This window comes from Pogoniulus pusillus, chromosome 10, assembly GCF_015220805.1.
Source record: "Pogoniulus pusillus isolate bPogPus1 chromosome 10, bPogPus1.pri, whole genome shotgun sequence".
Taxonomy (NCBI): domain Eukaryota; kingdom Metazoa; phylum Chordata; class Aves; order Piciformes; family Lybiidae; genus Pogoniulus; species Pogoniulus pusillus.
In genome coordinates this window covers 39,832,860-39,900,088 of record NC_087273.1, presented here as the reverse complement: position 1 = coordinate 39,900,088, position 67,229 = coordinate 39,832,860, and the positions used below count along the sequence as shown (strand labels likewise).

At 58.1% G+C, this 67,229-nt stretch overlaps 1 protein-coding gene and 3 long non-coding RNA genes across 5 annotated transcripts in view; all 4 read left to right on the top strand.

Moving 5' to 3' along the window:
* FBXO15 (F-box protein 15) overlaps positions 1 to 5,023 on the top strand; it is an 11,681-nt gene extending 6,658 nt beyond the window's left edge. The window contains exons 7-10 of the mRNA XM_064150364.1: positions 571 to 653; positions 1,026 to 1,171; positions 3,319 to 3,446; positions 4,660 to 5,023. Coding sequence (XP_064006434.1) covers positions 571 to 653; positions 1,026 to 1,171; positions 3,319 to 3,446; positions 4,660 to 4,932 — 630 coding nt within the window. The 3' untranslated portion in view covers positions 4,933 to 5,023. The remainder of the gene's footprint in view (positions 1 to 570; positions 654 to 1,025; positions 1,172 to 3,318; positions 3,447 to 4,659) is intronic.
* A 7,620-nt stretch (positions 5,024 to 12,643) lies between these two features.
* Positions 12,644 to 25,005, top strand: LOC135179062 (uncharacterized). 2 transcript variants are annotated; one of them, XR_010303905.1, is made up of 4 exons: positions 12,644 to 12,819; positions 14,313 to 14,460; positions 22,050 to 22,176; positions 24,869 to 25,005. It is a non-coding gene; the product is annotated as an uncharacterized LOC135179062 (long non-coding RNA). The 2 variants fall into 2 exon arrangements; XR_010303904.1 differs by having other exon boundaries at positions 24,866 to 25,005.
* An 11,044-nt stretch (positions 25,006 to 36,049) lies between these two features.
* On the top strand, positions 36,050 to 43,232 carry LOC135179061 (uncharacterized). Its single transcript, XR_010303903.1, has 3 exons — positions 36,050 to 36,205; positions 39,098 to 39,178; positions 43,042 to 43,232. It is a non-coding gene; the product is annotated as an uncharacterized LOC135179061 (long non-coding RNA).
* A 9,613-nt stretch (positions 43,233 to 52,845) lies between these two features.
* On the top strand, positions 52,846 to 66,641 carry LOC135179060 (uncharacterized). The gene is made up of 3 exons (XR_010303902.1): positions 52,846 to 53,159; positions 54,855 to 54,958; positions 66,468 to 66,641. It is a non-coding gene; the product is annotated as an uncharacterized LOC135179060 (long non-coding RNA).
* Positions 66,642 to 67,229: the final 588 nt, after the last annotated feature.

Here is a 67,229-nt window from a genome sequence, read left to right as displayed (position 1 = left end):
CTGGGTTTTCTTTCACCTTCAGATGGAACTGAGGGCAAGGAGGTGCAGGCAGGGACAGCTCAGTGATGGCCTTGTGAGGAGCTGGCAAAGGGCTCTGCACACCTCAGCCCCCAGCCTGGAGCCTTCAGTGGGGGTCCCCACTGGTGCCTGGCCCTGAGCTGGGCCGAGCTCCATCCCCAGCACTCTCAGGGCCTGGCCAGGCATGCACTTGCTCTCTGGGGACAGCTTTGCACGGAGCTGCTGAGTGGCAGTCAGCTGCTGGGTTTGAAGTGGTCAGTAGGAGCTGGAAGGAGAACAGTTTAGGGCTGGCTGCTGCGCACCTTTGCCCTGGCAGAGCTGAGTTCCCTCCCTCCTGCCACAGCACAGCAATGCTGTGGTGTGGTGGATGGGTTCTGTGGAGCTGTGAGTGGCAGCTGTGAGCCCAAGTGTCACAGCAGGGCAGGGTGGGTAGTGTGGCAGGGTGAGAAGCAGCAGCAGCAGCATTGCCCTCTGCATTTGGGTGCTCAGGAGGACCCTGTGGAAAGAAACACTGCTAACTGCAAGTGCCATCTGCTTGGACTCCCTTTCCAGGACACAAAGGAGATTGCCTTTATCTCAGCCAGCCTGCATTATCATCAGCTGATGGAGAGAAGCATCCTGGGCTCTGTTGCTGGGTGAGTCTGGGCTTCTGCTTGGTGGGCACTAAGGAGCCTTCTGAAGGGAGCTTGGAACTGGCTGCTGCTGAGAGGTTTCTGCTGGAACAGTGATCAGTGATTCTGGGTTGACAGAAATACACAGTGAGGGTGGGCAGACCCTGGCACAGGCTGCCCAGGGAGGCTGTGGAGCATAGAGCATGTGTGCTTCTGTGCTCCACAGCCTCCCTGGAGGTGTTGAGGCTCAGGCTGGATGAGTCCTGGGGCAGCCTGTGCTGGTGGGAGCTGTCCCTACCCATACAGAAGTAACCTCTCCTGTGGTGACAGTCTCAGTCTAGGGCTCCTTATCTCTGTCTGTGAGGTCATTCCCTCTTCCTTGCTCTTTTCCTGCAGCCCATATGCCCCTCCAGCCCATCAGCCTCTGCTGGACCACAGTGACCCAGAGCAGGGCCTGCATGGCTACAGCCTGCACTTTGATCTCCACAGTGGGACCTCTGCCTACATGTGTGGCACGTTCAGGGACCTCTCCTGCAGGAAAGGTAGAGTTGCCTGCTTGAAAGTGATTCCTGCTGTTGTGTTTTGCCTCACAGCCAGTTTCTTGGGGGTGTCGGTGCCAACCCCCCCAGGAGCCAGCACTGGTCCCTGGCAGCCCAGAGGCAGCTGTGTGCTGGCAGCAGCCAGAGCAGGGAGAGCAGCAGCACAGGGAGGAGATTCTGCCCCTCTGCTCACACCTCACCTGCAGCACTGCCTCCAGCTCTGGGAACACAGCACAAGAAGGGCCTGGAGCTGCTGGAGAGGGTCCAGAACAGGCCACAGAGATGCTCAGAGGGCTGGAGAGGCTCTGCTGCGGGGACAGGCTGGGAGAATTGGGGCTGCTCAGCCTGGAGAAGAGAAGGCTCCAGGGAGACCTCATCAGCCTTCCAGTGCCTGAAGGAGGCTGCAGGAGAGCTGAGAGGGACCTTGGACAAGGGCTGAGAGTGATAGGAGGAGAGGGAATGAAGTTGGAAGAGGAGAGATTGAGCCTGGAGATGAGGAGGAAATTCCTGGCAGTGAGGATGGGGAGACACTGGCACAGGCTGCCCAGGGAGGCTGTGGGGCACAGAACATGATCTTTGATCACATTCTGTGCTGCTGTGCACCACACCCTCCCTGTCGGTGCTCCAGGCCAGGCTGGATGAGTCCTTGAGCAGTCTGCTGGTGGGAGGTGTCCCTGCCCATGGCAAGGAGTTGGCACTGGATGGTCTCTAGGGTGCCTGCAAGGCAAAGGCTTCTGTGCCTGTCATTTCAGGGAGGAACAGGATGGCTCTGGAGAGAGCTGCCCTGGCACTGCCTGCCTGCTGCCTCTGCAGCTGCCTGCTGGCCCGTGAGGCTCTAAGCTTGCTCTGGAAGGCTGCTCTCAGGTCTGCCTGGAGCCTTCTCTTCTCCTGCCTGATCAGCCCCACAGACTAGGCACGGCCTTGGGGCTTGCTCCCCAGCGCTTGGCCGCCGCCAGGAGCAGCTGTTCGAGCTGGAGGCAGCAGAGGGCAGTGCCAGCCTGGGGGATCTCCCAGCCGGAGCAGCTCTCCCGGTCCCTTCGGTGTGGCTTTCGGGTGGGGTTTGGTGACTGCAGGCTGCTGCAGGGAAGGTTTACACTTGCCAGGAGGAGCAGGGCCTCTGCCTGAGAGCTGCCCAGGGCAGTGGTGGAGTCCTCATCCCTGGAGGGGTTTCAGAGGTGGTGCTAAGGGCATGGCTCAGTGGTGCCCTGGAGTGGGTACCTTGAGGGTCCCTTCCAAGGAAAACCGTTCTGTGATTTACCTCAGGTCTCAGCTGGACTCTTGGGTTAGTTTTCCTGCTCTGGGAGCAGGGGAACAGAGAATCAGGGAATCAAACAGGTTGGAAGAGACCTCCAGGCTCACCCAGCCCTGCCCAACCAACCAGACCATGGCACTAAGTGCTCCAGCCAGGCTTGGCAAGAACACTTCCAGCCACAGCCACTCCACCACCTCCCTGGGCAGCCCATTCCAGTGCCAATCACTCTCTCTGCCAGGAACTTCCTCCTCACATCCAGCCTAGACCTGCCCTGGCACAGCTTGAGGCTGTGTCCCCTTCTTCTGGTGCTGGCTGCCTGGCAGCAGAGCCCAATCCCAGCTGGCTACAGCCTCCCTGCAGGCAGCTGCAGGCAGCAATGAGCTCTGCCCTGAGCCTCCTCTGCTGCAGGCTGCACCCCCCCAGCTCCCTCAGCCTCTCCTCACAGGGCTCTGCTCCAGGCCCCTCAGCTTTGTCGCCCTCTTGTGGACACCTTCCAGCACTTCAATATCTGCAATGGAGGAGCCCAGAACTGGACACAGCACTCCAGGGGTGGCCTGAGCAGTGCTGAGCACAGGGGCACAAGAACCTCCCTTGTCCTGCTGCCCACACTGCTCCTGAGCCAGCCCAGGATGCCTGTAGCAGAGCTTATAAAGGAGCTGGCCTCACCTGGGGGGAGAGGCAGAGCCAGGCAGGAAAGATGGTTATGTGCAGCAGTAGAATGAGCCCAAATCCCCAGGGAATCTCAGCAGTCCTGCTCAGAGCAGCTGGGAAGTGAGCTTGTGCAGGCTGCAGTGCCCCAGCAGAGCTGCACGGGGGAGGGAGCTGAGGAGCAGCAGAGGGCTTGGGGCCTAGCCTGGTTGGCACTGTGGTGCAGTGAGTGCCTGTGGCCTCTCCCCAGGTGAGATTGCAGATGGCTATGTGCGGCTCACAGCCATCAGCAGCCTGCAGCATGGCATGGAGCAGTGCCCCTTCACCACCATCCCTGGCTTGTCCTGGCACACTGAGATGCTGGAGGGCACTGTGAAGGTCAGTCTGAGGGGTGTGCTGCTCCGGGGAGGGCTCATCTCACCCCAGGTGGCTCTGCACCCTCGAGATGCTGACTGGTGTTTGTGGGAGCTCTCTGTGGCTAGAGGGGGAACTGAATCTATGCAAATAGTGCCAGAACTGGGGGACAATGAGGGGAGGCATCACAGAGCTGCCTGCTCGGGTAGGGTGACCGAGGGCAGCCACAGCCCAGCTCCTCCCTGCACGCTGCCCCCAGGCCGTGTCCCCGAGTTCCTCCTGCAAGCTGCTTTGAAGTTTGCTTCACCTCAGCTGCTGCTGGAGTCCAAACGTGTCTGGAAAACACATTAAGTGGGCAGAAGTGGGTTCAGAGCAGGAGAGCCTTGGGAGGCCTGGAGGTGAGCAAGTCTGATCCTGTCTGACTTAGGGGCTGTGCTGCAGGACAGAACCAGCCCAGTCCCAGAATGACAGGGCTTGGAAGACACCTCCAGAGCTCACCCAGCCCAAGCCCCTGCCAGGGCAGCAGCAGCCAGGGCAGGGCACAGCAGCACACCCAGCTGGGGCTGGAAGCTCTGCAGAGAAGGAGGCTGCACAGCCTCTCTGGGCAGCCTGCTCCAGGCCTCAGCACCCTCACTGCAAACAGCCTTCTCCTGCTGCTCAGCTGGCACCTCCTGGGCTCCAGCTCGGTGCAGACCCTTGAGGGACACCACTTGCACCCATCTCTGTCTGCACGTGGAGCAGCTGACCACTGTGCTTTGGCTGCAGGCATGCAGCCTTGTCCCCTGGCCATCCCACCCAGCAGATCCACATCTCTGCAGCTTTGCTGGGGCCTGCGCCAAAGGCTCTGCAGGAGTCCAGGGACATGACCTCCGAGGCCTCCCTGGAGCCTTCTCTCCAGGCTGAGCAACCACCACTCCCCCAGCCTGTGCCCATGGGGGAGCTTCTCCAGCCCTCTGCTCACCTCAGTGGCCTCCTCTGGACCCTCCCCAGCAGGTCTTGTGCTGGGCTCTGTGGCTGGACACAGCCCTGCTGGTGAGGGCTCACAGATTCCAGTGCTTGCAGCTTTGAGCTTTGTAGGCCAGCTGGAAGGCTTTGCTGGCTTGGCAGCAGCCAGTGCAGCCCCAGCACTGATGCTTTGGGGTTTTGGCCTTCATCCTCTGGTGTTTCCCCTCAAGGCAGAGGCAGCTGTGCTCCCTGTGCCATGGCCTGGGGGATGATCTCTCCTCCTTGGCTCTAGGAGTGCTGTGTGCTGGATCTGACTCTCTGGGATGAAGATGAGAGAGCCTTCTGGTGCTTCAGTGCCCCAGTCTCCATGCAGCAGTCACCCAGGGCCCCAGGCAGCTGTGACCTCCTGCATCCCAGCCACACCCTGGAGTACTGTGAAGGCTCAGAAGGCAGAGTCTGCCTTGAGTTCCTGTATGTGAGTGAAAGCAGGCAGTACATTGTGGTCAGCTTTGTGGTCTATGTCAGCACCAGAAAGGTGAATGAGTGGTTTGGAACTGACTACTGACCTCCCTGGCTCCCTCCTGCCCTTGTTTGGTTGGTTAATTGGTTGAGTTAATTGGCAAACAAGTGGAGCATAATAAATGTTGATAGTTAAATCTAAGTACTGACTTCACTGGCTCACTCCAGAGGAGTCTGCACAGCCTCTCTGGGCAGCCTGCTCCAGCCCTCCAGCACCCTCACCCCAAACAGCTTTCTCCTCCTGCTCAGCTGGCACCTCCTGGCTTCCAGCTTGGCCCTCTTGATCCTTGTCCTATCCCTGGGCACACAGAGCCTGGCACCTTCACCTTGCCTCAGCCCTCAGATATCAGAGCTATTGCTCAGGTCCCCTCTCAGCCTTCTCCTCTCCAGCCCACACAGCCCCAGGGCTTTCAGCCTCTCTTCCCAGCAGAGCTGTTCCAGTCCCTTCAGCATCCTCCCAGCCTCTGCTGGGCTCTCTGCAGCAGGTCCCTGTCTGTACTGCACTGGGGAGCCCCAGACTGGGCACAGCACTGCAGGTGTGGCGTGAGCAGGGCAGAGCAGAGGGCAGCAGAAGCTCCCCAGAGCTGCTGGATGCAGCCCAGGACACCTTTGGCCCTCCTGGCCCCAGGGGCACTTTGCTGCCCATGCAGACCTTGTGCCCAGCAGCACTCCAAGGCCTTTCTCCATGGAGCTGCTTTCCAGCAGGACCACCCCCGGGCTGTGCTGCTGCCTGGGGTTGCTCCTGCCCAGCTGCAGGACTGCACTTGTCCTGGTGGAGCTTTCTGTGAGCACTGTGCCAGTGCTCCTGCAGCATCAGGGAGCAGCCACAGAGGCCAAGCTCAGCGCTTTCAGACAGGGTCCCTCTTTCTGCCACTCCCTGTTCTGCCCCCCGACAACTCTGCTAGCTGAGACAACCCTGCCAGGCCTCGGGGGGCTTCTCCACAGCACAGAATCTTTGTCTGGTTTTGTCAGGGGAGCCAGGAGCAGGCAGCCAGCTGGGCAGGGGCTGGTGCTGGAGGTTTTACTCCATGGATGTCTGGAGGGGTCTGTGTGGAAGGAGAATTGCTGTCAGATGGGCACGGCTGGAGGTGGCTTTTGGAAGGAGAAACAATTGTCTCCAGGCTTGGGGGGGGTCTGCCAAAAGCTCATTAAAAGGCAGGCAGGGCTGCCCGGGGGAGGGGGCAGGCAGGGCACTTTGCCTGGAGAGGATATGCCAGGGCTCAGCACAGGGCTGGCTGCCTGCTGAGGGGGAAGTCATCACTTTAGGGCCTGCTGCTCGCTGAGCCCCTGGGAAGGACTTCCTCTGGCAGCAGCAGTGCTGCTGGGGCCTCAGCCCTGCCCAGCTGCAGGAGAGCTGTGGCAGTGGGAGGGAGGTCTGAGCAGTCGGAGCTCTGGGGTGCTTTGTGTGACAGAGATGCCTCTGTTGTCAGCCAGACCCCAGGGCTCTCTAAAGCCTCCCCACTGACCATGAGCAGAGGACCTCAGGACCAAGCAGCAGCAACAGCAGCAGCATTCCTGGCACCAGAGAGGGAAGGGGAAATGAAGAGATCAAACCGCCATAGACTTCCACAATGGCTCAGGCTGGAAGGGACCTGAGAGCTCTGCTCCAACCTCCTGCCCTGCCCAGGGACACCTCTCAGCTACACTCAGCTGCTCAGGCACTTACCCAGCCTGGCCTGCAACAGCCCCAGGCAGGAGGCAGCCACAGCCTCCCTGGGCAGCCTGTGCCTGGCTCTCAGCACCCTCACACTCAACAGCTTCTGCCTCAGCTCCACTCTCAGCCTGCTCTGCCTCAGCTCCAAACCATTGCCCTTGGCCTGGCTCAGGCCCCCTCAGCACAAATCCCTCTGCAGCCTTCCTGCAGGCTCCCTCCAGGCTCTGGCAGTAGCTCTGAGGTGCCCCTGGAGCCTTCTCCTCTGCAGGCTGCACCCCCCCAGCTCCCTCAGCCTGTGCTCACAGCAGAGCTGCTCCAGCCCTGGCAGCATCTTAGTGGCCTCCTGTGGGCTCTCTCCAGCAGCTCTGTGCCCTCCTCCTGCTGGGGGCAGTGCTGGAGGTGAGGTCTGAGCAGAGCTAAGGGGCACAGTCCCTGCTGCTCACAGCTGCTGCAGCCCAGTGCATGGTTGGCAGTGCCCTGGCACGTCCCAGCACAGGCAGGTGCTGGGGTGGAGCAGGCAGGTTTGCTTTCAGCTGAGAGAGGCAGGATTCCCCCTGCTGGAGCAGGGGCTCTGTGTGTGCAGTGGTGAGGCTGTCAGGAGTTGATGTGCTGCCAGAGCTGCAGTCAGGACACAAATAGACTGCTGTGTGGGCTGGAGCAGAGCTCATGCTAGTGCAGCAGCACCTGGGCTGTGTGGGAAGCCTGCTGGGTGCCCTCCTGCTGCTGGGGGCAGGACTGGAGGTGAGGCCTGAGCAGAGCCAGGGGCACAGTGCCCTCTCCTGCCCTCTGCCCACCGTGCTCTGGCTGCAGCCCAGTCCATGCTTTGCCCTCTGGGCTGCAGTCCCTGTGTGGTGCAGACTGCTGCTCGGGCAGAGCTCATTCATGCTCAGATAGATGTGTTGGATGTTTCCAGGGGCACCGAGGGCTGCACCTCGTTGCTTCAGCTTGGTTGCCTTTTCAGTTGCATGTTGCCATGGTTCAGGGTAGCTGGCGCAGGCTCTGGCTAGCTGGGAGGTGTTCTGAGCACTGCTGCTAGCAGTGGCTGTGGCAAGCTTCTCTCAGAAGCATCTTCAGCAGGGCTGAGCTGCTAAGCTGCAGGCTTTGAGTGCAGCTGTGCTGGGGAACAGTGGTGTGAAGGATCCACTGCTGCAGTGCGGGACGGCAGGGAGGGGATTGGAGCTCCAGGAGGGCAGGCTGAGACTGGAGGTGGGGAGGAAACTGGCAGTGAGAGTGGGCAGACACTGGCACAGGCTGCCCAGGGGGGCTGTGGGTGTGCCCTCCCTGGAGGTGCTCCAGGCCAGGCTGAATGAGGCCTTGAGCAGCCTGTGCTGGCGGGAGGGGTCCCTGGGCATGGCAGGGGCTGGAGCTGGATGACTCCACAGCCTCTCTGGGCAGCCTGCTCCAGGCCTCCAGCACCCTCACAGGGACAAAGCTTTCCCTCCTGTTGCCCTGGCACCTCCTCTGCCCCAGCTGGCACCCAGTGCCCCTTGTCCTGGCATTGCACAGCCCTGAGCAGAGCCTGGCTGCAGCCCTGCACATCTCTCACCATGACTGAGGGCAGCCCTCAGGCTGCTCTGCTGCCAGCTCCCAGCCCAGCTCCCTCCTGGCCTCACAGGAGGTGTTCACTGCCCTGAGCACCTGAAGGGCTGTCAGAGTGGCACTGCTGAGCACTGGCTGAGCTGAGGAGCTGCAGTGGCTCCGTGGGAGTGCAGCAAAGCCTGGTGCCCGGGCAAGGCTCTGGGGCTGGCAGAGCCTGCTGGGTGTGATTGTGACTCAGCACTGGCTGCTGACAGTGCTCAGCTCTGGGACCTCTCTGCTGCTGCTGTGCTGGCTGGAAAAGGACAGAGGAGGTGGGGAGAGACTTGGAACTACAGAGGAAGTTCAGGCTCCCCGGAGAGAGAAGTCTTACCCTGCTTGGACTGTGTGACAGACTGACAGGATGGTAGGGCTCGGGAGGGACCTGCAGGGGTCACACAGTCCAGGCCCTGCCAGGCCAGCAGCAGCCCTGCCAGGGCAGCATCCCCCAGGGCAGGGCACACTCTGGAAGGTCTGAATAAGCACAGAGAGAGCAAAGCCTGAGCGAGCTCAGCCAAAACCTTTCCGAGCTTGGAGCTCTCTGCCAGCCTGCCTGGTTCTATGATTCTTTGTTCTTACTGCAGCACTGATGGATATAAAAGACAGCTCTGCTGTGAGCACAGGCTGAGGGAGCTGGAGGGGTACAGCCTGCCGAGGAGAAGGCTCCAGGGGCACCTCAGAGCTGCTGCCAGGGCCTGAAGGGAGCCTGCAGGAAGTGGGCTCTTCATTTTCTGTGTTTCCACAGCAGGTAGCTGAGGGAGCTGGGGGTGCTCAGCTGCAGAGGAGAGGGCTCCAGGCAGACCTCAGAGCTGCTGTTAGTGCCTGGAGGGGCTCCAAGCAGGCTGCAGAGGGACTGTGCCCAAAGGCCTGCAGGGACAGGACCAGGGCAGTAGTTTGGAATGGGAGCAGAGCAGGTTGAGCTTGGCTGTGAGGAACAAGTTCTGCATCAGGAGGCTGCTGGAGCACTGCCACAGGCTGCCCAGGGAGGTGGCTGAGGCTCCATGGCTGGAGATGCTCAAGGTGAGGCTGGAGAAGGCTCTGCTGTGTAGCCAGGCTGAGAGAGTTCCATCTAATTCCAACCCCTTCTTGATATGCTCTTGGAGCTCCTCTCTTCTAGCTTAAACCCATCACCTCTTGGCCTCTGCCGACAGCTCCTGCCAGTAGGATTGTCCCCATCTCTCTTACAGCCTGGAAGGCCACAGTGAGGTTGCCCCCACCTTTCTTACAGCCCCTTGTAAGTCCTGGAAGACCACAGTGAGATGATCCTAGAGGTCTTTTCCAACCTGGTTCATTCTGTGATTGCTCACAGCTCCTTTCAAGCCCTGAAAGACTGCAGTGAGGTCTCCTGGAGCTCTGCACATCTGGCTGTAAGCCTGCCTGATGCCCTGGTGGCTGTGAGGTGTGTTTAGGTGCTGATAGGTGAAAAGACAATGCACTGTGGACCTGATTTTGCCTTCTGTGGCTAAGAGAAGCTTGTGAGCCAGGTGGCCTCTGCAGAGATCATTGCAGTGGCTGGTGCCTGCTTTGCTTTCTGTCTGTCCTGTCTGTGGGGAGCTGAAATCCAGAGGGTTGGGGCAGGTTCTGAGGAGGTGGAGCAGAAGATGCTATTTCTGCTCAGTGAAACTTCCACCAGGGTGTTGATTAAAGCAAGGAAAGCCCAAAGCCCATCCCTCGGAGCACGGCGAGTTCATGCTGGGGACTCTGCAGGAGGGCTGTGCAGGCAGCTTAAAACACTGGATTGTGGTCATTATCTCTTCCTCCTTGTAAGCTCTCTAATGCTCCCCAATCCCTGCCACTCAGTGACCTTTGCTTCGAGGCTTGGATGGCAGCCTTGGGCAGAGCCTGGCAGCCAGGGCAGAGCAGTGACAGCTGAAAACAACCACCCAGATGCTGCACAGCAAAAAGAGGAGGAGGAGGAGGAGGAGGAGGAGGAGGAAGAGAGGGGAGATTTCCTTCCTCCTCCCCTGTTGTGTGCTCTCAGGTGTCAGCTCGGAGATGAGCCCTGCCTGAGCTGTGCTGAAAGCGGACGGCAGGAACCAGGGACCTGAGCTGGGTTGGTTGTTTTTTCTCCCTCCCCACCCCCCCAGCCATGAAAGATGTTTGCAGCCCACATCTGGGCTTGGCATGTTTTCAGATGGGCTTTTCCCACTGGTGTGCAAATCTGTGCCAAGTGCATGTGGGCAGCAGCACAGAGGTGGTGGCACTTGGGCTACTGCTGAGATCAGACAGGATCCTGGCTCAGGGCTCAGCCTTAGCAGGTGCTTAGGTTTGAGCTGCAGCACCTCCAGTTCAGTGCAGACCTCAGGTGGGCTGCATTTCTCCCTCCCCTCCCATGAGAGCTCTTGCTCAGCCTAGAGGAAGTCTGGGAAAGAGGCTGCCAGCCTGAGGGGACTCAGTGCCAAGGAAGCATTTGCTTGACTTTGCTGCCTTAAGATCCAGCTCAAGCGTTTGAGCCCTGCTTTGGCAGTCCTCTGCCAGGCAGCTGCAGGGAAAGGTTCCACAGGCAGCTGGAGGGAAAGGTCTGCAGCTGGAGGGAAGGGTTCCACAGGCAGCTGGGGGGAAGGGTTCCACAGGCAGCTGGGCAGCCCCAGCGTGGGCATCTCAGCAGATGGCTTCAGTAAATGCTGCACTTGGCCCAGCTGCAGGAGGCCTTCACTGGCCTTGGCAGCGTTCCTTAGGACAGATGAGCTGCAGCTCCTGGTAGGTCAGAAGGGCATGGGAAGGTCTGCAAGTGCCAGGGCACACAATGAGAGGGGCTGGAAGGGACCTCCAGAGCTCGATCAGCCCAAGCCCTCTGCCAGAGCAGCAGCAGCCAGGGCAGGGCACACAGCAGCACATCCAGCTGGGGTTGGAAAGGCTGCAGAGGAGACTGCACAGCCTCTCTGGGCAGCTTGCTCCAGACCTCCAGCACCCTCACACCGAACATCTTTCTCCTCCTGCTCAGCTGGCACCTCCTGGCTTCCAGCTTGGCTTTGGCTGCAAGGTAGGGGGCAGGAGGGGAAAGCATTTGCACATCCCAGTTGGATTCGTTGTGGCTGCTGCTGTGTGGCCTGAGGAGCTCAGATGGTCCCAACAGAAGTGTGTTGGACTCTGCCCATATTTCTGCACCTGCTGTTTGCTCTTAAGCTGCAGCTTAAGGAGGTTGTGAAGAGAAGAAGGGGACACAGCCTGAAGCTGTGCCAGGGCAGGTCTAGGCTGGATGTTGTTAGGAAGCTGTTGTCAGAGAGAGTGATTGGCATTGGAATGGGCTGCCCAGGGAGGTGGTGGAGTGGCCGTGGCTGGAGGTGTTGCAGCCAAGCCTGGCTGGGGCACTGAGTGCCATGGTCTGGTTGGTTGGGCAGGGCTGGGTGCTAGGTTGGGCTGGGTGAGCTTGGAGCTCTCTGCCAGCCTGCTTGGTTCTATGATTCTCTGATTGTGACTCTGTGATCTATGATTTCCCAGCCTCTCTGCCCTGCTCTGCACAGGCTGCAGCCCCTCAATGTCCTTCCTGCAGTGAGGGGCCCAGAGCTGAGCACAGCACTCGAGCTGTGGCCTCTCCAGTGCTGAGCACAGGGGCACAGGCACCTCCTGTCTCTGCTGCCCCCCCTGTGTCTGATCCAAGCCAGGATGCCATTGGCTTTCTTGGCCAGCTGGGCACTACTGGCTGAGTTCAAACAACCATCAACCAGCACCCCCAGATCCCTCTCCAAGTTGCAGCTCTGCAGCTACACATCCCCAGTCTGTAGCTTGTGCTCTGTGCAACCACACAGCTCCAGCCCACAGCCCACTGCGGGGCACAGGCTGCCCAGAGAGGGTGTGGAACACAGACAGAGTGGTGAGACACTGGCACAGGCTGCCCATGGAAGTTGTGGAGCACAGTGAGGGTAGGAGACACTGGCACAGGCTGCCCAGGGATGCTGTGGAGCACAGACAGGGTGGTGAGACACTGGCACAGGCTGCCTGGAGCTGTTCAGGGCCAGGCTGGATGAGGCCTAGAGTAGCTGAGCCTAGCTGAGAGGTGTCCCTGGGCATGGCAGGAGGCTGGAGAAGAGCTCTGAAGTCCCTTCCAGCCTGACCCTTCTGGGAATCTATGGAAGTTTCACCTCTTCAGTTCTCTGTACCTCTCTGGTACCTGGAATGCTGCTGCTGCTGTTGCTTTGCTGCTTTGGACCCTTCTGGGATCCTCTGAAGCTTTCCCAAGGGAAAGAGGAGCAGCTTGTGCCAAGGTGGTGTGCCAAGGTGGTGTGCCAAGGTGCTGCTTGAAGTGGACAGGTTTGCATCACAAAGCAGCACCAACTGCTGAAGGCTGAGGGTGCTGCAGTGCCTGGCAGGTGCAGAGGCCCCCGGGGAGGCTCCACCAAAGGCACTCGTTAGAGCAGAGTGGATGCAGCTGGGGAGCAGGCACTGAGCTGCCTCTGACCTGCACCTCACTGCCTGCCAGGTGCCTCTACTCTGGCAAGCACCTGGCAAAGGGCAGGGCCCGGCAGGAGCTGATAAATGCCAGCTGCTGGGGGCAGACACTCGTGGGGCTGTGGCCTGCAGCCCTCTCCCGGTTGGCTGCTGCCTGGGGGGGGCCAGCAGCGAGCACTGAGCACAGTGTCCCCTGCCCGGGGCAGCTTCCTGCCACCCAGCCAGGCAGCAGGCACTGGAGCCCCTTCCCCGGGGCCTGGGCACCATCTAAAGAGACCTCCATGCACTGAGTGAGTCCTCACAGCCCACACGTGGGTGAGTGTTGATTTTGGGTGCCTTGGGGGCAGGGTTTGCTGTGTGAGTGAGTGTGTGCACATTTTGGGTGCCATGGGGGCAGGGTTTGCTGTGTGAGTGAGTGTGTGCACATTTTGGGTGCCATGGGGGCAGGGTTTGCTGTGTGAGTGAGTGTGTGCACATTTTGGGTGCCATGGGGGCAGGGTTTGCTGTGTGAGTGTGTGCACATTTTGGGTGCCTTGGGGGCAAGTTGTGCTCTCTTGGCTCTGTGTGCGCACATTTGGCACCTCTAGGGCAGGGTTTGCTCTCCTGGCTGTGTGTGTGGGTGCACATTTGGCACCTCTAGGGCAGGGTTTGCTCTCCTGGCTGTGTGTGTGGGTGCACATTTGGCACCTCTAGGGCAGGGTTTGCTCTCCTGGCTGTGTGTGTGGGTGCACATTTGGCACCTCTAGGGCAGGGTTTGCTCTCCTGGCTGTGTGTATGGGTGCACATTTGGCACCTCTAGGGCAGGGTTTGCTCTCCTGGCTGTGTGTGTGGGTGCACATTTGGCACCTCTAGGGCAGGGTTTGCTCTCTTGGCTGTGTGTGGGTGCACATTTGGCACCTCTAGGGCAGGGTTTGCTCTCTTGGCTGTGTGTGGGTGCACATTTGGCACCTCTAGGGCAGGGTTTGGTCTCCTAGCTGTGTGTGTGGGTGCACATTTGGCACCTCTAGGGCAGGGTTTGCTCTCCTGGCTGTATGGGTGCCTGTTGTGGTTGGTCTCTCATCCCAGAAGGAGTATTCCAGCTGCAGTTCTCTTTGCAGCTTGGGGCTGGGGTTGGTGTATTCGGGGAGCAGCAGTGGAGGTGCAGCAGCTGTGGCTGGGAGCTGAGCTGGGCTGGGAGCTGTGGTGAGTGATTCTGCTGCCAACAGGTGCATGTTTGAGGGCAGCTGCTGCTGCTGCCTGTGTTGGCAGTGCCTCTGTGACACAGTTTCCTCCCACAAAGTGCTCCTCAGTCTGGGGTTGACTGCATCTTTTTGGGTCCAAATTGACCTTCTCTCCCTTCTGGATGTGCTCTCTTTGTGCCATTCTGCCTTTGCAGGAGGTGTGCCTGTGGCTTTGGTAGGTGCAGGAGAATGGGAAGGTTTTGTGGTTTGTTCACATGAAATGGGGAAGTGGAAGAAAGGCAAAGAGACCTCCACGTGGATTAGAATTTCCCCTCTCCCTCCCACACCCTGCTGAGGAATGTACAACGCTGGGCCTCAGGAGGAGTCTCAGTGAGGGACTTGGCAGAGGAGTACCTGAAAGGGACCTACAGGAGAGCTGGGGAGGGAGAGGGTGAGAGAGAATGGATTGGAGTTTGAGGAGGGCAGGTTGGGACTGGAGATGGGGAAGTAATTGGGAGTGAGGATGGGGAGAGACTGGCACAGACTGCCCAGGGAGGCTGTGGAGCACAGTGAGGATGGGGAGAGACTGGCACAGGCTGCCCAGGGAGGCTGTGGAGCACAGAAGCACAGAATGGGATCTCTCTACAGGTGTTCAAGGCCAGGCTGGAGGAGCCCTTGAGCAGCTGAGGGTAGTGGAGTCCCCAGCGTGGGAGCTGCAGGCATTGGCTGTGCCCTGGTCCGTGGTTGGAGTTGGCTCACAAAGCTGAATGATGGTGATAAAGCAGAGGCAGGTGGGGTAAGTAGTATCCCCTGGGATAAATGTTGTTCCCTGGAAGTACCACTTGGAGAGCAGCTCTTTTGTTGCTGGCTTTGTGTTCAGTCTGTTGAGTGTCCTCCTGGGCCTGCCTAGCTTGGAACAGAAGGAATGCCTGCAGCATAAGTGGCCCTGGGAGAGGAGGAGGCAGGGAAGCAGGCAGGAAACACAGAGCTGTGGTGCTCAAGTTGCTCACTGGTGGGGAAGGCCAGAACATAACCCGGTAAGGCAGGCTGGGGACTGCCTGCAGAGGCTTCACTGCTTGGTCTGTGGCTCTGCTGAGCTGCTTTGGGACCCTGAGACTCTGTCCAGCTTGAGGTGTGGAATGGAATCATAGGATCAAGCAGGTTGAGAAGGGAGCTCCAAGCTCATCCAGCCCTGGCTGCCTTGGAGGCTGGGTCCAGGCTGTCTGCTGTGGCTGGCAGCTGTGCTTCAACACGGAGGGGACCAACACAGCCTTGTTGTGATCCTTATCTTGTGAGTAGGAAGGGAATCACAGCACGGCAGGGCTTGGAGGGGGCCTCCAGAGCTCAGCCAGCCCAACCCCCTGTCAGAGCAGGGGCACCCAGGGCAGGGCACACAGCAGCACATCCAGCTGGGGCTGGGAAGGCTCCAGAGAAGGAGGCTCCACAGCCTCTCTGTGCAGCCTGCTCCAGGCCTCCAGCACCCTCACACCAAGCAACTTTCTCCTCGTTGGAGACTGGACTCATCCAGCCTGGCCTCCAGCACCTCCAGGGAGGCTGTGGGGCATGGAATGTGATCTTTGATCACAACCTCCCTGGGCAGCCTGTGCCAGTCTCTCACCACCCTCCCTGCTACGCATTTCTTCCTCCTCTCCACTCTCCATCTGCCCTCCTCCAGCTTCAATCCATTCCCTCTGCCCTATCACTCCCAGCCCTTGTCCAGAGTCCTTTCCTCAGCTTTCTTGTAGCCAGCTTCAGGTCCTGGCAGGCTGCTCTAAGAGCTCCCTGGAGCCTCCTCCAGGATCCTCAGCCCCAGCTTTCCCAGCCTGACCCCATGGGGAAGGTTCTCCAGCCCTCTGCTGGCCTTTGCAGCCTGCTCTGGCCCCGCTCCAGCAGCTCCACGCTCGTCTTTGCTGGGGACACCAGAAGTGGGCACAGGACTTGTGCAAAGAGGGTTTGGTGCCTTGAACCTTTCATTGACTAATTCTGCTGAATGTGACCTTACCTCATCCACTTAAGCCTGTGGCTCCAAAGTGTGTCCCAGAAGCCTTTCCACAGGAGTTTAAGCAGAGAGAGGCTTAGGAATTTAATCGAAATTGTTTAGGATTAACTCCCCAGCCCCCAGCCCCCTCCCGAGCGTTTTATCCACTGAAGAATGGATTTCCTTAATCTGGTTTGAGGAGGGGCCGCAGCGGCGGTGCTGGCTGCGCTCTGGCGCGGAGGGCGCTGCCCGCGGCGGTGCTCTGCTCCGCTCCGCTCCGCTCCGCCTGCAGCGTCTCGCCGTGGGGCGGCAGCCGCCCGCCAGCGCCGCGCTCCCGCTGGCTGCCCGCCGGCCCGGGCGCTCCTGGCGCCGCGCCGTGCCTCCGCTTTCGCGCCGCATGCTCCTTCCTCCCCTCCCCTCCCCTCCCCGGCGCCAGCCAACCCTCGCTGGGGCTGGGTTTGCGCCAGGGCCGCCCCGCGCCGGCCGGCAGGGCACAGCTGCTGCGCGGCCGCGGGAGCTGCTCGGCGCTGCGGGGACAGGGACCTGCGGGAGGGGGGCCAGGGGCGGCCGTGGAGGTGGCCGGAGGATGGAGCACCTCTCCCGGGGAGGGCAGCTGAGACAGCCATGGAGTCAAGCAGGTTGATTCAAGCAGGATGGTCCAAGCTCACCCAGCCCAACCTAGCCCCCAGCCCTGTCCAGTCAACCAGACCATAGAACCAGGCAGGCTGGCAGAGAGCTCCAGGCTCGCCCAGCCTAGCACCCAGCCCTGCCCAACCAACCAGACCATGGCACTAAGTGCCCCAGCCAGGCTTGGCAAGAACACCTCCAGCCACAGCCACTCCACCACCTCCCTGGGCAGCCCATTCCAGTGCCAATCACTCTCTCTGCCAGGAACTTCCTAAGAACATCCAGCCTAGACCTGCCCTGGCACAGCTTGAGGCTGTGTCCCCTTCTTCTGGTGCTGGCTGCCTGGCAGCAGAGCAGGGCATCGTGTGAGGAGCAGCTGAGGGTGCTCAGCCTGGAGAGGAGGCTGAGGGGAGAGCTGATTGCTCTCTGCAGCTCCCTGAGGGCAGGCTGGAGTGAGGCTGGGGTTGGGCTCTGCTCCCAGGCCACCAGACACAGGACAAGAGGAATGGTCTGGAGCTGTGCCAGGGGAGGGCTGGAGATTAGGAGGAATTTCTTTGCTGCAGGAGTGGTGAGGGCTTTGGACAGGCTGCCCAGGTTGCTGCTGCAGTGCCCATGCCTGGAGGGGCTCAGGCAGCTGTGGCTGTGGTGCTTCAGTGCCCATGGGAGTAGGGATGTGGTTGGACTCACTGATCTTGAAGGTCTTCTCCAGCCTTAACGATTCTCTGATCCCTTGGGGCTGTAGCTTCCTAGAGGCTTTGATCACATTTAGTGCTTCTGTGCTCCACGACCTCCCTGGGCAACCTGTGCCAGTGTCTCCCCCACCCTCCCTGCAAAGGATCTCTTTGTAGAGCAGAGTGTGGTTGGCAGCCAAAGCGTTTGGAAGCAGAGAGGCTCTTTGCACCACACCTGCAGCATCCCCAGGTTGAATGTCCCCCCCTTTGGATTGCTTTCCTTGGGGAATCCCCCCTGGGAACACTTCTGCTGTGCTGCTGTACAGCTCACATTGCAGCCACTTCCCTCTCTCATCAAGCTGCTGTTAATTACCTGTGGATCCAGGGAGTTTACTGCCTTCTCTAGGTGCTCGTCCTGCAATTGCAGGCAAATGGTTTTTCTGCCTGATGGTTGTACCTGAGAGACCAAACCCTGGGCTCTGTGGCTGTGGAGCTGCTTCTGCTCTTTCCTCTTCTTCCTCCTCTCCTGCTCAAAGTCTTTGCTGTGCACAGTGAGGAGTGTCCCAGGATTTTGAAGGGGAAACAGATTGAGATGAGGCAGACAGGGAAGAACTTCCTGATAGTGAGGGTGGTGAGACAGTGGAACAGGTTGCCAGGAGATGGAGGTGTTGAAGCCAAGCCTGGCTGGGCCACTTAGTGCCATGGTCTGGTTGGTTGGCCAGGGCTGGGTGCTAGGTTGGGCTGGCTGAGCTTGGAGCTCTCTGCCAACCTGCTTGGTTCTGTGAGAGGTTGGGAGCTTGTCTGATAGAGAGCAGCTCTGGGGGAAAGGACCTGGGGGTCCTGGTGGGAGCTGGCAGCAGAGCAGCCTGAGGGCTGCCCTCAGTCATGGTGTGCCAGTGTCTCACCCTGGCACCTCTCACTACCAAGACACGTGGGGAACTTCTTGTTCCTCTCCTTGCTTACTCAGACACACTGTGGGCTTGAGGAGCTTGGAAAAGCAGGGCAGGACTCATGGAGCCAGAGGATGGTTGAGCTCTTTCCAGTGCCTCTCCAAACGAGACAGATTCATGGGTGCAGAGAATGGGTTGGGAGAGGGACAGCTCCCACCAGCACAGCTTGCTCAGGGGCCTCATCCAGCCTGGCTTTGAGCACCTCCAGGGAGGTTGTGGAGCACACAAGTGCTTCTCTGCTCCACAACTTCCCTGGGCAACCTGTGCCAGTGTCTCCCCATTTCTTCCTCCTTGAAGCAGGTTGCTTTCAGGCCTGGAGCCTCCACAAGTTCTCTGTTGGCTTGGGGTGCTGGGGGGTGTTTGTGGGTGGCTTTCCTGCGTGTGTTGGGTTGCTGCTCGTTGGCAAAAGCCAAGGGTGATGCTGGAGCAGGATCCCAAGAGTGTTTTCCTTGCCACCCCCTCGTGGTGTCTGGGTGGGTTTGACGAGCAGGAAGGGAAGGTTGGACGTCAGTGGAGCAGGGAATGGTGCAGCCTGGGATGAATCACTTCTCAGCAGCCTTGACAAAAGTGGGAGCTGTTCTGATCCAAGCTGGAGCCATCCACCTACTGCTGCTCACTACCTCCCTGCTACTCTGTTCCCTGCTCTGGTCCCTCACAAGGGCTGAACCCACCCACAGGGTTCACCTGCAGACACCCTCCTGAAAGCTTTCTTCCTTACCTTGTCCTCTTTCATGATCTTTTTGTTCCTTGCTCCTCTGATCTTCCCCCCTGGAGGTGTTCAGTGCCAGGCTGGATGAGACCTTGAGCAGGCTGGGCTAGTGGGAGGCGTTGCTGCCCCTGGCAGGGGGTTGGGACTGGATGGGCTGTGAGGTCCCAGCCAAAGCAGGCTGTTCTTTGGCTCTCTGAGCACCAGCCCCAGCTCTGCTCTCTCATTCATGTGAAGAAGAGGCTCACATGCTTCCTGCCCAGCCCCATGCCCTCCTGAGAGCAGACATGCCTGGGGGTTGTCTTTTGTGGCACAGTCATAGAATGAAGCAGGTTGGCAGAGAGCTTCAAGCTCACCCACCTCAACCTATCCCCCAGCCCTGCCCAAGCAACCAGACCATGGCACTGAGTGCCCCAGCCAGGCTTGGCTGCAACACCTCCAGCCATGGCCACTCCACCACCTCCCTGGGCAGCCCACTCCAGGCTGGCTGCCTGTGGCTTGTGCAGGAGGTGTCCTTACCTTGCTGCCCTCCTAGAACAGGCATTGTGCAAGCACAGGCTCCTCTCACCACGTGAGAAGTCCTTCCAGGGAGCTGCACCAGCACAAAGCTGCTTATGTTTGGTCCTTCCCCCCCCCGTCCCCCTCCTGGTTTATCTCCTCCAAGTGGCTTCTCCTTGGAGCCCATTCCTGCCAGGCCCAGCAGGCTCCCTCCCTGCAGCCCCTGTGCAGCAGGACCTGCAGAGGAGCACAGGAGCAGCTCCGAGGTGTGGTGGTTGGGACTCAGGCAGCAGCTGAGCTCCCACGCAGCACTCACAGCTGCCTCCCCTCCTCCCACCCGCTCCACTTCCAGGGGAGCTGCCCTCTGAAGTGAAACCTCTGTCAGCAGATCTTGGAAGCAACCTGCAGTGAGATGGTAGGGGAGGAAAGATGCTCTGGAGAGTGGGCTGGCTTTGGGAGGTGTCCCAGCAAGGCTGCCACCGAGGCACCCCCAGCAGCCTGCCTTTGGTGTTCTCATCCCAGCGTCTGGGAAGGGTCCTCGAGCTGCGTCTGGTGCTGGGCAGCATCTTCAGCAATGCCACTGATGAGGGCACAGACAGACAGAGGCTGCTCAGCCTGCAGAAGACTGAGAGGGGATTGAATCAATGTCTGTAACTCTCTGAGGGCTGGGGGTCAGGGGGGGGCACAGGCTCTGCTCACTGCTCCCTGGCACAGCACAAGCAGCAGTGGATGGAAGCTGCAGCACAGGAGGCTCCAGCTCAGCACAAGGGGAACTTCTTGCCTGGAAGGGTCCCAGAGCCTGGCACAGGCTGCCCAGAGAGGTTGTGGAGTCTCCTTCTGTGGAGCCTTTCCAGGCCTGTCTGGATGTGTTCCTGTGTGCCCTGAGCTGGGTTGTGTGGTGCTGCTCTGGCAGGGGCTGGGCTGGATGAGCTCTTTGGCATCCTGGCAGCCTGTGAGGATCCCAGGTTGTCCCTGCTGCTGTGTTGCAGTAGGGGAAGTGAGCCATGGGCAGAGGTGCAGCTGCCGAGGCAGTGGAGCTGGTGGCAGTGCCAGCAGCCTTGTTGGCAGGAGCAGGGCAGTGAGCCTGCCCCTGTGCTCTGCCCTGCCCAGGGCACACCTGCAGTGCTGGCATCGGTTCTGGCTCCTTCTCTTCCAGGAGGGCACTGAGGGGCTGGGGCAGGGCCAGAGGAGGGCAGCAGGGCTGGGGCAGGGTCTGGAGAACAGGGCTGGGGAGGAGCAGCTGAGGGGGCTGGGGGTGTGCAGTGTGGGGAAGAGGAGGCTGAGGGAGACCTCACTGCTCTCTGGAGGAGAGGAGCTTGCAGCCAGCTGGGGGTGGGCTCTGCTCCCTAGTATCAGGTGAGAGAACAAGAGGAACTGGCCTGCAACTGTGCCAGGGGAGGGTTAGGTTGCAGATGAGGACAAATTCTTTGCTTCAGGAGTGGTCAGGGACTGGCACGGGCTGCCCAGAGGGGTGGTGGAGTCCCCATCCCCGGAGGGGTTCCAGGAGGCTGTGGCCATGCCCCCTGGGGCTGTGGTGGGGCTGCGTGGACGCTGGGCAGGCTGCGCTCAGAGGGCTTCTCCCACCCAGGCAGCTCTGTGTTCCTTGCCTCCTCCCTGTCTGCCAGGTGTGGGAGAGGAGGAGCCCTGTCACCCGTGGGTAAGGCAGGAGCAGAGACAGGGAGAAGCGTTGTGCTTCCTACACAGCCCGAGCCTTCCTCAGGCTTCCTCCTCCCACTCCTCCCGGGGTGCCGGTGCTGGGAGCTGTCTGCTGCCTCCCATTAGCACTCCGCTGGGAGCCAGGGGTCGTGCGAGGACAGCACTGAGTAGTACCCTGAGACCAGGATGGGTTCTGCAGGGAAGGTCCTCCTCAGGTGCCCTGTGCTGGGCGGCTCCAAGCACTGCAGCTCCTGCGCAGGCTGCGAGGACACAAACCTGGGCTCAGCTTCAGCAGGGCTGTTCCTCAGTCCTCTTGTTCAGAGACCCACAGAGTTGGTCTGGTTGGAAAAGCCCTCCAGGACCATCGAGCCCTGAGGAAAAGGTCCTGGGGGTGTGGGCTGATGCAAAGCTCCACAGGAGCCTGCAGGGTGAGTGCAGCCCAGACACAACCCTGTGCTGAGCTGCAGCCAGAGCAGTGTGGGCACAGGGCAAGGGAGGGGATTCATCCCAACCTTGCCCCCAGCCCTGGCCAGCCAACCAGACCATGGCACTAAGTGCCCCAGCCAGGCTTTGTTCCCCCTCTGCTCTGGGGAGACCTCAGCTGCAGAGCTGGGGACAGCTGTGGGGACACCAACACAAGGGAGCTGCCAGGGCAGGCTGCACAGGCACACAGCAAGGCTGAGCTTGGGTGGCTGCAGGGATGGGGCCTCAAGCACAGCCCTGGGCAGCCTGTGCCAGGCTCTGCCCACCCTCACTCTGCACAGCTTCCTCCCCAGCTCTGCCCTGCTCCACTGCCAAACCATTGCCCACAGCCCCTTCTGAGCAGTCCCTGCCCAGCCTGCCTGCAGCTGCCCTGCAGGTGCTGAGCTGCAGCTCTGGGCTCTGCCTGCAGCCTTCTCCTCTGCAGGCTGAGCAGCCACAGCTCCTGCAGCCTGGCTGGTGGCTCTCTGAAGAGGTTAACTGTGCAGAGGCAGCAAACGTGCCCAGGAAGGTCTCTTTTGTTTCATTCTTTTTGTATTCAGGCAGGGATTGATTTTTATTGAGAAATAATCCTGCTGCTTTTCCTTCATACATGTCAGGGCTTACTTCTAATCTTGGAAGCCAAAGCCTCTGAAATTGCTTTAGATTCATGCTGTAATTTCCTTTTGCAGATTGAGGTGGCCCTCTGACATCCAATCCAGCCTGACTTAAACTCTGCCTTTGGCGTTAAACAGCTGAGGGAGATGAGTGGAGATGTTCAGGGTGGAACAGGGGATTTAGCTTTGTCCCCTGGGCTGATTCCTTTGTCCTTATTTGCAGGTCTTTGCTCCTCTGGGCCAGGCAGGGGCTGACCTTTCTGCCACCTCCATTGTGTGCTGTGGTAATCAGCTCGGGAGCCAGCTCTGGTCCTGGTGGCTGCAAGTGAAGGACTCGGAGCTAAAGCCAGGTTTGTGATGGCCAAGCCCACAGCAGCAGGCTTGGCAGTTGCTGCTCAACAAAGTCCTCTTGCCCCTTTCTGCCTCCTTCCCTGTCCTGTCCCAGCTCAAGCAGAGGCAGTTCTGCTTCTCACCTGGGGTGTGCCCTGGCTTGGGTGTCCAAACTCCTCTCTCCTCTCGCTTTGGTGTTTTCCTTTTCTCCCTGAGATGGATCCCTGAGCACCCAGAGCTGCACAGCGTTGGTTCCAAACAGGGCTGCTGCAGGGGCTCAGCAGGAGCCAGGGCCTGCCCAGGTGGCCAAGACAGCCTGGGTCAGCAGTGGTGTGGCCAGCAAGAGCAGGGCAGTGCTGCTGCCCCTCTACTGGGCGCTGGTGAGGGCACGGCTGGGTCCTGGGGCCAGTGCTGGGTGCCGCAGGGTAGGAGACACTGAGGGGCTGGAGGGTGTCCAGAGGAGAGCAGAGAGGCTGCAGAGGGGTTTGGAGGGCATCGTGTGAGGAGCAGCTGAGGAGCTGAGGGTGTTCATCCCGGAGAGGAGAATCTGTCTGCAGGTGTGAGCACCCTCCAGGCTGGGTGAGACCCTGACCAAGCTGTGCTGGTGGGGAGGGGTCCCTGCCCGGGGCAGGGCTTGGAGCTGCATGAGCTTGGAGGTCCCTCCCAACCCGAGCCTCCATCCTGCTGCCACGAGAAGTGGGACAGGGCATTCTGCATCCTGAAGGGGAGGAACTGGTGGCAGCAGCAGAGACTCCTCCACGCTGCTCTCACTCTGCTGACCACAGCAGCTGAGTCAGGAGGACTCTGCCTGCAGAGCACTGCACTGTGCTGGAGCTTCTGGCACCCCAGCCTGGGGAGCTCTCAGATGCCAGGGGTTGGAAGACACCCAAGGAGCTCATCCAGTCCAACCCCCTGCCAGAGCAGCACCACACAACCCAGCTCAGGGCACACAGGAGCACATCCAGACAGGCCTGGAAAGGCTCCACAGAAGGAGACTCCACAACCTCTCTGGGCAGCCTGTGCCAGGCTCTGGGACCCTTCCAGGCAAGAAGTTGCCCCTTGTACTGAGCTGTCTGTCTGCACAGCTTCCTGAAAGCAGCTTGGTGTGAGCTGGGCTCAGCTGCTAGGCTGTGAGGAAATGGCCTGAAGTTGAGATAGGGGAGGGTCAGCTTGGACATGAGGAACAATTTCTCTGCTGCAGAGTGGGCAGGGATTGGAGCAGGCTGCCCATGGAGGCTGTGGCTGCCTCCTGCTTGGGGGTTGGATGAGGCCAGGAGCAGCTGAGAGGTGCCCCCTGGGCATGGCAGGAGGTTGGAGCAGCTGAGCTCTGAGGTCCTTTCCCAGCCTGAGCCCTTCTGGCGTTCTCTGAGTTAGGTTTTTAAGAGCAAGGCAGATGCAGCCCTGGAGTGCTCATCTGCACACTCTGCCAAGGCCTCCTTCAGCCTGATGAGATGCCAGGGGCTGGCTGCTGGTGTGCTCCTGGCACTCCCCTGGCATTTGTCAGCTGGGAGGGATCTGCTGGCACAGGTTGAGGGTGATGAGACCCTGGCACAGGTTTCCCAGGGAGGTGTTCAGGACCAGGCTGGACGAGGCCTTGAGCATCCTGTGTTGGTGGTGATGATCTCTGAGGTCCCTTCCACTCCTCTGTGGTGTAGCTACCAACCAGCACCCAACCTTTGGGCTGTTGAGGTAGGCACTGAGTGGGTTGCTCTGTTCAGAGCCAAACAGGGAAGGGTTTTAATGTGGTGGGGTCAGGGAGGGAGTGTTTAAAAGAGCTGTGCCAGGACCTGCCCAAGGACCTCTTGGCTCTGACAAATCATGAGCTTGAATGTGGCTTCTTCCCTTGAGGCTTGCTGCAGCCTTGGCACGGAGGTGTGACAGGTGTGTCACTGGCAGGGAGTGGGTGGCACTGGAAGGGAACAGAACTTGGAGCTCTTATCCTCAGTCTTTTCAAGTCCTTACAAAGAGAACTTCTTTCCTCCTCCTCTGGCTGTCTTCTCCACCAGGCTGCTTCTCACTCCTCCTGCCTCTTGCTCTCTACTCTCTTGCTGCCTCCTATCCAGAAAGCCTTTGCCAAGGGAGTGAATGGTGAGGGCTTGGGACAGGCTGCCTGGGGAGGTGGTGGAGTTGTGCACTTTGGCCACAGCAACCTCAAACATCAGGCCTGGGTGTGAGATGAGTCAAGAGGTACTGAGGAGGGCAGGTTGAGAGTGGAGAGGAGGAAGAAAGTGTTGGCAGTGAGAGTGGGGAGGCACTGGCACAGGTTGCCCAGGGAGGTTGTAAAGCACAGAATGGGATCAAAGATCCTATTCTGTGCTCCACAACCTCCCTGGAGGTGCTCAAAGCCAGGCTGAATGAGGCCCCTGAGCAAGCTGTGCTGGTGGGAGCTGTCCCTGCCCATGGCAGGAGCTTGGAGCTGGATCCCTCCCAACCCATTCTCTGCACCCTTAAATCTGTCTCGTTTTGAGAGGCCTTGGAAAGAGCTCAACCATCCTGTGGCTCCATGAGTCCTGCCGTGCTTTTCCAAGCTCCCCAAGCCCACAGTGTGCCTGAGTAGGCAAGGAGAGGAGGAAGAAGTTCCCCACGTGCCAGGTGCCTGCTCCTGAACGCTTGCAGCAGCTCCCAGCAATGGGAGGAGAGGAGCCTGACAGGCCATGGAGAGGCTGAATGCCATGGCAGAGCCCCCTGGCAGCTTGGCTTTTGTTCCAGCAGGTGGAGGAGGCACAGCCTGGGACTACTTTGGGCACTTCCTCGCCGAGTGAGGAGGGTGCATGGAGGAGCTGAAGTGCCTTGATCCTGCTGGAAGTGCTTGTGAGCTGATGGTGCTGCCGACCCCAGGGAGCAGCAGAACCGAGGTAACCAACCTGGGAGCAAAGTCAGCCCTTGCCAGCCCTGCCTGGCTCTCTTTTGCTTAGCTCCCAGCTCTGAATGTGCTGCTTCCCTCTCAGGGTAAATGATGTTTACTCAGAAGTGGTGGCAGAACTTTTGGGGAGGGAACAGCTTGTTCAGTGATTCAGAGCACAGAAGGGCTTGTGTGGGATGGCTGCAGGTGTGCCACCAGCACAGGCAGCAGCTAGGCAGCAGGGCAGCTCCTGGCACCAAAGGTTCCAAGGAGACTGAGGGACAGGCAGCAACCAACTGTGTGGCACTGCCCTGAGGGTCAGTGAGGCCAAGGGCAAGGTCCTGCACCTGGCTCAGGGCAATCCTCACTGTCAATCCAGGCTGGGAGTGAGGAGGGTGAGAGCAGCCCTGCAGAGGACTTGGGGTGCTGGTGGGGGAGAAGCTGGGGAGGAGCCAGCAGTGGGCACTGCCAGCCCAGAAGGCCAAGGGCAGCCTGGGCAGCATCCAAAGCAGCCTGGGCAGAGCTGGAGAGAGGGATCCTGCCCCTCTGCTCTGCTCTGGGGAGAGCTGGTATTGGAATGGGCTGCCCAGGGAGGGGGTGGAGTGGCCGTGGCTGGAGGTGTTGTTGCCAAGCCTGGCTGGGGCACTTAGTGCCATGGTCTGGTTGGCTGGGCAGGGCTGGGTGCTAGGTTGGGCTGGCTGAGCTTGGAGCTCTCTGCCAGCCTGCCTGATTCTACGATTCAAAGCAGGTTGTGATGCAGTGGGCAGAGGTAGGGGAGGTGCTGTGGGCACCTCAGTGTCCAGGGCTGCTGCTGCTGTTTCACCTCCCTTGGCAGGGCTCCCTCCAGGCTCGTTTGCTACTTACCTGTGCTGAGCAGGGAGTGCTGTGCTGTGGCTCAGGCCGTGCACATCCATCTCTGCTCTCCTTGAGAGGTGTCCTGCAGCAGGCAGCAGCCCCAGCTGCCAGGCAGGATTTATGTTCTCCTCCTTGGCTTTTCAGGAAGGAATTTATTTAGTGGCTGTGTTTTTTTTGTCAGACAGTGGAGAGAGCTTTCAGAGCTGCAAATAGAACAACCTGCTTCCACTTACAACTCCTTTGACATCTGTCATATTAGAGGTGGGGAGGTGACAGCTTGTTGACTGCCACGAAGCAGCAGGGTTGGGGCTGGAATTGTTGACTCACAAATGAAGCAGAGGACGAGAGAGAGAAATGAAAATCAAAGCAAATTGGACAGGGCCCAAGGAGAGTGAGGAGCAGGCTGGCAGCAAGCTGGTGGCCCTGGGCAGTGTGCAGCTGCTGGATGGTGGCAGGTGAAGCTTTCCTCCCATGCTGGCTTGAAGGTCTGTTAACTGAGTGATGCCATCAGCGTCCCCCTGACCTCCCTGACTTTGTGCGGCAGGAGCAGACCTCGATCTTGCCCTCTCCAGCTCTGCTTGCACACTGCTCTGACAGGGAACGGCTGCTGGCAGAAGGGGGGCAGTGCAGAGGAGCACCTCCAGGCACTCCAGCCAAGTGGTGACCTCTGGGAGAGGTTGGGAGGGACCTCCAGAGCTCATTCAGCACAAGCTCCCTGCCAGAGCAGCAGCAGCCAGGGCAGGGCACACAGCAACACATCCAGCTGGGAAGGCACACATCCAGCATATCCAGGAGGAGACTGCACAGCCTCTCTGGGCAGCCTGCTCCAGGCCTCCAGCACCCTCACACCAAACAGCTTTCTCCTCCTGCTCAGCTGGCACCTCCTGCTTCCAGCTTGGCCCTGTTGTCCCTTGTCCTGTCCCTGGGCACACAGAGCCTGGCACCTTCACCTTGCCCCAGCCCTCAGATATTGGAGCCATTGCTCAGGTCCCCTCTCAGCCTTCTCCTCTCCAGCCCACACAGCCCCAGGGCTCTCAGCCTCTCTTCCCAGCAGAGCTGTTCCAGTCCCTTCAGCATCCTCCCAGCCTCTGCTGGGCTCTCTGCAGCAGGTCCCTGTCTGTACTGCACTGGGGAGCCCCAGACTGGGCACAGCACTGCAGGTGTGGTGAAAAGGAAGGGGGGGAAGGAAGAAAAAGGAAGGAAAGAAAAGGGGAAAAAGGGAAGGAAAATGAAGGGAAGGAAGGCAAAGGAAGGGGTGGGGGGAAAGGCAGGAAAGAAAAGGAAAAGGAAGAAAAAGTAAATTCTGAAGATGAAATTCTGTGCTCCACAACTTCCCTGGAGGTGCTTAAGGCCAGGCTGGATGAGGCCTTGAGCAAGCTGTGCTGGTGGGAGCTGCCGCTGGGCATGGCAGAGGGTTGGCACTGGATGATCTTTGAGGTCCCTTCCAGCCCAACCTGTTCCATGCCTCTGTGTCCATTAACCTCCCTTCCAGGTGCTTACTGAGCTAAAGAGCAGAGCAGCCCTGGTAAATGCTCTCAGTGTTGACTGCCTGCAGGGTGATGGAGCCAAAAGGGTAGCTTGAAAAGGCTCTGAGAAAGAGCTGAACCAGAGAAGAGTGCTGCTGGGGTTAGAATTTTGCTCAGGATGGGGCAGGGATGAGGGCTGAGGAGGAGAGAGGTCTGGTTCCCTCTAGAGCTCCTGATGGGCTTCCTGTGGTTGCTTTCTTCTGCAGGAGCAATTCCCTGAGCAAATAATGAGTTCCTCACGTCAAGTCCTTAGCAAATTGAATTAAACTTCTCCCTGTAAATGTGGCTCTTCACATTAAGGCAGCTCATTAAAGAGATGGCTGAGGAGTTCCATCACTAATGGAAACCATTTACCAGGCACACTGGCAAACAGCTTGGGTGCAGGCTGGGCTCAGAGCACTGAGCTCTGCCTCCAGCCTCACTGCCTGGCCTCTGGCACCCACCTGGAGCCCATGGCCAGTACCTGGGCAGAGCAATTTCCCTTGTGCTGTGCACTGCAGCTACTGAGGGGCCTGGAGCAGAGCCCTGTGAGGAGAGGCTGAGGGAGCTGGGGGGGTGCAGCCTGCAGCAGAGGAGGCTCAGGGCAGAGCTCATTGCTGCCTGCAGCTGCCTGCAGGGAGGCTGTAGCCAGGTGGGGTTGGGCTCTGCTGCCAGGCAGCCAGCAGCAGAAGAAGGGGACACAGCCTGGAGCTGTGCCAGGGCAGGTCTAGGCTGGATGTGAGGAGGAAGTTGCTGGCAGAGAGAGTGATTGGCATTGGAATGGGCTGCCCAGGAAGGTGGTGGAGTGGCTGTGGCTGGAGGTGTTCTTGCCAAGCCTGGCTGGGGCACTTAGTGCCATGGTCTGGCTGGTTGGGCAGGGCTGGGTGCTAGGTTGGGCTGGGTGAGCTTGGAGCTCTCTTCCAGCCTGCTTGATTCTGTGAAAGGATCAGTCTGCCCTCCAAGCTTCAGTCCATTCCCTCTCATCCCATCACTCCCAGCCCTTGTCAAAAGTCCCTTCCTGCAGCCCCCTTCAGGTGCTTGCAGCCTGCTCTAAGGTCTCCCCAGAGCCTTCTCTCTTCTCCAGGCTCAACATCTCTGTCCTGTCACCACAAGCCCTTGTGAAAGTCCCTCCAAGCTGCTCAGGGGCTGCAGCATCTCCCTTATGGGGTCAGGCTTCCTCCCCAGCTCTCCTGCAGCTCCTGTTTGGGCTCTGCAAGGCTGCTCTAAGGTCTCCCTGGAGCCTTCTCTTCTCCAGGCTGAGCATCCCCAGCTCCCTCAGCCTGTCCCTGCATCAGAGCTTCACCAGCCCTCTGTGCATCTTCATGGCCTCCTCTGGACCCTCTCCAGCAGCTCCAGGTCCCTCTTGTGCTGTGTTCCCCAGAGCTGGAGGCAGTGCTGCAGGTGAGGTGTGAGCAGAGCAGGTTGGAGGGGCAGAATCCCCTCCCTGTTCTGCTTCTCTCCCTGCTCTGGCTGCTGGCAGCGACCAGTGCCTCCCTGGCAGAAGTGGGGTGACCTCTGCTGTGGTTTCAGCTGCACCCTGGCTGTGCCAGGCTCTGCTCAGTTGTTTCAGTGCTAGGCTGTGTTGTTTGCTGGGGGTTTTAAAGGACACATTGGTTGTGGAGAGCTGAATCAAAGCCATGTTCAGTAGCACTGAGCTTTCAGCGCTGGGGCACGGCTTGGGCTGGGCGACCTGCAGTGCCTTTCCCTGCCTGCTGTGCTCTGTGGCTCTGAGAGGTGCTGCTGCAGGGAGTCACAGGTTGATTCAAGGATGCTTTCTTTCCCCACCTGACTTCTTTCAGTGATGCAAATGCTCTCTAACAGATGCGGTGAGATCACAGATCACAGGTTGTCGGGGCTGGAAGGGATCTGCATAGGTCATCCAGTCTGACCCCCTGCCAGAGCAGGGCCATCATCTAGCTCAGGTCCCACAGGAGCACATCCAGACAGAGCTTCAAAGTCTCCAGAGAAGGAGACTACACAACCTCTCTGGGGAGCCAGAGATGCTCCCATTCTTCATACCCTCAGCAGCTTTGGCTTTGCCGCCGAAATGGGTGCAGCGTTTGAGCCAGCATCACCACCTCCTGTGGGCTGCCAGGGCTGCCCTGCAGGCTTCCCCTCCCCACGGCAGCATCCTTCTGCGTGCTGCGGGTGGCAGTGTCCAGTCAGCACCGGGTGCTGGCGCTGCCTCCCTTGAGCCCCTGTAGGCTGTCACAGCTTCTCCAGGCAGCTCCAGCTTTGCCTTCCCCTCTCTGCTCCTGGTACCCCTGCTCTGTGGTGTCTCAGCCTTTTGGCTCACAGAGATGAAGATGTTCTCTGTGCCCTGGGGCTTTCAGCTTCTGTCTCTGCTCCGTGGGATCCCCCAGCTGCGTTTTGCCTGTGTGTGCTGCTCTGCTGGCTGCTCCCATCTCCTGCCTTGCTGATGTCTCACTTCTGTCTCTCCTCCGAACGCTGCTGTGCTGCTCCTTGTCGGGCATCTGCAAATCCTCCCCTGCAGCCTGCCCTGGAACCTGCAGCAGCTGCCAGGGAATTGGCATTGCAGAGGTGCAGGCAGCCCACTTGGCTCTGCAGAGCAGGGCTGTGGGTTGGGCTTGATGAGCCTGCGGCTCTGTTCCACCCCGAAGGTTTCTGTGCTGCTGTGGCTTCAGAGAGGTTTTCTGGGCTTGTGTCAGGGTTGGTCTCTCCAAGGCTACCTGCAGGGTCAGCAGCTCGGGCTGCTTGCAGCCAGGACCAGGGCCTGCCTGCTGCTGCTGTGTTCTAGCAAGGGCACAGGACACTAAAGCTGTGCAGCTGTTGCTGCCTTCACTGGCAGCTTCTCTTAACTGCAGGGGAAGCTTCTGGCATCTACTCACAGGAGCCACCCCTGCAGCCCCCTCCCCGTTGCTTACACCTTGCCGTGCAAGCACAGCTTCCCCAGAGCTAGGGATGTGCTGAAAGGCACTGCAGGGAACCCACAGCAGTGGCTTCTTCGATCACATTCTGTGCTCCTGTGCTCCACAGCCTCCCTGGAAAACCTGTGCCAGGGTCTCACCACCCTCAGTGCCCTGCAGATGCTCAGCTGCAGCTCTGAGCTCTGCCTGCAGCCACCTTCTCTCCAGCCACAGCTCCTCCAGCCAAGTCCCATCCAGTGCCTCAAGCACAGCCCTGGGCAGCCTGTGCCAGGCTCTCCCCACCCTCTGTGCAAGTCCAGCCTAACTCTGCCCTGCTCCACTGCCAAAGCACTGTGAGCACTGAGGTTCTGTTTGGCATCTCAGGGACCTTTACAGAAGATGTATTCACTTGGACCACAGAGCTGCTCCTTCTCCTCCTCCCAGGGAAAGAAGCTCCCAGAGTGGAGTGGTGATTTTCTTGCAAGGAGCAGAGATCCAAATCTCCTCATTAATGCCTGCAGTTCGATTTGATCTTCAAGGCAGGGACATGAAAGCTGCTGTTTAGCAGCTCTCCCTCTGTATAGGGCATTAGCTTTTGAAGTCCAACATGGCAAAAGCATAGATAGGAGTTATTAGAGTCATTAGCACTACAAAGGGGAACGTAATGAACCAGGTTTGGTTTGGGCAGCCGCGGAAGAGGAAATGAGAGCACTCTGAAAGGCGTCAGAGATGCTCACTCGCCTCAGCTGGCTGCTGGAGGAGCTCAGAAGGGGCAGGCACTGCTTGCTTGCCGTGGCTGCCACAGCACCTCTGAGGCCCCTTCCAACCCAAGCCAGTCTGGGATCCTATGAAATATTGCAGGTACATTTTAAGGGCAGAGACTTAAATCCACCCTGAGCCAGGCTAAGGCTTCCTGGAGGTTGAGGATAAATGTTGGGATCAAATGGTGAGAAGCTGTGATCCCAAACTGGGCTTTGAGACAGTGAAGAGGGAGCTTTGGGCTGGACTCGTGGGGAGGGCATCCCCAGGCAGCTGCAGCAGCTCGGGGGCAGGTCTGGGTAAGAAGAGACAGTGCAGAGAAGCAGCTCCAGCAGAAGGTGGGCAGAGGCCAATGGGATGAGACTGAACAAGGCCAAGGGCAGGTTCTACACTTTGGCCACAGCAACCCCAAGCAGCACTGCAGCCTGGGGACAGAGTGGCTGAGAGCAGGCAGGCAGAGAGGGCCCTGGGGGTGCTGGCAGAGAGGAGCTGGAGAGGAGGCAGCAGTGCCCAGGTGGGCAGCAGAGCCAATGGCATCCTGGGCTGGCTCAGGAGCAGTGTGGGCAGCAGGAGCAGGGAGGTTCTTGTGCCCCTGTGCTCAGCACTGCTCAGGGCACCCCTGGAGTGCTGTGTCCAGTTCTGGGCTCCTCAAGGCAGATGTTGCAGTACTGGAAGGTGTCCACAGGAGGGCGACAAAGCTGAGGGGCCTGGAGCAGAGCCCTGTGAGGAGAGGCTGAGGGAGCTGGGGGGGTGCAGCCTGCAGCAGAGGAGGCTCAGGGCAGAGCTCATTGCTGCCTGCAGCTGCCTGCAGGGAGGCTGTAGCCAGGTGGGGTTGGGCTCTTTATTCAATGCCTCTTTATTACTACTGACAGGGATCCTGCTCAGCAAGGGGCTCTCCCTGTGGGTGCTGCCCTCACCAAGGGGCTCTTTCCCTTGGTCAAGCCCTCTCACTGCTGTGCCACTTAGTGCTGCTTGCATTTGGATGCTGACTCTGGCCAGGTGCTCTGACCTTGTTGCCTGCCTGCTGCTGCCCAGTGAAGGGCTGCTCTGAGCTTCTTGCCTGTCACATCTCTTGGCAGTGGAGTAGGGTCTTTGGTTTTGCAGTGAGGTTTCTCCCATCTGTACTTGGTAGATGGGACCTGAGATGTGAGTTGTCTTTTCTCTTCCTCTCTGTGAATGTGTCCCTAAAGAGAAGTTTCTCTCCCTGTAGGTGCTGTGCAGTGCTGTTCAAGTCCCTGTCCTCGTGTCCCAGCCCTGAGTGGCTGTGGCATTTGGCTAATTCCTGTCTGCTGCATTTTCTGGGCTGCTAATTGCAGGCTGAATCATGAGGTTACGTTTCCTCCTCGGCTGTAATTTGGTGAGTCACTGAGTTGCTGCAGCTCTACCCTTTGAAAGATGCTGCAGGATCCTTCCCCTGCTTCCCACTTGCTGTCCTTATTTGAAGATGAGATGGGAGAAGGAAGCCTTTGCTGCTGCCTTTAACTCCCTGCCTGGCTGTATGTGTTCAGAAGTGGTGGTTCTGCTCTTGGTGGGCTTGCAGGTGGAGTGCTGAGGGTTCAAGGAGCAGTTCCTTTGTGTCCTCACTTTAGCAGGGCTCTGTTACTCTGCCTGTGTAGTAAAGAGCAGTAGAATGGTTTGGGTTGGCAGGCACTTGGAGGTTGTCTAGTTCCAACCCTCCTGCTGTGGGCAGAGATATGTTCTGCTGGGTCAGGTTGCTCCGAGTCCCATCCAACTTGGTCTTGAGGACTCCCAGCTAAGGGCATCCATGGCTCTTCTGGGCATCCTGTTGCAGTGTCTCCCCAGCCTCACTGTGAGGACTCCCTTTCTGTTATCCACCCTAAACCTGCCCTTCTCCCACCTGAAATCCATTACACCTCCTCCTGTCACCAGGAAGGACATGGACCTGCTGCAGAGGGTGCAGAGAAGGCCACAAAGATGAGCCCAGGGCTGGAGCAGCTCTGCTGTGAGCACAGGCTGAGGGAGCTGGGGGGTGCAGCCTGCAGAGGGGAAGGCTCCAGGGGCACCTCAGAGCTGCTGCCAGGGCCTGAAGGGAGCCTGCAGGAAGGCTGCAGAGGGACTTGTGCTGAGGGGGCCTGAGCCAGGCCAAGGGCAATGGTTTGGAGCTGAGGCAGAGCAGGCTGAGAGTGGAGCTGAGGCAGAAGTTGTTGAGTGTGAGGGTGCTGAGAGCCTTGAACACCTCCAGACAAGAGGCAGTCACAGCCTCCCTGGGCAGCCTGTGCCAGGCTCTCACCACAACTTCTTCCTCAGCTCCACTCTGACCTGGCCCAGGCAGGAGGCAGCCACAGCCTCCCTCTGGCCTGCTGACCCTTCCCAGCTGCTGGCTCTGGGCAGATTCCCTTCCTCACTCAGGACCAGCTTGAGTGAGTCCTTGAGCGACCTGTGCCAGTGGGAGGTGTCCCTGCCTGTGGCAGGGGGTTGGAACTGGCTAAGCTTCGAGCTCCCTCCCAACCTAAACCGTCCTAGGAGCAGCAGTAAGCTGCAAACCAAGAGAAGCAGACCCGGGGGCATTCAAGAGGTGATCTCTGGAGGACCCTTCCCCCACTCTGTGACTGTTCCCCTCTGTGTGCTCTCATTTTTATCATGTTGGTGCAATCTTGTCTGAAATGAATTGAGCCATGGGGGGGAAGGCAAAAAGAAGGCAGGCAAATTAAGTTGCATGAATTGATTATGAACTCATTAGAGAAGGGTGTTTAGGCATCTCCTGGGGAGACTCCTCTTCTGGATAGCCAGCACTGTTCCTGCTGCTCTGTTGGAGGAGTTAGCAGCAGACCTCTTTCCCAGGGCACCTCCTCAGGCTCTCGCTGTGGACTTGTGAGTGGAGTAGATGATCTCTAAGGCCCCTTCCAACCTGAGCCACTCTGAAAGCCTCCTGAGGCCTGGCAGCAGCCTTAAGGAGCTGAGGCCTGAGGAAGAAGGGATGCTGAAGTGTGGGAGTGCAGTCATGGGGGTGAAATGCATTGCTGCAGTCTCTGACTGCTCCTTGTGCTGCAGGCTGCCTTCTGCCTGCTCTCTGCCTCCTCAGGGAGTCTTCAGTCAGGCAAAACCCAATCATAGAGGCACAGGATCACAGAAGGTGAGGGGCTGGAAGGGGCCTCCAGAGCTCAGCCAGCCCAAGCCCCTGCCAGGGCAGGAGCTCCCAGCAGCACATCTAGCTGGGGCTGGAAGCTCTGCAGAGGAGGAGACTGCACAGCCTCTCTGGGCAGCCTGCTCCAGGACTCCAGCTCAAACAGCTTTCTCCTCCTGCTCAGCTGGCACCTCCTGGCTTCCAGCTTGGCCCTGTTGTCCCTTGTCCTGTCCCTGGGCACCAGCACACAGAGCCTGGCACCTTCACCTTGCCCCAGCCCTCAGATATCAGAGCCATTGCTCAGATCCCCTCTCAGCCTTCTCCTCTCCATCCCATACAGCCCCAGGGCTCTCAGCCTCTCTTCCCAGCAGAGCTGTTCCAGTCCCTTCAGCATCCTCCCAGCCTCTGCTGGGCTCTGTGCAGCAGGTCCCTGTCTGTACTGCACTGGGGAGGCCCAGACTGGGCACAGCACTGCAGGTGTGGTGTGAGCAGGGCAGAGGGCAGCAGGAGCTGCCCAGAGCTGCTGGCCACACTGCTCTTGCTGCAGTCTGCAAGGCAGAAAGGGAACAAAAGGGAGTGATAAGGAAAGTGAGTGATAACAAAAGGAAGGGACAGCAGAAGGAGGAACAGGTAACTGTGAGCATGGAGTTCTGGGAGCATTCCAGAGGTGAGCTGTGAAAGGAAAGCTCAGTGGAGGAGACTAAAACCCAAGGCACACATCCAAGCTGTGCAGATCAAAGTGGAATCACAGACTCAAGCAGGCTGGCAGAGAGCTCCAAGCTCATCCAGCCCAACCTAGCACCCAGCCCTGCCCAACCAACCAGACCATGGCACTAAGTGCCCCAGCCAGGCTTGGCAAGAACACCTCCAGCCACGGCCACTCCACCCCCTCCCTGGGCAGCCCATTCCAGTGCCAATCACTCTCTCTGGCAAGAGCTAACTCCTTTCCTCTAGAGGACAACTCTGTGACTCCTTGTTTTGGTGCTGGCTGCCTGGCAGCAGAGCCCAACCCCAAGCTGTGCCTGGGCAGGTTGAGGCTGGATGTTAGGAGGAAGCTGTTGGCAGGGAGAGTGATTGGCATTGGAATGGGCTGCCCAGGGAGGAGGTGGAGTGGCCGTGGCTGGGGGTGCTTAGGAGCAGGCTGCATGAGGCACTTGGTGCCAGGGGTCAGTTAGTGAGAGGGGCTGGGTGCGAGTGGGGCTGGAGGAGCTGGCAGGGCTCTTCCGCCCTGGTTAGTTGTGTGGCTCTGGGAGTCCGGTGCCTCGGGGGAGGCCAAGCAGGGCCGAGGCAGGGCTGGTGCTCCGCAGCTGCTGCCGCACTCTCCTCTCCCTGACCTCTGGTGCCGGCGGCGCTGGCTGCTGGCTGCGCCTGGCTCAGCGCTGCGGCGTGCGGCCGGCCCCGGCAGGGATGCTCCGAGGGCTGTGCCTGCTGCCTCCAGGCTGCCTGCCCGGGGCAGGAGCTGCTGCGCCTCCTGCAGCAGCAGTGCCCGCGGAGTGCCCCCGCTGCAGGCTGCGCTGCTGTCTCCGTGCCGGCTCCGCTGCCAGGCGCCGGCTCCAGGCTGGGAGGCATCTCACAAACTGCCGACTCCAGCCTGCCTGCCGGGGGCAGGGACTCCTCTCAACTGGACTCGGCTCGGCTGCTCAGGGCCCTTGGGCACAGTCCCTCTGCAGCCTGCTTGGAGCCCCTTTGGGCACTGGCAGCAGCTCTGAGCTCTGCCTGGAGCCTTCTCCTATGCAGGCTGCTCCCCCCCAGCCCCCTCAGCCTGTGCCCACAGCAGAAATGCTCCAAAGTCCCACTCGTTTCCAGGGCTCTCCTCTAGCCTTGTCTTTGCTGTGCTGAAGGCTCCAGAGCTGACTGCAGTCCCCCAGGGGAGGTCTCAGCAGAGCAGCAGAATCTCCTCTCTCCACCTGCTGCCGCAAAACCCTGCACCCCTTTGAACTCAAAGTGTTTCCCTAACCTGTTCTACACAGAGTGAGGACTTCGTTACTCCTCCTTCTTCCTGCAGCTGCTCCCTTCCCGATGGAGCTGCATCCTGTTGTGTGAGACAGCCACAGAGAGGAGCAAGGCAAAGGCTGTGCAGACCTGCTTCTATTGTCATCTTCCTGGCCACTGAGTCCCCCTCAGCTCCAACCCAGGGTGAGTTGTGTGCTGGATCCAGGGAATTTACTCCAGAGCATCTCTCTGTGTTTGTGCCCTGTGGGGGAAGCTTTTAATAAGCCTTAATTAACCAGTAATGATGTGCATGCATCTTGCCTGCCAAGGGCCAGAGCTGCGCCTCAGCTCCCTTTCTGCTGGCGCATCAGGGCTGAAGTGGTGAGTGGGTTCTTTGTTCTGTGCCACAGAAGCCTGCAGTCCCTTGCTGAGTGCCTTCTCCTCTCTATCAGTCAGCACTTCCTTTGCATCTCAATTAGCTGCTTGCACCCAGGCAGGGGTGAGCCCAGCAAGGGGGGGGAAGTGGTGCAGGGACAGTGGGAATCAAGTGAGGATCTTGGAACACAGTTCCGTGGAGGTTGTGGGTGAGAGAGGCACAGAATGTGAAGATCACACTTTGGCCACAGCAGCCCCAAGCAGCACTGCAGGCTGGGGCCAGAGTGGCTGAGAGCAGGCAGGCAGAGAGGGCCCTGGGGGTGCTGGCAGAGAGGAGCTGCAGAGGAGGCAGCAGTGCCCAGGTGGGCAGCAGAGCCAATGGCATCCTGGGCTGGCTCAGGAGCAGTGTGGGCAGCAGGACAAGGGAGGTTCTTGTGCCCCTGTGCTCAGCACTGCTCAGGCCACCCCTGGAGTGCTGTGTCCAGTTCTGGGCTCCTCAAGGCAGATATTGAAGTGCTGAAGGTGTCCACAAGAGGGCGACAAAGCTGAGGGGCCTGGAGCAGAGCCCTGTGAGGAGAGGCTGAGGGAGCTGGGGGGGTGCAGCCTGCAGCAGAGGAGGCTCAGGGCAGAGCTCATTGCTGCCTGCAGCTGCCTGCAGGGAGGCTGTAGCCAGGTGGGGTTGGGCTCTGCTGCCAGGCAGCCAGCAGCAGAAGAAGGGGACACAGTCTCAAGCTGTGCCAGGGCAGGTCTAGGCTGGATGTTGTTAGGAAGTTGCTGGCAGAGAGAGTGATTGGCACTGGAATGGGCTGCCCAGGGAGGTGGTGGAGTGGCTGTGGCTGGAGGTGTTGTTGCCAAGCCTGGCTGGGGCACTGAGTGCCATGGTCTGGTTGGTTGTTGAGGGCTGGGTGCTAGGTTGGGCTGGGTGAGCTTGGATCTCTGTGCCAGCCTGCTTGATTCTCTGGTTCTGACACCTCAGCAAGGGTTATATGACCTCCAGAGGTCCTCTCATGCACCCCCCTGTAGTGAGCATCCTCCACCTATGGCAAAGGCTGCTGTCTCTGCCAGCCAGCACAGTCCCAGCTTTCTGACAGGTCCTTTTCTTCCTACTTGGAAAACCAAGCTCCAAGCCCCCAGTAATGGAGGCACCTGAAGCCTCCCTCTGCTTTTCATCCTCTCTGAGGCCATGATCCTGTAACTGATCAGAAACCTCTGAACTGCCTCTCAGCACCATGGCACAAATCCTGATTTTAGACTGAGAGTCAGGATGCTGTGAAGGAAGCTTCTCTTTTGGGGTCTTGAGAGGGTTGTTGCTGGAGGGTTGCTGCTGTCTTGAAGACCCAAAGCAGATGTGCGCAGCATTGGGCTGTGTGGATTAGGCAGCAGCTGAAGTTATTGGTCTGAAATCATGCAAAGGAGGAGAGAGCTTTTGCTCCTTGGAGGGAATAGGAGACCGTTGAGTAAACAGGAAAGTGATTCCTCAGCTGCATTCCAAACACTGAGCTGATGCATTGAAACAGAGAAAGAAAGGAAGGAAATTCTCACTTGAAAAAAGAAAAGGGAATCTTTACTGCTGCAGAGAAGGTTCTGCAGAGAAGCGTTGGACACTGCCCTGACTGCTCCACAGGAATGCTCCCTTTGGTTTGCAGGGGTGGGCAAATCTGGTGGGGAATAATCAGCCTTTATGGGGGAGGGACACAACATTTACTGCTCCTGCTGCAGAGAGTAGGAAGGACTAAACTCGAGTAAAGCCTGGGGGGTCAGGAGGGAGTTCCGCTCCTGAGAGCGGCGACAAAGAGAGAACCAAAAGGGCAGGAGAGAAACTGCTGGGATCACAGAGTGTTTTAGGTTGGAAGGGACCTCCAGAGCTCATCCAGTCCTAGGCAGGGCAGGGCACACAGCAACGCCTCCAGGTGGGGCTGGGAAGGCTGCAGAGAAGGAGACTGCACAGCTTCCCTGAGCAGCCTGCTCCAGCCCTCCAGAACCTTTCTCCTCATGCTGAGCTGCAGCAGCTCTGCTGTGAGCACAGGCTGAGGGAGCTGGGGGGGTGCAGCCTGCAGAGGAGAAGGCTCCAGGGGCACCTCAGAGCTGCTGCCAGGGCCTGGAGGGAGCCTGCAGGAAGGCTGCAGAGGGACTTGTGCTGAGGGACCTGAGCCAGGCCAAGGGCAATGGTTTGGAGCTGAGGCAGAGCAGGCTGAGAGTGGAGCTGAGGCAGAAGCTGTTGAGTGTGAGAGGGGTGAGAGCCTGGCACAGGCTGCCCAGGGAGGCTGTGGCTGCCTCCTGCCTGGGGGTGCTGTAGGCCAGGCTGGATGAGGCCTGAGCAGCTGAATGTAGCTGAGAGGTGTCCCTGGGCAGGGCAGGAGGCAGGAGCAGAGGAGCTCTCAGGTCCCTCCCAGCCTGAGCCCTGCTGGGGCTTTCTGTTGTGGCAGTCACACAAAACCTTCCAGGAGTCAGGAAAAGTTCTGTGGTCTGATGGAGCAAAGACATTTGGACAGGACTCAAAACCCAGAATAACTTCAGGAAACAAAACCAGATCCCTGAAGAGGAATTCTGCTGAACTGAAAATGTCCCAGTGCAGCATCTGAGTGGTGCAGTAGTGATCATGGCAAAGGCCCAGCTGACAGAATTGGTGCCACTAGAGGCTGCACATTTATGGCTCTCTTCTGAAGAGGAAAAGCAATTCCAAGGTTCTGAAGAAGTTGTCCTTGTTTGTTCTCTACCCAGGACAGCTTTCACGTGGACCTACTTCAGACACCTCCTGGGGCACTCTGGGGAGTCCAGCAGAGAGCTGTGAGGATGATGAAGGTATTTGCTTTTAGTGTAATCTAAAGGGTTCTGTGGTTTGTGCATTCAGAATACACCAAACATCCTCTGGGTTGCTGTTTCACAGAGCCACAGCATGGGAGGGGCTGGGAGGGACCTCCAGACCTCATCCAGCCCAAGGCCTGCCAGAGCAGCAGCAGCCAGGGCAGGGCACACAGCAACACAGCCAGCTGGGGCTGGAAGCTCTGCAGAGGAGGAGACTGCACAGCCTCTCTGGGCAGCCTGCTCCAGGCCTCCAGCACCCTCACACCAAACAGCTTTCTCCTCCTGCTCAGCTGGCACCTCCTGGCTTCCAGCTTGGCCCTGTTGCTCCTTGTCCTGACCCTGGCACCTTCACCTTGCCCTCAGATATTGGAGCCATTGCTCAGATTCCCTCTCAGCCTTCTCCTCTCCAGCCCACACAGCCCCAGGGCTCTCAGCCTGGGAGGCAGGATGCAGGAGGCTGTCAGGAGCATCCTCCAGAAAGACTCTGGATGAACATTTTGAGCCAGGGAGAGCTTGGAGAACCTGAGTGAAGCCATGGGCATGGCTGGAGGGGTTTGCATGCAGGTGCTGGCACCCTAGGATGTGTTGGCACACAAGGATGCTGTCCACAGCTCCCTGAAGGGAGGCTGCAGCCAGCTGGGGTTGGGCTCTGCTGCCAGGCACAAGGGGACACAGCCTGGAGCTGTGCCAGGGCAGGTCTAGGCTGGATGTGAGGAGGAAGTTGTTGGCAGAGAGAGTGATTGGCACTGGAATGGGCTGTCCAGGGAGGTGGTGGAGTGGCCGTGGATGGAGGTGTTCTTGCCAAGCCTGGCTGGGGCACTGAGTGCCATGGTCTGGTTGGTTGTTGAGGGCTGGGTGCTAGGCTGGGCTGGGTGAGCTTGGAGCTCTCTGCCAACCTGCCTGATTCTGTGGTTCTGTGACTCTCTGTGTGACCTGGCACTGATCCTGTGATATCAGTGGTGGAGCTTTGACTGCTGTGCCCAACCCTGAATCCATCACTCAGAGAGCAGGTGCTGGATTTGGTCCCTGTCACAGGCATAAAGACAGCTGTGTGGTCCTGACAGCTCCAGCTCTGCTGATAGGCTCTTGGCTCCTCCCTGCCCATGGCCCAGAACCAGGGCCAGAGACATTTCTCCACAGCCCTGCTGGGCAGTCCTGCTGCTGATTGCTCACTTGGACAGCTGTGATAAATGCTCTCTGCCTCACATGAGATCAGGAAATCACTTTCCTTTAAGCCACCAAATCTAAGGGTATCAATTATGTATCACATCTCCTGAACCTTCTATGTTCAGAGAGCCTTGCAGGGCCTGCTGTGATTTATGAACACGCCCACAAATAATTAGCTGAGGACTCTCCTGTGTATTTCATCTGCAGCCTGAAACTTCAACCTCTGCCACTTGGGGGCAAGAAAATCTCAGGGTCTGTCCATCACTGCCCCACATACTGGAGGCTCTCATCCTTACCATGGAGTGCAGCTAAAATGAGCCATGGAACACAGCTGGTGTTCAAAGGTGGTGTTCCAGCAGCCCTGTACTGGTGGTGGAAGTGGTGCACAGACTGCACCGGGCTGGGAGGGACCTCCAAAGGGCTCACCCTGGCCACCCCTGCAGGCACAGGGACAGCTGCAGCCAGGGCAGGCTGCACAGGCACACAGCAAGGCTGAGCTTGGATGGCTGCAGGGATGGGTCATCCCTGTGCCCTCCTCTGTCCCCATAGCAGAGGCTCCCCAGCCCTCGGACCACCTTCGTGGCCTCCTCTTTGCCTTCTCTGTCCCCCTTGTGCTGGAGACACTGAAACCAGAGGCAGTGCTGCAGGTGGGCTCAGAGCAGAGCAGGAGGTGCTGCTGCTGCTCCCAGTTGTGTTGCTGCAGCCCAGGATGTCATGGAGAGAAGTCCAAGTACAGACCTGCCAGAAGGGCACCTCCTGGTTGAGCCTCAGCTGCCAGAGGTAACCAAGGCAGCAGCTCAGCAAAGCCCTGTGCCTTGCAGCCAGACACAGCAGGTCCTGGTGGTCCTTCCTGCAGCTTCAAAAGGAGTTTCTTGCTAGGGAAAAGCAAACCCCAGCAGTTAGGCTGGCACAGAACCTTCCCTGCAGTTCCCTTTCATGCTACAATGGAAGCAGAGAGGCCCTGCACCATCAATTAGGGCTGCACTGACAGCTGAGGCTGCTAAGGCAGCAGGGAGGGGGAGCAGAGGCCAGCAGGCACTATCTCTTCTTGCCTGATGAAATATGGATACTGCTTTTATAGTCCCTTCTGCCAAGCTGACTTTGGAGTCACATTTTGCTCTCTCTCTCTTTTCCCTCTGCACTCTAACTGAAAGGCTGCACAGGTTTAGCTTCATTCTGCCTCCTCTGAACCCTTGGGGTTTCACAGCCAGGCAGAGTGCCAGAGAGCCCTTGCAGGCAATTATCCACCTGAAGCCCCCTGGCTTCTCCTACCACCTCCTTCTCCTCCTGTTACAAGTTCATGTTCCTCCTCCACAGGAATTTCCAGGACTCATCCTTCATTCACCACTGCTACCCCCAAACTCTGGCAGCCCCTGCTGCCCCTAGGAGCCAGCCTGCAGACTGGCAGAGCTACTTCTGTGCCAGGACTCCTTTTACACTACAGCAACTCCTTTGGCAGTCCTGACCCCAGCTCCTGCCCCCCACAACCTCTGCTCAAAACAATCTATTTGCTAATGAAGTTGAGCTGCAACCCTTCCAAGGGCTGCCACAGCACAAACAGTCTCCACAGGGATGCAAACTGCTGCTTTTACTCTCCTAAGAGCAGTTTCAGCAGCTGAGGCACCACTTCAGGGGTATTAGTTGCCAAGAAGCATAACCTGGTGCTTATTAGAGCCTTCCACTCACTAACAGCCTTAACTGCACAGATCCAGAGGCACCCTTCACTTCTGCAGCACTACACACAGGAGGGGCCAGAGGAGGCCAAGGAGATGCTGAGGGCAGGAGAAGCTCTGCTGTGGGCACAGGCTGGGAGAGCTGTGGCTGCTCAGCCTGCAGAGGAGAAGGTTGCAGGCAGAGCCCAGAGCTGCAGCTCAGCACCTGCAGGGCAGCTGCAGGCAGGCTGGGCAGGGACTGCTCAGAAGGGGCTGTGGGCAATGGTTTGGCAGTGGAGCAGGGCAGAGCTGGGCTGGAGCTGAGGAGGAAGCTGTGCAGAGTGAGGGTGGGCAGAGCCTGGCAAAGGCTGCCCAGGGCTGTGCTTGAGGCCCCATCCCTGCAGCCATCCAAGCTCAGCCTTGCTGTGTGCCTGTGCAGCCTGCCCTGGCTGCAGCTGTCCCTGTGCCTGCAGTGGGGGCAGACCTGTCCCTGTATGGGTGCCCAGCCAGGCTTGGCTTCAACACCTCCAGCCACAGCTACTCCACCTCCTCCCTGGGCAGCCCATTCCAATGCCAATCACTCTCTCTGCCAACAACTTCCTCATCACATCCAGCCTGAACCTGCCCTGGCACAGCTTGAAGCTGTGTCCCCTTCTTCTGGTGCTGGCTGCCTGGCAGCACAGGGGCACAAGAACCTCCCTTGTCCTGCTGCCCACACTGCTCCTGAGCCAGCCCAGGATGCCATTGGCTCTGCTGCCCACCTGGGCACTGCTGCCTCCTCCGCAGCTCCTCTCTGCCAGCACCCCCAGGCCCCTCCCTGCCTGGCTGCTCTCCTCAGTGGTTTCCAGCTGGCATGAGGCTGTGGCTGTGCTCCTGGGCAGCTCTGTGCAGAGCAGAGCAAGCTCTGTGTGTGCTGCCTGGGGCTAGCTCAGGAGGAGCACACCAGAGGTGGATCTTGTCTGGCCAAGCAGGGTTTTGTCTTTGCCGCTCTCTCCTGTGGAGGTGATTTAGCAATCCTAACAGTTGTCTTGCACCTAACAGGCAGCTCAGGACTTCATTGGCTCCAAATGTCAGCACGAAGTCAGGAATTCTCTCTTGCCCAGAAGATGAAGGGCCTGAAGCTGCTGACATTATGAGAAGCTCCCCTGTGAGAGTGAAGCAGCTGAGGGATCTCTCCTTGCCTTCTCCTCGGGCCAGCTGACAGCAGGAGGAAGAGGAGAGGACAGGATCAGAAGGCAAGTTGTTCTCTGGCTGTCTATGCTGCTCCCAGGAGTGGTTTTCACCTCAGCAAAGCACCCAGGCAGGGCAAGGAGCAGATGGTTTGTGCTGCCCCTCCAAGAGAGCCAAGCAGCACTTGTCTGAGGGCAGGGAAGGCTCAGAGCTGTGGAGGTCACCAGAAATGCAAACTGCTGCTACTGAACGTTGCTTGGGTGAGGAACTCTCTCAGAAAGCCACCTCCAGGAGCAGTTTTCTGTTCCTCTGAGCCTCCTGAGTCCTTCTGTGTGCCCAGGCCTGTGCAGTATCTGAGCTGATGAGCTGGGGCAGGGGATGGAGTCCAGCACCAGTGAGAGTGCAGAGGACACCAGTCCAGGAGCAGCTGTGGAGCTGTTGGAGGAGCTCCTCTCAGGGAGCTGCAGGGAGCCAGGAGGCCTCCCCTCAGCCTTCTCTTCCTCAGGGTTCTTTCTCCTGTGTGTTTTTTGTGTGCTGTTCAGCAGTGGCAGCTCAGGGAGGCTGTGGATGAGTCAGTGCCACAGATGAGCTTTGCTGGGTTACAGTGCAGGCCAAGGGACACATTTCAGTCCTGCTGGGGTTTGCACCTCCTCAAGCTCCTCCTCACCTCCTGTGGCCTGGTGGCTGCACAGCTCCAGGTGCAGGCACTGTGCAGTTGCTCTGCTGTCGGTTTTCTCCGGGTCGGTGCATTCAGGAGAGTTTGTTGCCATGAGAACAGATTGCTGAGGAGATCACTCAGCTGCCTGGGCTGCTCCTCAGCCCTGCCTTGTGCTCCAGGGGAAGCATCCTGCTCTGCCTGGGCTCAGGGGTGCTGGGGGACCAGGCAAGGGGGACAGCTGCCTGCAGCTCCCTGCAGGGAGGCTGTAGCCAGGTGGGGTTGGGCTCTGCTGCCAGGCAGCCAGCAGCAGAAGAAGGGGACACAGCCTCAAGCTGTGCCAGGGCAGGTCTAGGCTGGATGTTGTTAGGAAGTTGTTGTCAGAGAGAGTGATTGGCACTGGAATGGGCTGCCCAGGGAGGAGGTGGAGTGGCTGTGGCTGGAGGTGTTGTTGCCAAGCCTGGCTGGGGCACTTAGTGCCATGGTCTGGTTGGTTGTTGAGGGCTGGGTGCTGGGTTGGGCTGGGTGAGCTTGGAGCTCTCTGCCAGCCTGGCTGATTCTATGGCTCTATGACACTTGCTGTGTCCCTGTGCAGCCTGCTCTGGCTGGAGGTGTCCCTGTGCCTGCAGAGCTGGGTGGCCAAGATGCCCTTTGGGGCTCTCTTCCAGCCCAGTGCAGCCTGTGGCTGTGATTTCAGGCATTGTAACAACAGCAGTTCAAAGCTCAGTCACAACTCCTGGCACATTAAACTGACACTGCAAAGTAATCCCTCATTGAAACAGGTATTAATCATCACCAAAGATGAGTCCAATGCTGATCACCTGCAGCCTGCAGAGCTGTTGATCACACACTCCAGGCTGCATCTCATTCTAATGGCCCCTGTCATGTTCTTACCCTTGGAAGTAATTGCTGGTGATGATTGCTGAAATCATCATCAGTCCCAGTAAGGATGGAGCTGGTAGAGAGCAAATGCCCCATAGGTGCTCCTGGTTCTTTACTCCGTGCCCTTGCTCCATGCCCAGCCCATTGCCTTTGGAATGGTTTGGTTCCTTTGGTCAGAATTCCAGCAGCAGCAGCTGGAATGGGTTAGGTTGGGAAGGAGCTCAAAGCTCAGCCAGTTCCAATCCCCCTGCCATAGGCAGGGACACCTCCCACTAGAACAGGTTGCTCAAGGACTCAATCAAGCTTGTCCTGAACACCTCCAGGGAGGTGTTCTCCTTTGATCCCATTCTGTGCTTCTGTCCTCCACAACCACTGTGGAAAGTCTGTGCCAGTGTCTCACCGCCCTCAACCTGTGCCAGTGGGAGATGTCCCTGCCTATGGCACAGGATTGGAACTGTCCCTTCCAACCTAAACCATTCTATGACTCTATTTGGAGCTTCCACTTTCTGTTGTGCAAACTAATACCGAGACACATCCAGCACTGCCAGCAACTGTTTTGTCATCAAAGCATTTCAAGTGTGTACACAGACAGAGCTGAGCTCCAACTGGCAAGACATGAGAGCTGCCTTGCAGTGTGCAGAGCCTGGGCTGGAGAGTCTGGTTCCATGCAGATGATCCAGTGAGAGGCTGTTAGTTGCTGTAGGCTACCTGCCTGGGAGCTGCTGCATGGATCCAAGCAGCACTGCACTGCTCCAGTGCTGGAGATGCTTCTCTTATCCCCCACCAAAGCCTCCTCATAACAAGTTTACAGCACTGAAGTCATTTAATTAAGAAGCCTTCTTTAATTACTGCATCTATTGCTTTACTTCTGCACTCAGCTGCATGCCCTGGCCCTTGGTTTGATGTGCTTGTGGCAGCCAAGGGTGCAAGGGAGGGACGAGTACAGGAGGATGGAGTTGGAGGCTGCTCCTCTGCTGCTCAAAAGGTCACTGGAACAGAGGTGGAAGGGGTCTCAGAAATCATCTACTACAACCTAACCACCATGGGCAGGGACACCTCTTGGCCAGACTCAGCTGCCAAGTGCCTGATACAGAGCTGGGCAAGGAGAGGCTCCAGAGCAGCCTGCAGGAGAAGGCCTTGGGGGTGGCAGTTCCTGGAGGTGTTGAGGACCAGCCTGGATGACCTGTCCTAGTGGGAGGTGTCCCTGCCTATGGCACTGGCTGAGCTTTCAGGTCCTTTCCAACCTAAGCCCTTCTCTGCCTTGCTTTCTCTGGTTTGGGCCTGCCTTGCTTTAGGTTTGGTTTTGATCACCTCCCTTGACTGGAAGGCTCAAGAAGGCTGCTGGAGTCAGTGCCAGTGAAGTGTGCTGGCAGAGCCCTGCCTGCTTGTAAGAGCAGTGTGCAGGGTGATTAGCAGCTGTATGCTAATGAGCCAGGGAGGCCTCGATCCCCTGAAAGCACTGATTCTCAGCTCGGGGTGCAGGCTGCCTTTGCTCCCTCCCTGCTGAGGAAGTTTTCTGTTCCCAGAAAAGGTTTTCCAGAATATTCACTAAGGATGTCACAGCCTCAGAGACTGCACTGGGCTGGGAGGGACCCCCAAAGCTCCCCCTGGCCACCCCTGCAGGCACAGGGACAGCTGCAGCCAGGGCAGGCTGCACAGGCACACAGCAAGGCTGAGCTTGGATGGCTGCAGGGATGGGGCCTCAAGCACAGCCCTGGGCAGCCTGTGCCAGGCTCTGCCCACCCTCACTCTGCACAGCTTCCTCCTCAGCTCCAGCCCAGCTCTGCCCTTCTCCACTGCCAAACCATTGCCCACAGCCCCTTCTGAGCAGTCCCTGCCCAGCCTGCCTGCAGCTGCCCTGCAGGTGCTGAGCTGCAGCTCTGGGCTCTGCCTGCAGCCTTCTCCTCTGCAGGCTGAGCAGCCACAGCTCTCCCAGCCTGTGCCCACAGCAGAGCTTCTCCAGCCCCCTCAGCATCTTGGTGCCCTCCTCTGGGCCCTCTCCACCAGCTCCAGGTCTCCCTTGTCCCACAGCTGGCCCTCACTGGAAAGAGCACTCACTGCACACTCATCTTAAACGAGGCCATGGAGCTATGAACCTCTCAGCAAACAGTGGAGCCACAGGGCACAAAACCCTCCTGCCTCAGCCCTGCATGAAGGAAGGAGAGGAGCTGGAGAAGAGAAATATTCCTTAAACCCTCCCTCTGGGTTTGGTTTGCTTCTTTCAGAGGAGAGCTTTGAGCTCCCTGATAAACAAAAGCCAAGCAGAGGCCTGGAGAGAAGTCCACCTTGCCCACAGAGTGAGAACCAGCCGGGCAGGCAGGGCTGGGTTTGAAGCTGCAGATGGAGTCTGAGCCCTGCTGTTCTTGCTGGGGCTAGGAAGGAGCCTGGCGCTGCCATGACCCTGGCCTTAATAAGAGCAAAGCCTCTGTGCTGAGTGTGATTTGCTCCTGCCAAAGCCACTGCTGTGCTGTGACAGAAATAGATGGGTAGGCTTGCAGAGCTGAAAGCAGTGCAGCAGCTCCTCTCGGCCAGAAGCAGCCCCCAGAGCCTCCTGACAGATTTGCCTTCATCTTTCGGGTGAAGGTGACCCCCCTGGAGCAGAGAGCAGCAGGCTGAGGGAGCAGGCAATGCAGTGGCAGTGTGCTGGGAGGAGAAGGGACTGAAGTGGGAGGGCTGATCCCAGTGACTCCTGGGGGCAGCAGGCAGTGTTGGGCAAGTCTGCTGGAGCTGTGAGGGGCAGCAGGGCACAGTGCTGCTGGGCATGGCATGTGGCAGCATGTGCATGCTGAGTGTGTGTGCAGCTGTGTGTGGCAGAGCCACAGTGTGGAGGGGCTGGGAGGGACCTCCAGAGCTCATCCAGCCCAAGCCCCCTGCTGGAGCAGCACCACCCAGGGCAGGGCACACAGGGACACATCTCCAGCTGAGGCTGGGCAGGCTCAAGAGGAGACTGCACAGCCTCTCTGGGCAGCCTGCTCCAGGCCTCCAGCACCCTCACACCAAACAGCTTTCTCCTCCTGCTCAGCTGGCACCTCCTGGCTTCCACCTTGGCCCTGTTGTCCCTTGTCCTATCCCTGGGCACCAGCACACAGAGCCTGGCACCTTCACCTTGCCCACAGCCCTCAGATATCAGAGCCATTGCTCAGGTCCCCTCTCAGCCTTCTCCTCTCCAGCCCACACAGCCCCAGGGCTCTCAGCCTCTCTTCCCAGCAGAGCTGTTCCAGTCCCTTCAGCATCCTCCCAGCCTCTGCTGGGCTCTCTGCAGCAGGTCCCTGTCTGTACTGCACTGGGGAGCCCCAGACTGGGCACAGCACTGCAGGTGTGGTGTGAGCAGGGCAGAGGGCAGGAGGAGCTCCCTGCACTCCTGTGTCCCAGGGGCAGGAGGTGCGGTCCCGGCCCTGTGATGTGCCTTTGCTGGGTCTGCTCAGGGCCCAGGGCTGCCCTTCCCCCGGTGGCTCCATGCAGCCCGAGGAAGCTCCCCCAGCAGCCTCCGCCCCCAGCAGCCTCCGCTGCCTGCTCTCGCTCCTGTTGTGCCGCGGTGCCCACACAAGGCTGCCTGTGTGCCGCACTTGGCAGGCAGCAGCTCACACCTTCTGTGGGAACAGATTTCTGTGCTGCTGCTCTGCCTCCCCTGCTCCTCCCTGACCTTCCATCTGCCTGTTTTGCCTGGCGGCTCCGGCGCTGCCAGAGCCTGATCCCGGGAGGCTGGAGCAGGAGAGCTGCAGGCTGTGGTAGGCTCTGGCTGCTGGGGGCTCCGCTGCTGCCATCACTGCTGCCGGAGGTGAGCTCTGCCCTGGGCACCCAGGCTGCACTCTGAAAGGCACTTAATGAACAGGAGGGGAAAGGCAACGCCTGAGGAGGCAGGGCTGGAGCAGCTCTGCTGTGAGCTCAGGCTGAGGGAGCTGGCGGGGGGCAGCCTGCAGAGGAGAAGGCTCCAGGGGCACCTCAGAGCTGCTGCCAGGGCCTGAAGGGAGCCTGCAGGAAGGCTGCAGAGGGACTTGTGCTGAGGGGGCCTGAGCCAGGCCAAGGGCAATGGTTTGGAGCTGAGGCAGAAGTTGTTAAGTGTGAGGCTGGTGAGAGCCTGGCACAGGCTGCCCAGGGAGGCTGTGGCTGCCTCCTGCCTGGGGGTGCTCAGAGCCAGGTGGTTGTGGATCAAGGATCACTTTCTGTGCTTCTGTCTTCCACAACCTCCCTGGAGGTGTTGAGGACCAGCCTGGATGGCCTGTCCTAGTGGGAGGTGTCCCTGCCTATGGCACTGGCTGAGCTTTCAGGTCCCTTCCTGCCTAAACCCTTCTCTGCCTCTTTGCAAAGCAGAGAGGTTTCTCTGGTTTGGGCCTGCCTTGGTTTAGGTTTGGTTTTGGTCACCTTCCCTTGGCTCATCCAGGTTCTGCATGTCTGGGCTGTTTAACTCTATTAGCCCTGGGCCATGGTCCAAGCTAAGGTGATCCAACTGTTGCAGCTGGCAGGATGTTTCTTGTGGCTGTGAGAGGGTTTTACTCCTCTGTGTACCTTTTCACTGTGCTCCTCTGGTTTCTCATCCTATCTGAGGCAGAGTGCTCTGAACAGAGCTTTCCAAAGCACAGTTTGGGTGGTCTTGCAGTGGCAGACCATGAAGTGTAGTAATCAGCACCACACCTCCTGGTAATGACTTCTGTGTCTTAATTAACAGGAGAGTTATGGTGCATTGGGTTTGTCATTTGGAAGAGATTAAGCTCCTTGCCCTTAGTTAATGACTTGGGGTTGTGCAGAGGCTTGGCAGCCTCCTTCCCACACACATCTTCCCTGCCCAGAGCAGCGTGGGGGCTGTGTCCTCACTGCTGCTGAGCTGATCTGAGCAGCCCTGTTGGACACTTCTGGAGGTGCAGCTCAGGAGCAGCAGCTAACTCAAGCTCTCAGCTTGGCTCATCTAACTCAAGCTCTGCCTCCAGCCCAAGCCCAGCTTGTGGGATGAGTGTGGCTAGAGAGCACCCTCCTGCACACTACCATGGGAACAGCCAAATTCCCCTCAGACACACAGAGTGCACCCCAGGGAGATGCCTGCCAAGTGCTGAAAGACTCAAAAGCAGCTAAGGAAAGCAGGATCATAGAATCCAGCAGGTTGGAAGAGAGCTCCAAGCTCAGCCAGCCCAACCTAGCACCCAGCTCCATCCAACCAGACCATGGCACTAAGGGCCCCAGCCAGGCTTGGCAAGAGCACCTCCAGGGACTTCTCTCCTACCCTCCAGCAGCTCCACAGCTGCTCCTATCTTGGTGTCATCTGCAAACTCAGTCCCCTGCTCCAGATCTGCGTTAAAGAGATTGAGCAGGACTTGGGTATTGTAAACAGCCAAATTCTCCTTGAAGACATTGAGCAGGACTTGGATATTGGAAGCAGCCAAAGTCTCCTCGAAGACATTGAACAGGATTTGGATATTGGAAGCAGCCAAAGTCTCCTCAAAGACATTGAACAGGATTTGGATATTGGAAGCAGCCAAAGTCTCCTCAAAGACATTGAACAGGATTTGGATATTGGAAGCAGCCAAAGTCTCCTCAAAGACATTGAACAGGATTTGGATATTGGAAGCAGCCAAAGTCTCCTCAAAGACATTGAACAGGATTTGGATATTGGAAGCAGCCAAAGTCTCCTCGAAGACGCTCAGGGCAACTCAGGGCAATGCCTTCCAAGTGCTGGAAGACTCAAAAGCAGCTAAGGAAAGCAGAATACAGCATGGAAGAGCCTGCAGAGTGCTCAGCCTGCAGTGTTAAGCTGGGATGCAGGCTGAGCTGACAGCAGCCAACACTGTGCAGCCATGCAGGGACTGCTGGATTGAGCTTTTGTGAGCCCCATTGAAACCTTAACTCAATAAGGGCAACCTGAGGTTGGAAATAGCCCATGCTTAGCCTTCAGCTTCCATTTGCATGTACAGAGCACACCCCCCCACACTCTTCCCAGCCCCCAAAGGGGTGATTTTTCACTTGCTGTCATTGCTGCCTGCTGTGTCTGAGTTTATTCAGCCTATAAATTCAATTTACAAATGAAATATTGATGGGTAAGGAAGAAAAAAACCCAAGACCCAACAAGAATTGTGTGACCTGAATGTTGGAAAAACCAACAACTGCTGCTGTTAAAGCAGAGCCTGCCCCTGGAGCTGAGGAGTGGTGGAGAGCAAAGTCTGCCCCTGGAGCTGAGGAGTGGTGGAGCAGGAAGGTGGAGAGCAAAGTCTGCCTTTTAGACTGGAGGTGAGGAAGAAATTGTTGGCAGGGAGGGTAGGGAGACACTGGCACAGGTTGCCCAGGGAGGTTGTGCCATGACAGGGGCACAGAATGGGAGCTTTGATCTTTGATCCCATTCTGTGCTTCTTTCATGTCACAGCCTCCCTGGAGGTGTTCAAGGCCAGGTTGGAGGAAGCCTTGAGCAAGCTGTGCTGGATGAGAGGTGTCCCTGCCTGTGGAGTAGATCATTCTTAAGGTCCCTTCCCTGGAGGCAGTGCTGCAGGTGAGGGCTGAGCAGACAGAATCCCCTCCCTATGCTGCCCCTCTGGCTGCAGCCAGCACACAGCTGCCTCTGGGCTGCCAGCCACCGGTGCTGGCTCCTGGGTGGGATTTGCCATCCACTGACACCCCCAGATCCTTCTCCTCCAGGCTGCTCTGCAGCTGCTCCTCACCCAGCCTGGATCTGTGGCTCTGCTTTTTTATCAGTGGGGAAGTTTTGTGGCAAGGAGTTCCACATGTCCTCTGAGCATGGTGCATGGATCATGCTTGCTGCAATTTCTTGGATGCTCTCTTGCTTTTTGGACTAGAAAAAGACAATTAAAAACATTTCCTTTCTCCTGCTCTGCACCAGTTCAGGTTTTATTAGCTAGGGGAAGAAAATGACAGCCAGAGCGTGAAATTGGGCAAGACATTGAACACTGAACCCTTCCAGCTTCACCAAGGCTTTAGCTGTGCTTTACATCAGATTTAGCTAATTAGCAGAGAGCCACAGAACCAAGCAGGCTGGCAGAGAGCTCCAAGCTCACCCAGCCCAGCCTAGCACCCAGCCCTGCCCAACCAACCAGACCATGGCACTAAGTGCCCCAGCCAGGCTTGGCAAGAACACCTCCAGCCACAGCCACTCCACCACCTCCCTGGGCAGCCCATTCCAGTGCCAATCACTCTCTCTGCCAACAACTTCCTAACAACATCCAGCCTAGACCCCCAGCTCCCTCAGCCTCTCCTCACAGGACTCTGCTCCAGGCCCCTCAGCTTTGTCGCCCTCTTGTGGACACCTTCCAGCACTTCAGCATCCGCAATGGAGGAGCCCAGAACTGGACACAGCACTCCAGGGGTGGCCTGAGCAGTGCTGAGCACAGGGGCACAAGAACCTCCCTTGTCCTGCTGCCCACACTGCTCCTGAGCCAGCCCAGGATGCCATTGGCTCTGCTGCCCACCTGGGCACTGCTGCCTCCTCTGCAGCTCCTCTCTGCCAGCACCCCCAGGGCCCTCTCTGCCTGCCTGCTCTCAGCCACTCTGTGTCCAGCCTGGAGTGCTGCTTGGGGTTGTTGTGGCCAAAGTGCAGAACTCTGCAGTCTATCAGTGCTTAAAGGGGACTTAGAAGAAAGAGGAGGAGAAACTTTTTAGCAGAGCTTGTAACAAATGCCATGGTCTGGTTGGTTGGGCAGGGCTGGGTGCTAGGCTGGGCTGGATGAGCTTGGAGCTCTCTACCAGCCTGCTTGGTTCTGTGATTCTGTGTTTCTAGGGTATGAGGATGCTTGGAGCTGGTTTAAGCTGAGTAGAGGGTGGGTGCAGAGCAGGCAGCAGGAAGGCATCTCTGGCAGTGAGGGTGGTGAGGCACTGGCAGATGTGGCCCTGAGAGGTGGAAGCTGCCCTGTCCTTGGAGCCACTCAGGGCCAGGCTGCACTTAGCTCTTAGCCACTTGCTCTGGTGAGTAGGTGGTTTGAAGGTCCCTTCCAGCACAAGCTGTTGCACAATGAGGTAAAGGAAGCAGCAGAGAACCCTCTGGTGTTGGTAGGTTGGGAGCCATTGACTCAGCAGCTGCTGGGGGGCTGACACATTCTCCCTCAGGACAGCTCTCAGCTTTGGGGCACAGTGCAGGGCTGTGGGGAGCAGTCCTCAATCTGCTTTGATTTCTGGCTTGGTTCTTTTCTCCCCAGGCAGCTGCAGGACCCTGGGCAGCATCTCCTCTGGCTGCCTTTGGCTGGCTTCCAGCCTTGGCTGCTTCCTCTCCACACACTCGATGCCCCTGCAGCTTTGAAGCCAGATTTGCCAGCACCCATCTGAGCCCCACGAGTGGGAGAGCAGCTTCTCAGGACCCAGACGACTGCCCTTGGCTTACTCATGGCATAGGGTGTTGGAGGAAGAGGAGGAACTGCAGAGGGTGAAAGCTCAGTGCAGATCACTCCGGGAAGTCTCGATCTGACTCGAGGGGAAGTCCAGAGCAGCCTCCAGAAGCATCATTGTGAGGCACAGCTGTGAGGTTGGTAGCAGAGAATTGTGTTGGGCCCTGCAGCTCATCTGGCCTTTGTTTGCTGTGAATATAAAGGATGTCATGGGAGGGTCCTACAGCCCCCAGCCTCCCTGGGCCCTCAGCAAGACAGCTCCCTGTGGGGGTGCATGTGGGGCAGCCACGGCCTCCCTGGGCAGCCTGCTCCTCTGGTTCTCCACCCTCACTGGAAGCAGTTTTTCCCTAATCTCCAGTCTTAATCTGCTCTCCTCAAGCTCCAATCCCTCCCTCTTGTCCTCTCCCTCCCAGCCCTTGCCACAAGTCCCCTCCCAGCTTCCTTGCAGGCTCCAGTCCCTTCTCTTGTCCTCTCCCTCCCAGCCCTTGCCACAAGTCCCCCCCAGCTTCCTTGCAGGCTCCAGTCCCTTCTCTTGTCCTCTCCCTCCCAGCCCTTGCCACAAGTCCCCCCCAGCTTCCTTGCAGGCTCCAGTCCCTTCTCTTGTCCTCTCCTCCCAGCCCTTGCCGCAAGTCCCTCCCCAGGCTGCTCGCTGCTTCCCTGTAGGAAGCAAGAGGTGCAGGGAGCCCTGGCGAGTGTCTCAGCTGCTTCCCTTTGCACTCGCAGGGCAGCAAAGCAAAGTCCCTTGCACAAAGGGGAGTGCTGTGGCAGAGCCATCAGCTAAGGTCGTTAGGAGCTTTACAAGCCCGATGAATTCCCGAGGCTTGGCGAGCTGCCAGGGTGACTTTCTGAACCCTAATGCAGCTTATGTAAGAGCAGAGAGGGAGGAGGAGATGATGCCAACCGGTGGGCATGGCTGGCACACCCGGGACTCGGCTGTCCCAAGGCACAGCTGCTCTCTGGGCTGCTCCCAGCTTGCTGCAGCTGCTGCACTGCTCCCCCATGAGCCTGCAGTGTGAGTGCAGCCAGAGCAGTGTGGGCACAGGGCAAGGGAGGGGACTCTGCCCCTTGGCTCTGCTCTCCTCACACCCCACCTGCAGTCCTGGGGGCAGTTCTGCAGCCCCCAGCACAAGAAGGACATGGAAGTGTTGGAGCCAGTGCAGAGGAGGCCACCAAGATGCTGAGAGGGCTGCAGCAGCTCTGCTGTGAGCACAGGCTGAGAGAGTTGGGGCTGTGCAGGCTGGAGAAGAGAAGGCTTGGAGGAGACCTTGGAGTGGCCTTGCAGGATCTGAAGGGGGCTCCAGGAGGACTGGAGAGGGACTATTGACAAGGTCTGGTGATGAGAGAAGGAGGAGGAATGGGTTTGAAGTGGCAGAGGGGAGATTGAAACTGGATGTTAGGAAGAAGTGAGGGTGGTGAGAGACTGGCACAGACTTTTCAGGGTGGTTGTGGAGGTGTTCAAGGGCAGGTTGGATGAGTCCTTGAGCAACCTGTTCCAGTGGGAGGTGTCCCTGCCCATGGCACTGGCTGAGCTTTGAGGTCCCTTCCAACCTAAACCATTCTGTGTTCCTCTGACCCTCAGCTGCTGACAGCTGCAGTGGCTGCTGAGGAGCACTGATAGTGCCCAGCACAAGCAGCTGCATTCCCTGCCCTGCTAGGCTGCCTTGCAGGAGAGGAATGCAGCAGCAGTGTGCACTGAAGCAGTTCTGCCAGATCTGGCCTGGCCACCCCACTCTGGGCATTTCCAGGGGACAGATGGACCTGGAGCGCTTCCTGCCAGCTGCTGCTGAGCTCCTGTTTGGGTCTGGTTTGCTTCAAGTGTTTTTCTTTTGCAGGCTGCTTAACAAACTGGATGGAAGTGTCACTGCCACTGCTGCTGAAGGGAGTGAGAGACACACCACAAGGAGCACAGCAGAGGGAGGAGGCTGCACAGTGGAAGGTAAGGAAGCTGCACTCACAGCTCTGCAGCAGAGGAGGCTCAGGGCAGAGCTCGTTGCTGTCTGCATCTCCCGGCAGGGAGGCTGCAGCCAGGTGGGGTTGGGCTCTGCTGCCAGGAGCCAGCAGCAGAAGAAGGGGACACAACCTCAAGCTGTGCCAGGGCAGGTCTAGGCTGGATGTGATGAGGAAGTTGTTGTCAGAGAGAGTGATTGGCATTGGAATGGGCTGCCCAGGGAGGTGGTGGAGTGGCCGTGGCTGGAGGTGTTCTTGCCAAGCCTGGCTGGGGCACTGAGTGCCATGGTCTGGTTGTTTGGGCAGGGCTGGTTGCCAGGTTGGACTGGATGAGCTTGGAGCTCTCTGCCAGCCTGCCTGAGTCTGAGGGGCCCATCAGGCACAGCCCTGCTGTGAAAAGCTGCTGGACCTCTTCCTCTGGAGATTCTGTTTGGTACAAAGCACAAATGATTGTAGCAGTAGTAATAATAATCATAACAGTGACAGTAACAACATCAACACCAACCCAAGCTGTGCTGCCTTGAACGTGTTAGACACAACTGCCATGAGATTCATTTGCTGCCAAACTTAGATCCTGGACAGGTCCCCAGGGCTCCTCTTTCTCTCAAGTGGTCTCTGCAGAGTCCTTAAGCACAAATCAATGCTTCTGAATTCCCTTGCAGGTAGTGCTGAAGGGAAGTGCTCTGCTTCCCAGGGCTGCTACTCCTGGGCTGTTGCATTTTGAGAGAGCTTGTGAAGGGCTTTCCTTGCTGGGTTCATGGAATCAGAGAATGGTTTAGGTTGGAAGAGACTTCAAATCTCAGCCAGTGCCATAGGCAGGGACACCTCCCACTAGAACAGGTTGCTCAAGGTCTCATCCAGCCTGGCCTTGGACACCTCCAGGGAGGTTGTGGAGGACAGAAGCACAGAATGTGATCTTCAATCACATGGGGTGCTTCTGTCCTGCACAACCTCCCTGGGCAACCTGTGCCAGTGTCTCACCACCCTCACTGCAATGAACCCTTTCCTAACATCCACTTTCAATCTCCCTTCTGCCAGATATTAGGAAGAAGTTGTTTGCAGTGAGGGTGGTGAGAGACTGGCACAGGTTGCCCAGGGAGGTTGTGGAGCACAGAAGCACAGAATGGGATCTTTGATCAGGGCTGCAGGCAGAACTTCCACTCTCTTCTCCCACATTCCAACCACTACTCTACCTCCTGTGTTTTGGGTCCATTCTCCTTGTGTTTGTGTCAACAATTAGTGCTAACCAAGGGGGCAAGAGTCACATCTGCTGGCCAAAGGTGTTCAGCTTAATGAATCAGCAAAGCACCACTCCTGAGTCCTGCCCTGTCAGCTTCCCTTAATTCTCTGCTGGAAGTACATCAAAGAACAATTTATTCTCCTGGTAGCTACCTTGTTGACCTTTATTAAGTGAGCTCACAAGACACTTAATAGCAGCCACAGCAATAATTGTTCCAGCTGCATTCGCCCTCTAGGAAGATAAATCAGGGAAGGAACTCACCATGAGGAACATATTTGCAGTGAGCAACTCTGGAGAGGCTTGGGCAGGAGAGGGCATTGTGCCCCTCGGGTCTGCTCTGCTCAGACCTCACCTCCAGCCCTGTCCCCAGCAGGAGGAGGGCACAGAGCTGCTGGAGAGAGCCCACAGGAGGCTTCATAGCTGTCCCCAGCATGCGGCTGAGCTCTCCCCAGAGCGGAGCAGAGGGGCAGGATCTCCTCATTCCAGCTCTGCCCAGGCTGATTTGGATGCAGCCCAGGCTGCCCTCAGCCTCCTCTGCTGCAGGCTCACACTGCCTGCTCATGCCTGCAGCAATTACTGACACTGCCACCCCAAGTTCTCCTCCTCCTCTTCTCAAGTCCTGCTTTGCTCACTCACAGAAGAACGAGTTCAAAGCTTCCTGCACAGACAAGCAAAGAGCATCCCAGAGCTCAGCACAAGGCATTGCAGTGCAGCAGTCTGGGGCAAGACAACATTCCCAGAGCCACTCACAGTCTTTGTGCCTCTCTGGCAGTTTGCAGTCCAAAGCTCAGCCAAAGCAGAGGAAGCTCAGTTTCCTTCTGGCTTCCTGAAGGCAACAGAGAAGAGCCACCAGGAGGCTTCAGCAGGGGCTGCAGGGAGCCAGGAAGGAGCTTTTGACCAGGGCAGGCAGTGCTGGGGTGAGATGGAATGGCTGGAAGCCTGGGGAGGGCAGAGTGAGGAAGGGATTGTTGAGAGAGAGGGTAGGGGAGACACTGACACAGGTTGAGGGTGGGGAAAGACTGACACAGGTTGCCCAGGGAGGTGTTCAAGTCCAGGCAGGAGGAGGTCTCTGAAGCAAGCTGTGCTGGTGGGAGCTGTCCCTGCCATGCACTGGATGATCTTCAAGGTCCCTTCCAACCCAACCATGCTCTGTATCTCTGAAGTGACAGAGGGAGGGTCCCTGCCAGGCAGCATTTACAAGCCTGTGAGTCTCGGAGGTCTCTGTTTGTGTTTTGAAGATAATAGGTGAGAGTGGAGACCCTGAGCCAAACCTGAGCTCAGGCAGAGAGGGACTTGTGGGGCTTGTGCCACATCAGAGCAGCTCCTGTGGGGGTGAAAATGTGTCTCAGGATGCTGTTGATGGCTCAAGGCTCTGACCTTGGGACGTAGGATGTTTGAAGTGAGGTTTCTGAGCATAGACCCAAAAGCTGCTTTGAGGTTTGTCCCCCAAGGCAGTGCTCTGACAACCTTAATCATTCAGGTGACTCCTCTAACCTTGGGTCCAAGGCTCCTGTTTGGCTTTGAATCAAAACTTGGATGCAGAGCAGAAGAGGAATCTCCATTGGTGCCTTCTGCTGTGCTCTGTTTCCAGAGGTGGCAGCTCCAGGCACTGTCTTTGGCTGTAGGGAGGGTTGCAGCAGACCTGGGGAGTGCTGCAGACCCCTGGAAGTTAACTGCTTACTCCTCTTCAACTTGTACCAACAACAAAACACTGCCCAAGGCTGTGCTATTAATATCCCTTTGTAATTCATCTCTCTGTGCTCAGGCTGCCTCAGACGACTGAGTGCTGCTTACCTACAGCTGCTGCTGCAGCTCTCTCCTCTCTGCCTGCCCCCAGAATAAAGCACTGCCCAAACTCCCAGCCCCAGGTCAGGGCCCTTAGCAGCATCTCTTTGCCTTCCTCTCCTGTTCCAGTAGACTCATAACATCCTGACTGCTCTGACACCAGCCAGCATCTGGCACCCTGGGGAGGGGACCAAAGTGAGCATCTGCAGGTGGAGCTGCTGCGTGGATCAGAGGATCCCCTCAGGCTGGGAGGGACCTCAGAGCTCCTCTGCTCCAACCTCCGGCCCTGCCCAGGGACACCTCTCAGCTACACTCAGCTGCTCCAGGCCTGCAGCACCCCCAGGCAGGAGGCAGCCACAGCCTCCCTGGGCAGCCTGTGCCAGGCTCTCAGCACCCTCACACTCAACAGCTTCTGCCTCAGCTCCACTCTCAGCCTGCTCTGCCTCAGCTCCAAACCATTGCCCTTGGCCTGGCTCAGGCCCCCTCAGCACAAGTCCCTCTGCAGCCTTCCTGCAGGCTCCCTTCAGGCCCTGGCAGCAGCTCTGAGGTGCCCCTGGAGCCTTCTCCTCTGCAGGCTGCACCCCCCCAGCTCCCTCAGCCTGTGCTCACAGCAGAGCTGCTCCAGCCCTTGCCTGCCTTCTCCTTACCCCTGCTGGAGCTGCTGCTGTCTTCCCCCAGTGCTGTCCTGTCTGAGGAGCAGGGTCTGCCCTTCTCTTGCCCTGCTCTTGTCAGTGCCTGGTGGGCAATGCAGCAGAGAGAGGCAGAGTGGAGCTCAGCAGAGCTGTCTGCAGTAACAGAGCAGTTGCCCCTCACAGCCTTCTCCCCTCTCCTCCAAGGGCTGGCTGTGCAGGGATGTGTCAGGAGTGACAAAGCCTGTGCCAGGCAGCTTGGTGACCTCTTCCACTCCCTCTCAGCTTTATTTTCCTATCATTGTGTGAGTGATTTGAAACTAAATACAGTAAAAGCCTTGAGATGCTCCTGGCCTGCAGTGAAGGGGCCAGCTGAGGGCTGGAATCGATGGCACCAATGCTGTCTGCCTGGGACTTGTGCCAGGGAAGTGATTTTGTGCTGCAGCCTTCTGAGCACTCAGCCTGCCTGATCCCTCTCCTTATTTCCAGGGAAAGCTTTGCTCTCACACCCACTGAAATCCATCAGAGAACGGAACAGGAGGCAACACCTTCTGACTGTCAGGCACTAATCAGTGTCTCACAGACGTTAGCAGAGGCAAATGCCTCTGTGAGGAGCATTTCTTCACTTCCCTTCTGGCCTCTGCAGGTCTCTTTCTGCTCTGGTCGCTGTGCAGCTCCTCTGACTGCAGCTTCTTAGATGGCATCAGGTTGGAAAGGACTCTCCAAGGGCATCTTGGCCACCCCTGCAGGCACAGGGACAGCTGCAGCCAGGGCAGGCTGCACAGGCACACAGCAAGGCTGAGCTTGGATGGCTGCAGGGATGGGGCCTCAAGCACAGCCCTGGGCAGCCTGTGCCAGGCTCTGCCCACCCTCACTCTGCACAGCTTCCTCCTCAGCTCCAGCCCAGCTCTGCCCTGCTCCACTGCCAAACCATTGCCCTTGGCCTGGCTCAGGCCCCCTCAGCACAAGTCCCTCTGCAGCCTTCCTGCAGGCTCCCTTCAGGCCCTGGCAGCAGCTCTGAGGTGCCCCTGGAGCCTTCTCCTCTGCAGGCTGCACCCTCCAGCTCCCTCAGCCTGTGCTCACAGCAGAGCTGCTTCTGCCCCCTGAACATGTTCCTGTGCTCCTCCAGACCTGCTCCATCAGGTCCAAGTCTTTCCTGTGTTGGGGGCTCCAGGGCTGGATACAGCCCTGCTGGTGAGGTCTCTCCAGAGCAGTCTCTGGACAGAGAGTGAGGGCAAGATGAAGGTGCCAGGCTCTGTGTACTGGTACTCAGGAATAGGACAAGGAAGAACAGGGCCAAGCTGGAATCCAGGAGGTGCCATCTGAGCAGGAGGGGAAAGTTGTTTGTTCTGAGGGTGCTGGAGGCCTGGAGCAGCTTCCTGGAGAAGAGGAGGCTCAGGGCAGAGCTCATTGCTGCCTGCAGCTCCCTGCAGGGAGGCTGTAGCAAGCTGGGGCTGGGCTCTGCTGCCAGGCAGTCAGCAGCAGAAGAAGGGGACACAGCCTGGAGCTGTGCCAGGGCAGGTCTAGGCTGGATGTTATGAGGAAGTTGTTGTCAGAGAGAGTGATTGGCATTGGAATGGGCTGCCCAGGGAGGTGGTGGAGTGGCTGTGGCTGGAGGTGTTGTTGCCAAGCCTGGCTGGGGCACTGAGTGCCATGGTCTGGTTGGTTGTTGAGGGCTGGGTGGTAGGTTGGGCTGGGTGAGCTTGGAGCTCTCTGCCACCCTGCTGGATTCTATGGTTCAATGTGTTGCTGTGTGCCCTGCCCTGTATGCTCCTGCTCTGGCAGGGGGCTTGGACTGGGTGATCTCTGCAGGTCCCTTCCAGCCCCTCTGGATCTCTGATCTCTCTGAGTTGCTTTGAGTCAGTTTATACACAGCAACCACAGGACAGAGACCTTTGAATCTGTTCCACTGTAAATCTGAACAGTATTCACTGTAACTGGGTGAGACTTTGATTCCTTGCCCTGCTCCCTGCTCTCAGCACAAAGAAGCAGGACAGCAATATTTGGCCTTCTTTTAATTAAAGTAGCAGTTTACTCTAAGCTCTGGAATTAATTACTCTTGGAACTGCTTCTTTGCTTTGCTAATAATGTTTGGCAGTGGTAAAATGGAAAGGCTGAAGTTGAGGCTGTTGCTTGCAGAAAGCTGCTGCAGGAGGCAGTGAGGGAGCTGAGCTGTGATTTCAGCAGCTCTCATGTGCAAGTGCAGGCTCTTTGTGTCAGCAGCAAGAATGGTTTGCGTTGGAAGGGACCTCAAGGATCAGCCAGTTGGAGCTGAGGAGGAAGCTGTGCAGAGTGAGGGTGGGCAGAGCCTGGCACAGGCTGCCCAGGGCTGTGCTTGAGGCCCCATCCCTGCAGCCATCCAAGCTCAGCCTTGCTGTGTGCCTGTGCAGCCTGCCCTGGCTGCAGCTGTCCCTGTGCCTGCAGGGGTGGCCAGGGTGAGCTCGGGGGGTCCCTTCCAGCCCAGTGCCAGCAGTGAGTCTGCCAGGGCCATGCTTACTCTCTGAGGAGGATGAAAAGTTCCAGGCAGCACAGTTCATGCTCCAGAGGATTCCATTACAAGCATCCCATTGAAATAATGGAGGCAGCCTCCCTTGCCTCCCCTGTGCGTTTGTCTTAAGATGTAAATTGCCTCCCATTAAGAATCCCCTGGAACAATGCATCTAATCAGAGTGTCCTGCTGGAAGCATAATGAAATAACAACTGGTTGAACTTTCCAATTAGTCCTCTGAAAATTCCACACTATTAGGTGGGAGAAATGATGCTGTTCTGTCTCAATAAGGAGGTCATTTCCTTTAGCAGTTCCAAAATGAATATTTAATGAGCTGCAGGCAAACTTGCAAGCATCTGAGCAACTGGATGAAACTTTGACTTCAGGCTGAACAAAGAACAAGCAGCTATGGCCCCTGCATAGCACAGATCACAGAACAGCTTGGGCTGGAAGAGTTGTTCCAGCCCCTTCAGCATCCTCACAGCCTCTGCTGAGAAGGCTCCAGCAGATCCCTGTCTGTATGGTAGTGGGGAGCCCCAGACTGGGCACAGCATTGCAGGTGTGGTGTGAGCAGAGCAGAGGGCAGCAGAACTACTCTAGAGCTGCTGAACACTTTTCCTGGTGCACTTTGTGTTGCTCACTCACAGCCTGGCACCTTCACCTTGCCCCAGCCCTCAGATATTGGAGCCATTGCTCAGGTCCCCTCTCAGCCTTCTCCTCTCCAGCCCACACAGCCCCAGGGCTCTCAGCCTCTCTTCCCAGCAGAGCTGTTCCAGTCCCTTCAGCATCCTCCCAGCCTCTGCTGGGCTCTCTGCAGCAGGTCCCTGTCTGTATGGCACTGGGGAGCCCCAGACTGGGCACAGCACTGCAGGTGTGGTGTGAGCAGGGCAGAGCAGAGGACAGGAGTTGCTCCCTGGAGCTGTGGCACACTTCCCTTGCTGCAGCCCAGGATCCCTTTGTCCTGTTGGCCACAAGGGCACGTTGCTGTCCCTTGCAGAACCTCTCCCCACATATCCCCAAGATCTTTCTCCATGGAGCTGCTAACACAAACAGCTAAAAAGGATACAGGAGGAATCTTCTGCTCCCCCTGATCACAAGGGAAAGTTCTCCTTCAGAAGAGCAGTGGAAACCTGTCTCTTACTTGCATGCTCAGGAAGTTCCTGCAGCTCATCAGCAGCTTCTGTTGGCTGTCTGTGGGCACTGGAGTCCTCCCGTGGAGTCTGCAATCACTTGACTTCATTGAGCAATCTGTCCTGCAGCTTACACTTCACTCCTCCTCTTTGGAACCCTGCAGCTTTGTCAGCTGCTTCCATTCTGGATTAGCATTTCCAGCAGCTGGCATCATATGAGGAGATTTCTCTTCATTCCCCTTTATTTTAGGATGGAGCAAAATCTCTGCAAGGACTCCTTTTACTTCCAGTAAATGTGGAAATGAAAGCTCTGGTTTGGCTCCATGTTGAAAGCTGAGCTGGCAGAGCCTGCAAGGAGATGGAGTCAGGAAGCTCCAGGCAGGTCTATCCTGGTTTCCATTACAGCAGATAGGGCAGAGCTGTCCCAGGTGGCTCTGCACAGCTCTGCATGGGCATGGCTCTGCACTGGCAGAGAGCTGGGCCTTGGGGAGAGCTAAAAAGGGGAGGTCTGCTCCAGGAGAGGGAAGTGGAAGAAAGCTGAGGAGAGGCAAGTGGAAGGGAGCTGAGACACTTGGCAGAGGGTTGTCTGTGTGTGAATGTGAGTGACAGAGGAGGAGATGTTCCCACCCAAGAGCTTACTGCAGCATTTCAGACAAGGAAGGTGTACCACGGGGGTGGAGCATTCTGCATCGCTGGAGGCCCTAGTGTCACAGAAGCAGAGGATGCCAGCAGGGCTCAGGCTGGAAGGGACCTCAGAGCTCCTCTGCTCCAAGCTCCTCTATGCCCAGGGACACCGCTCAGCTACACTCAGCTGCTCAGGCACTCACCCAGCCTGGCCTGCAGCACCCCCAGGCAGGAGGCAGCCACAGCCTCCCTGGGCAGCCTGTGCCAGGCTCTCAGCACCCTCACACTCAACAGCTTCTGCCTCAGCTCCACTCTCAGCCTGCTCTGCCTCAGCTCCAAACCATTGCCCTTGGCCTGGCTCAGGCCCCCTCAGCACAAGTCCCTCTGCAGCCTTCCTGCAGGCTCCCTTCAGGTATGGGAAGGCAGCTCTGAGGTGTTCTTTAGCTGGGGCTCTTCAGCCTGGAGAAGAGAAGGCTCCAGGGAGGCCATAGAGCAGCCTTCCAATATGTGAAGAAGGGTATAGGAGAGCTGGGAAGGGACTTCTGACAAGGGCTGGAAGTGCCAGGATGAGAGGGAATGGATTGAAGCTTGAGGAGGGCAGATTGAGACTGGAGAGGAGGAAGAAATTCTTTGCAGTGAGGGTGGTGAGACACTGGAACAGGCTGCCCAGGGGGGCTGTGGATGCTCCCTCCCTGGAGGTGTTCAAGGCATGGCATGGGGATTGGCACTGGATGATACATGCCCTGGCACTGGTGAGGCCACATCTTGAGCACTGAGTGTGGTTTTAGGCATCTCAGCACAAGAGAGATACCAAGGTGCTGGAGCCGGTGCAGAGGAGGGCAGTGAGGCCAGTGAAGGGCCTGGAGGAGTGACTGAGGGGACTGGGCTGTTTAGTTTGAAGAAGAGGAGGCTGAGAGGAGACCCCATTGCTCTCTGCTGCTACCTGAAAGGGTGCATAGAGGTTGGTGCTGGTGTCAGCTGTCTCCTAGAAGGAGAGGGAGCAGCCTGAGACTGCAGCAGTGTGGGTTTAGGCTGACCAGCAGGGCAGTTCTGCCCGCAGGAGGGGTGGTCAGACATTGCAGCAGGCTGCTGAGGGAGGTGGTTGAGTCACCATCCCCAGAAGTGTTTACAAGTCAGAGAACCACAGAACCAGGCAGGGTGGCAGAGAGCCCAGCCAGCCCAACCTAGCACCCAGACCATGGCTGGGCTTCGACACCTCCAGGGACCCCACTGCCTCCCTGGGCAGCCCATTCCAGCGCCAATCACTCAGTCGTCTGGCTGTGGTGCCTGGGCTATGGTTTGGGGCTGAGCTGGGTGCAGTAGGGATAATGGTTGGGCTCGGGGATCCTGAGGGTCTTCTCCAGCATGACTGTTGCTGTGGTTCCCTGGCAGCCAAGGTCCCTGCCAACCCAAGGCGTGCCACGACTCGGTGGGCTCTCTGCGTGGCAGCCTGCTGCAGTGCTCTGTGTGCTCTGGAGGGTCTGGGAAGCAGCTTCTCCTCCTGAGGCACATCTCAGCTCGGTCTCGTCCCCCAGCGGAGCGCCCCAGCGGGCGAGCCGAGCCGTGCCAAGCGGGGGCAAGCGGGAGCCGCAGCTGCCACCTGCGCGCAGCCGCGCAGAGGGGCGGGTGGCAGTGGGCTCGGTGATTCATGTTGGCACGTCCAAATGCCACGGCGTGCGTGGCTGCCTGGCTGCAGCCTGCGCTCCGGCGGCACGAAGCAGGCAGCAGAGGCTGGGACGAGAAGCGCCTCTGCCGTCAGCAGCAGCCCGGCGCTGCGTGGAGAGGAGCTGCGGAGGAGCCGAGCAGCGCTTTGCTTGCCCAGCCCTCAGCGGGGTAGATTGGCCTCCAGAAATCCAGCAGGCAGCTCAGAACTCTGCCGCTTCTTACAGTCCAAGGAATGTGGGAGGGACTCGTGGCTGCTTTGAATCCTCAGACTGCATCTGCGGAGACATCCGAGCTCAGCCTTGCCGTGTCTCCGGGCGTCTCCAGCTGGAGGTGTCCCTGCTGCCTGCAGTGGAGGTTGGCCACGATGCCCATTGGGAGGGTCCTTTACAAACTAGTGCAATCTGAGGATCATCTTTGTCTACACAAAGAGCAACCATTCAGGGGCAGGACAAGACTATCAGAGTCACAGAATGGTTTAGCTTGGAAGGGACCTCAAAGGTCATCCAGTTCCAACCCTCCCACTAGAACAGGTCGCTCAAGGTCTTATCCAACCTGGCCTTGAACACCTCCAGGGAGGTTGTGGAGCACAGAAGCACAGAATGTTGCACAGATCTTTGATCCCATTTTGTGCTTTTGTGCTCCACAACCTCTCTGGGCAACCTGTGCCAGTGTCTCACCACCCTCACTGCAAAGAATTTCTTCCTAACATCCAGTTTCAATCTCCCCTCTGCCACTTTAAACCCATTCCTCCTCACTCTGTCATGACAGGACCTTGAACAGGTGTAAATGCTGCACAGATTCTGTTTCCACCAGGAAGATTTTGCAGGAGAAGGGTGCAGGGGTTCTTTACCCAGGCTGCTTCCAGGCTGGGCAACTTTTAACTCAGGCTGAGTTATCTCCTCTGCTTCTCCTCCCCCTCAGCTCTGCCATAATGAGGCCATACCTGCAATATGTGTCCACGTTTGCACCCCTCAGTTCAAGAGGGACCTCAGGGATCTGCTTGAAAGAGTCCAGCACAGAGCCACAAAGATGAGCCCAGGACTGGAGCAGCTCTGCTGTGAGCACAGGCTGAGGGAGCTGGGGGGGTGCAGCTTGCAGAGGAGAAGGCTCCAGGGGCACCTCAGAGCTGCTGCCAGGGCCTGAAGGGAGCCTGCAGGAAGGCTGCAGAGGGACTTGTGCTGAGGGGGCCTGAGCCAGGCCAAGGGCAATGGTTTGGAGCTGAGGCAGAGCAGGCTGAGAGTGGAGCTGAGGCAGAAGCTGTTGAGTGTGAGGGTGCTGAGAGCCTGGCACAGGCTGCCCAGGGAGGCTGTGGCTGCCTCCTGCCTGGGGGTGCTGCAGGCCAGGCTGGGTGAGTGCCTGAGCAGCTGAGTGTAGCTGAGAGGTGTCCCTGGATACTACTGATTGCTTAGCAGAAATGGTTGCTCAGCATCTTCATCAGGGATGAGAACACCACAGGTGAAGCCAGCAAGGTGCCAGTGCCTGAGCTGAGGGTTGGGCTCTCTGCTTGCACTCTGACTGCCTCCAGAGTTTGAAGTGAAAAAAAAAACCCTTTTGTTTGAACACTTTGGAACAACCTTTTAGCATCCAGCTACATAGATCCTGAGACACCCTCCTCAGAGAGAGGAGCTCTGCTCCTGCGTGGCCCGTCCACAGCTGCTGTGCAGATGTTCCTCTCCCTCAGGAGGGTGAGTGACTGCATGCTGGCATCTTTTAGAGACACCTGATAGCTGCCACTTGCTGTTTGTCACTACTATTGCAGTGGTGTCCTTAGGAGTGCCACTCAAGAGGGATCTGAGACGTTTAAAGGTGCAAACCCACCCAGCCTGAGCAAAGGGAAGATGCTGAAGCTCTGTGTCACAGGCACAGCTTCTCATGACAGCCACATCAGCTGCTCTGTGCCTGCTGCTTCTGTAACCTCTTCTTCTTTTTACTTCCAGGAGTAGCTACAACCTGAATTGTAGCCATGTGGATGTCTGCCTCAGCCTGCACAAGAAGCTTCTGACAGTCTGTAAATGCTCCTAGGGCTTTTTCCAATGCTCCCTTCTCCAGCTGCTGGCCTCTTTTTTAAGGCAGCCTGCACGACTGTACCATGGAAGCTTCCCCCGTGGATGATTCAGGTGACTTCTCATTGCTACACAAAGTTGTTTAACTTGAGGGGAGGTCAGAGAAAGGGCTGAGAGGGTTAGAGAGCAGAGTAGGACAGCAGAGTGAATCAGACCAACAGCTGCAGGTGATGTTGCTAATGGCAAGACAGACTAAACAAAGCACAGGTGAGCTATGGAATCACAGAATGAGAGGGCTTGGGAGGGACTCCTAGAAATCATCCAGTCCAACTCCCATGCCAGAGCTGGAGCACTTAGGGCAGGGCACACAGGAACACATCCAGGAGGGGTTGGAAAGGCTTCGGTCTCCTTTCTGGGCAGCCTGCTCCAAGTCTCCAGCACCCTCACACCAAACAACTTTTTCCTGCTCAGCTGGCACCTCCTGGCTTCCAGCTCATTCCTGGTGTTCCTTGTCCTGTCCCTGGGCACCAGCACACAGAGCCTGGCACCTTCATCTTGCCCCCAGCCCTCAGATATTGGAGCCATTGCTCAGGTCCCCTCTCAGCCTTCTCCTCTCCAGCCCACACAGCCCCAGGGCTCTCAGCCTCTCTTCCCAGCAGAGCTGTTCCAGTCCCTTCAGCATCCTCCCAGCCTCTG